Source organism: Notolabrus celidotus, chromosome 20 (assembly GCF_009762535.1).
Source record: "Notolabrus celidotus isolate fNotCel1 chromosome 20, fNotCel1.pri, whole genome shotgun sequence".
Taxonomy (NCBI): domain Eukaryota; kingdom Metazoa; phylum Chordata; class Actinopteri; order Labriformes; family Labridae; genus Notolabrus; species Notolabrus celidotus.
This window is the reverse complement of record NC_048291.1, coordinates 16,978,967-17,051,055: the sequence shown is the minus strand read 5'-3', so window position 1 is coordinate 17,051,055 and position 72,089 is coordinate 16,978,967. Positions and strand designations below refer to the sequence as shown.

At 40.4% G+C, this 72,089-nt stretch overlaps 1 protein-coding gene and 1 long non-coding RNA gene across 8 annotated transcripts; one reads left to right on the top strand and one right to left on the bottom strand.

Moving 5' to 3' along the window:
- Positions 1–26,146: 26,146 nt before the first annotated feature.
- On the top strand, positions 26,147–70,125 carry nbr1b (NBR1 autophagy cargo receptor b). Of its 7 annotated transcripts, none has more exons than XR_004635256.1 (25): positions 26,147–26,442; positions 33,322–33,384; positions 34,358–34,376; positions 34,460–34,482; positions 36,144–36,332; positions 37,858–37,938; positions 38,081–38,337; positions 39,098–39,223; positions 39,509–39,715; positions 42,384–42,543; positions 44,776–44,859; positions 45,004–45,189; positions 45,361–45,477; positions 50,913–50,988; positions 51,518–51,628; positions 51,810–51,986; positions 52,175–52,450; positions 55,281–55,491; positions 56,598–56,846; positions 57,045–57,124; positions 57,314–57,392; positions 58,352–58,445; positions 58,741–58,937; positions 68,887–68,941; positions 69,508–69,555. XR_004635256.1 is itself a non-coding variant. In XM_034712053.1 (25 exons), exons 1-24 carry the CDS (start codon positions 26,341–26,343, stop codon positions 68,930–68,932), a joined length of 3,168 nt encoding a protein of 1,055 aa, XP_034567944.1. In that variant the 5' UTR covers positions 26,147–26,340; the 3' UTR covers positions 68,933–68,941; positions 69,508–69,554. The 7 variants fall into 7 exon arrangements, 4 of the variants coding, with proteins under 4 accessions (XP_034567944.1, XP_034567948.1, XP_034567946.1 ...); XM_034712053.1 differs by having other exon boundaries at positions 58,741–58,895; positions 69,508–69,554; XR_004635258.1 differs by having other exon boundaries at positions 26,164–26,442; positions 37,861–37,938; positions 51,810–51,980; positions 69,508–70,125.
- LOC117832784 lies at positions 29,875–30,809 on the bottom strand. The gene is made up of 2 exons (XR_004635259.1): positions 30,476–30,809; positions 29,875–30,108 (listed from the first exon to the last, which is right to left on the bottom strand). It is a non-coding gene; the product is annotated as an uncharacterized LOC117832784 (long non-coding RNA).
- Positions 70,126–72,089: the final 1,964 nt, after the last annotated feature.

Sequence of the window (72,089 nt, the reverse complement as noted above, 5' to 3'; positions counted from 1 at the left end):
TTTAGTCCATGAATCCCATTCTTAATCAACTGTCACACAGCAGTTACACAGCTGGTCCCATCACCATAAAAAACAGTTAATGACAGTTGGAGACACAGGTGATTCAGATGACCTCCTCAGTTCTGACCGACACAAAGACACACGCACACACACACACACAAACACACACAGGTGATTCAGATGACCTCATCAGTGAGTGACAAACAAAAGCATGCATGCACACACAAACACACACACACACACACAGACACACACAGGTGACTCAGATGACCTCATCAGTGAGTGACAAACAGAAACACGCACGCACACACACACACACACACACACACACACATACACACATACACACACACACAGGAACACAAACACACACATGTACACACACACTCTCTCTCTCACACACACACACACACACACACACACACAGGTGATTCAGATGACCTCATCAGTGAGTGACAAACACAATCACACACACACACACACACACACACACACACACACACACACACACACACATAGGTAAGACATTTCCATAGTTTGTCTAGCAGTTTATAGATGCTACTACTTCTAACACTTCAACTTCTTTTTAATTTTTCCTCTTTATTCACTTCTTCTCCTTCTTCAACTTCCTCTCCTTCTACATTTTCCAATCCTTCCACTAATTCAACTACTTCCACTAATTCAACTACTTCCACTAATTCAACTACTTCTACTACTCTTCCACATGTTCAGCTGTGTTTCACAGCTTTCAGCCTTCAGCTTCAGCATTTCAACGCATTTGCTTTCAGGAAATGCAACCTTTCTAGTTATTTTTCTTCTTCCGTGACCGCTTTCACAGCCTTCAAATTTTGTCCGATTTTCACCGTTCAACTTTTAAACTATTCAGCTTCTTCACCATTCGCAGGCTATATCTTTTCACATCTTCAACCCTTATACTTTTTGAATTATTCAACTTTATTCAACCTTTATTTTAACATTGAAACAGATGGGGCGGAATCTTCAAATCCACTTCAACTTCTTCAACTACTACAGCTCATAGCTTCAGCTTACTTTCACTTATACACTCCATTCAAACTTTAAACTGTTTACAAGACTTTCAGCTATCTACACATGTTTCACTTCTTTGATACCTTTCACAGTTTCACAGATTTCACTGTTCAAAAATTCATCAAATTTCAGCTCTTCCCTCACTTTAACATTGGTGTGTATGGGGTGGAACTCTGGTGGGCAGAGTGAGAGGTTCAAAACTTAGAGTGGGCAGGCTGGGAAAAATATGGGACATGGCCTCTGGAAAAATTGCCAGAATATCCACAAATTTCACTCCACATACACAAATAAGACATCAAAACGTTCCCTGTCTGCTTCTGTCAAAGAGGTTACCAAAGCAAAAGATTGTACCGTTGAGCCAGCAGGTCACCAACTGTCAGAGAAAGTCTCTCTGCTCGGCCATCTGCCGTAATGTTAAACATTTCTGGAGGGCAGCACAAGTTTCACTTTTCTTAACTCGCTGCCCTGACTACATTTCTGACTGTACAGACATGAAAAACACATCACTGTGTTCATCAGAGTCTTCTGATGCTCACGATTTGATCCTTTTTCTGATAGCTATTACGGTTATCGCATAGTGTTGGCACATGTAGACCCTAATTTACTCCATGAATCCCATTCTTAATCAACTGTCACACAGCAGTTACACAGCTGGTCCCATCACAATGGAAACAGTTAATGACAGTTGGAAACAGTTAATGACAGTTAGAGACACAGGTGATTCAGATGACCTCCTCAGTTCTGACTGACACAAAGACACACGCACACACATGTGATTCAGATGACCTCCTCAGTGTGTGACAAACACAAACACACACACACATACACAAACACACACAGGTGATTCAGATGACCTCATCAGTGAGTGACAAACACAAGCACGCATGCACACACAGACACACACACACACATACACACACACACACACACACACACACACACAGACACAGACACACGCACACACAGGTGATTCAGATGACCTCAAAACACAAACACACACACACACACACACACACACACACACACACACATACACAGACACACAAACACATACACACATAGGTGATTCAAATGACTGCATCAGTGAGTGACAAACACAAAGACGCATGCTCACACACACTCAAACACACGCACACACACACACACACAGGTGATTCAGATGACCTCATCAGTGAGTGACAAACACAAACGCACAAACACACACACACACACACAGACACACAGACACACACACACGCACACACAGGTGATTCAGATGACCTCAAAACACAAACACACACACACACACACACACACACACACACACACACACACACACACACAGACACACAAACACATAGTAGGATATTTCCATAGTTTGTCAAGCAGTTTATAGGTGCTACTACTTCTAACACTTCAATTTCTTTTTAATTTTTCCACTTTATTCACTTCTTCTCCTTTTTCACTTTTTCTCCCTTTTCCACTCCTTCACCTTTTTCCACTTCTCCTTTTTCCACTCCTTCAACTTCTTCTCCTTTTTCCACTTCTTCAACTTCTTCTCCTTTTTCCACTTCTTCAACTTCCTCTCCTTCCACTTCTTCTACTTCCACTAATTCAACTACTTCTACTACTCTTCCACATGTTCAGCTGTGTTTCACAGCTTTCAGCCTTCAGCTTCAGCATTTCAACGCATTTGCTTTCAGGAAATGCAACCTTTCTAGTTTATATATTGTGTTCTCTGCTTTTTGTTTCTGGAGTTTTCTTGCTAACAATTTTAAAAATTTTGAACCGCTCTCATAATAATTTCGTTTTGTAAAAATAATCTGTTTTTGTATTTCTAGAGTGTAGAGAGAGTTAATCTCCCTTTTTATTTATTTTAATTTGTCTATATCTGTTTTTGGGTCTTTTTTGTGTTCCTCAAGCTCCCCCAGTTCTTTAGTCAGCTTTGTTAACTTTTGTTGTCTTTCCCTCTTTTTATTTGCACAATATGAAATGATTCTTCCTCTAAAGAAAGCTTTAAATGTATCCCATACTATTTCTAGTGCAACCTCCCCATTATTATTTTCCCTCAGAAAATGTTTCATTTCTTCCCTTATTTGAGTTTGAAATTGTTTGTCGTTCACAACACTGGAGTTTAGTCTCCAGTGTGTTCTTCCTTGGTTTCTGTTAATTTGGATCACTAGAAAGACCAGGGCGTGGTCTGATAAGTGTATATTACCGTGCTTGCATTCTTTAATTCTGTACCTGTCTCTCTTAAAAATGAAATAATCAATTCTTGCATACACGTCATGTGGGTGGGAGTAATGTGTGTAATCTCTGTCTGTTAGATGCATATCTCTCCAGAGATCTATTACTCCTAGCTCCGACATGAGAATTTTTAGTTTTTTATGAAGTGGAGTTATTGAGGTTAATTTTGTGGAGTCCATTTTTGGGTGAAGTCTGACATTCCAATCTCCTCCACAGATTAGAATACTGGTAGCCCTCGACATAAGGTCGAACATTTTCCTATAAAGGGAGATATCACTGCCTGGTGGTATATAAGTGTTGAGTATTGTTACTTCGATACCTTCTATTTTGCCTGATACCAGCAAGTATCTACCTTCTTTATCGTTTCTGCAGTCACCTCAAAGGGGACTCTACCGGATATTAGGGTGGCAACTCCTCTCCTGTGGCCCTTTTTATATGATGAATGATAGACTTTTGTGAAACCCATTCTTTTTAGTTTTTCATGTTCTGCGGCAGTTAGATGTGTTTCTTGTAGTAATGCAATATGTACTTTTTTTTTTTTCAGTTTACAAATGATTTTGCTTCTTTTTACCGGGTTGAGAATACCGTTTATATTATATGAGATTATTTTAAGGTTTTGTTTGTCTGTCATTGTATTTTATTATTGTCTCCATCTTGTTTTCCCCCGTTTGGCACCGCCTCTCTAAAACCTTGTACATCCTTAGAACAATTGAAAACTTTTAGAACAAAGAACAATGGAAGAAAAACAATATAGTATATAACATGTTTTACTTCTAATACAGAGGTTCGATCTAATCGATCCCTACTGATGTTAAGGCACTCATAACGGGTTATCCCTCTCCTCACTGTGAGAGGGGCCCTAAGAGATGAAAGCATGTCTCCGTTAGCCATGCCAGCAGCATTTTTATGTCCCGACCATTTTACATTTAAAGCTGGAGTAGGAGATCCTGAGAAAGCCGCTGCAGTTAGCTTGATTTTGAAAGCACACAGCCGAACAGAGCCCTCCCCCTCCTTCAGAGCAGCCTGTAGGGAGTGGGGAGGCACACGCCTCCAAACACATGAACGCGCTGTGGCAGACTCCAGCTGGAGGATGACGTCACGATAGCTAGCTGTGGAGCGGCAAGCAATTTACTTTATTTTCATCGGAGGAAAAACATGTCTATCTCCCATGTAAGTAAACCGATTATATTACCACATTAAAAAATAATGTAATTAGTTAGAATGCACAGCATAGCCTGCATGTTAGCTTTACGTGTGTTTGTTTTTTATCATCTGAAATACAGCTAGAGTAAGTTGTTGCTGCTGGGCTAATAACTCCGGCTAGCCATGTTTATTTTGATTTAGCATGTCATGATGTTTAGTTACTAGACGGCTACAGTGCCTATATATCTATTAGCGTTCACCATTGTTGACAGTCTTCATTTTCGTGTTGGAACTACAACATATTGACTGTTTTTTTTGCTTGTTAGAGCTCTCATGATGACTGCTGATTACGATCCTGAGCCAAGCACCTCAGCTCGGAGAGGGCGAGACCGGGGTCGAGTGCAAGGCAGAGCCATACGAGCGAGAGGGAGAGCAACGATCGGGGACGAGCTCCAGATCCTGGGGACAGCAACAGAAAGTTCCGCCATGCTGCACAGACAGGTTGTTGTCTGGCAGCATGGAGCACTTGGTGCAGGTCATAGAGGAGTAATACCTTGTTGCTGTATCTGGAAAATCCGTGACCCTTCCACATGGACAGTATAAAGGTTTCAGTGGGGAGTGAATGAAACTATGACATGATTACATACAATACTTTTATGGTGACCCTTTAGTTCCTTTGTATATATTTTATATTTATCTTCATGTAAAAAAATACTTGAGTGTGCTGTGTATACATTTGTTAAATAAATCTTTAAATTTACACTGGCCGTCTCTCTTCAAATTACAAAATAATTTAAATCCATATCAAGTAACATACAACATTATAAACAAATAATTGCAATATCAAAGAGTTGTTTTACATTTACTTTTATTAGAAAATGTATTTATTACAGAAATAAAAATAATGGCTATTGAAGGTAAACATGTTGGCGTGGATCATCCGGCCTCCTTGTTCTCTTCTTTGGCATCCCCCAGTTGCTGTCAGCTTTCTGTGCAGGATTTAGCTCTGGAGGCCTGTGATGTACTTGTAGTCCTTACCCACCTTCATTGTGTACAGGCTCCACTTTTTTTGACTTCTTGTTAAATATTGTGCAATACCTGACATAGAAGAAAGAATCAGAAGTTTAGTCAAAGGTTCTCATTATCTTACAGCACTGTGCATTTGATTTCGATCATAATAACCCTTTCTTCAGCCCCATATTTCTTCTAGCCATGCAAGGAGTTGACACCACTATCACTAGTGTGTGCTTAGTGCCTACTGCAGTGTGTATTGTGCACATATGGTACATATACTGTATTTCTTATTGATATCTTGAATATTATCTAAGAGAGTAAGTGATGTCAAAATGTGCTCTCTCCCTCTTTGGAGAGGGAGACTGTGCCCACAGATTAATAATACAATTATTCTGTGTATTTGATTCCTCGTTGAACACTTTTATTCATGCTTTCCTTCACCAAACCAAGCTTTTAGAGGAGCAGCTAACATTCACAGGATTTTTTATCAGCCAAACTTTTTGTCTCTCATCTCTTTGGTCCAGGGGTGTCAAACTCAAATACACAGAGGGCCAAAATAAAAAAATCGGTGTAAGTCAAGGGCCGGACTGGTTTAATGTTTAATGCAAAACTTTTTAAAATGAACTTATTGCACATATTGAACATTGAATTAGCAATGCTTAAGTTATTATTATAAACATTTAAAAAATGAAAAATATGTTGAATTCATTTCTCATTGCTCAATCTGCAGCTTATCTAATGAATGAGCTTTACTAATTTCTTATGAAAATATTTCCCCACAGGCCAACAACATTAGCAAAAAAAAAATCTGCAAAGAAAAAACAAAAATGCCCTGTGGTAGCAAGAAAAAGTGCAAAAAGGAAACATATTTTAGCTCAGTTGGCTGCTCTGTGATGGACACTAGTCTAAGCCATATACTCAGTATCTCATCTTGGATGTAAGTTCATCAATGTTTGGGGTCAGGCTCTGAGCTGAGGAAATCCTCAGGACTGAGTGAAGGTGTTCATCAGTAAGACGACTCCTGTGAGATGTTTTGTTTAACTTCATCAAAGAGAACAGTTGTTCACACAGGTAGTTTGGCAGCACTGAAACGGCTCGAGTTTTCTTGCAGCATCTGCGTGTCCCACAGGCGCAGCTTGGTTTTAAAAGCTCTCACTGCAGCGTCTGTGATCACACGGCCCCGCCCCTGAAGCTGCAGGTTGAGCGCGTTGAGGTTGAGATCGGTTGAGATGGCTCGTGATGTCACACAGAAACGCCACTCCACACAGAAACTTTGTATCACGGAGCTCTGTTGTGTCTTTCCCTTTGCTCTCCATGAACTGACAGATCTCCTCACGCAACTCGAAACACCTTTTCAGCACTTCTCCTTGGCTCAGCCATCGCACCTCTGTGTGATGGGGCAAGTCACCATATTCTGAACCCAACTCCTCCAGAAAAGACTTGAACTGGGGGTGATTTAAACATATGGCTCTTATGAAGTTAACTGCTCGTGTTATGGTGCTCATAACATGTTCCATTTATAAGGCTTTGCCACACAGCGATTCCTGGTGTGTGATGCAATGATAAGCTGTCAGCTCACCTGCGCTGTTTTCCTCCCGCATCCTCTCCCGGTTCTGCCCACTGATCCACTCTTTTGCCTGCACTTCGCGGGCGCTCAATCCGTCGTCAGTCCCACACGTTTATCCCAAGGCAGCCTTATTTCATTTACACATCTGGATACCTCTTCAAAGAGATCTTTCCCCGTAGTTGTGCCATGCATTGATCTTAATCCCAAAAGTTCCTCTGTTGCGCACATGCATACACTCTGCCTCCCACCTGTCTTGAACCCCCCTGTTTTCAAAGTCCACCTTTCGTTTAGTCATTTTTGGGGGAGAGGGATATCTGAAAGTTGACTGCAGGTGACTAGCTTCATAAGGCTGATGATGAGCGGAGAAGGGTAACGGCTCTCGCGTGCGGGCCCTCGATTGACATGCAGTGCATTGTGGGACTTGTAGTTTTAGTGGTGCGTGAAAAATACCGTCGGGCCAGCTCTATAAAAATTTGATATTATCTCGCGGGCCAAAGATAATGCCGCCGCGGGCCGGATTTGGCCCGCGGGCCTTGAGTTTGACACATATGCTTTAGTCTGTATGGTGTGGTCTCAGATCGTGATTTAGCATGCAGATCATGTGAAGTGAAAGAGAATGGTTTGGATTTTATTTTGTGCGGACATTAAAAAAAACCTTCTGCGTACGTAAATCAAAAATAGCTCAGAATAAAAAAGAGAGCAGTATTTATACCTCCACGCAAGCAGTGGTCAAAGCAACGTTCATGTTCATGGAGTTCTTATCGGGCCTGACACTCACCGGTCAGAGGGGGACTCCGAACACATGAAACAGCTGGGGTGGAGGCCTCTGCGTCCTGTGTTTTAACGGTGTGGACGTCGATGTTTCCTTCTCGTAGCTATGAAAACACAGACAAGACGGCATTTAGACTTAGTACAACACCCCATTCATGCTGATAAAGAGCAACTGAAGAGCTACCAGCTAACAGACTGTATACAGGTCTCTATAAACAGAGCTACAAGCTAACAGACTGTGTACAGGTCTCTATAAACAGAGCTACAAGCTAACCAACTGTATACAGGTCTCTATAAACAGAGCTACAAGCTAACAGACTGTATACAGGTCTCTATAAACAGAGCTACAAGCTAACAGACTGCATACAGGTCTCTATAAACAGAGCTACAAGCTAACAGACTGTGTACAGGTCTCTATAAACAGAGCTACAAGCTAACCGACTGTGTACAGGTCTCTATAAACAGAGCTACAAGCCGTTAGCCCGCCGCTAGCATTAGCCGAAGTTATCGCTAGCTGTCTCATAGATGAACTAAACCATGAACACAAAGACAAATGAAATGACATGATTACCTGTCCAGTAGAAAATCAGCAACCATGGCGTCGCTTTAGAGACCCTTCAAATCCTTCAGCCGTCGCAGAAATGCAGCCCGAATATTGACTCGTGTTTGTATCTTCATCCAGTGTTTTTAAGTCGTCTCCTTTTCCATCACAGTCTTCCTCTTCTTGCTCTGTTTAGCGGCAGAACTTGAGCTAAATCGTTGGTTTCTCTCTCTCTGACATGTTTATCAGATGTTCTGCGTTAGTGAACAGCCTGTTGATGACGATCTCAGTCAGGTCACGCGCACTCCTGTAAACAGGAGGTGTGTCTTTCGGCAGGTCACAGGTCATCCGGCTGGTCAGCCAATCATTGCGCTCGGTGGCGAATGAATGATTGGACGAACTTATTGCAGTCTAGCTGCTGACACAGACAACTGAGATTTCTCATCTCAGCGTTAGATCACTTTGTGTATTACTCCCTATCGATGTATACATCGCTTTTTGCTCGTGATTGAGAAAAATGTATCAAAATAACATGTCCTACTCCAGCTTTAACTTCTAAAGGAGAAAACAGTTTTATTGTTATTATTTAGATCAGAAAAATAAACTCAGTTCTTAAATGTTTTTGTAAATAACATTACTATTAAGAATAACCTTTGTTTTTAAGTTTAAATATTTACATACCCTGCTACTTCTCACCTAACTTAAAAGGCAAGAAATCCTGACCTGAGTCTGGTTTTTCATTTAGTGCAGTATAGTTCAGTATATTTAGCCAACCTCTGTGTTTACGTTGAAGAGGGGGGGTTTCTCTTGAATCCTCATAGTTTGTCTATGTATGTCTGTGATGAAGTCTGTCCCTCTCGCTGTGCCTCTGCAGCCGTTTTTGATGGTCTCTTTGGGTTCCCCACCACCTGCCATGTTGAGAGGAGTTGCAGCTCCCTGTGTTCTCTGTCCTCGGGTTCAGAGATGATGGTGACTGGGAATCCTCTGGTGACCATGTCCTCTGTAGCCTCCGCTGCGCTCTGGTATAACCGGGTGCCGTCTCCATAGTGGACCCGCAGCCTGGCTTGGTATGGGGCTTGAAACTTTATTTTCCGTTCCTTCAGGATTTTCTTTACCTTGATATATTCTAGGTGTTTTCTTTGGACTGTGGGAGGGTAATCGTGGTCCACGAAGAAGCAAGTGTTTTTATATTGCACAGTTTTTTTCTGCCAGGCTCTCTTTATCACCTCTTCCTTCGCCCTCTAGCTTGCAAATTTAGCAATAATAGCCCGGGGTCGCGTTTGTTGATCATCTGGTTTCGTTACTCCGATCCGGTGTGCCAGCTTCTAAGTGGCTCAAGATTACTGGGCGGTGCCATTATATACAGGTGTGTGTGGTTGGGTCTCACTCTTTCTCTCCTTCGGTCCCACTCACCTGCCAGGTGGCTGCAGCCTGGTGTGGCAGGGAAGTTTGTTTGGCGTGGCTGAGGCTATCGTTTGGCGTGTTAAGCAGTTGTGGCGCATGCTACCTCAAGGCAGGTAATGCGCACTTCTCTTTTTCTCTGCTGCTATTGGGATGTCCCAGATAGCATAAGACTCCGGGGCAGGTCCGCCTTCAAGTCGGCACATCCGCCCGACGGCCTTGCTTGTTTCTGCCATGCGCAGAAGACCCCATCAGCCTTCGGACAGCACACCATCAAACAGCAGGTCCGATGTGGGACACCAGGAGGATGCGCATTGCAGACGTGCTCTTTTTCTTAACTTCAGCAACATCGGCATCGAAGACAAAAATGTAAGTAAAATATCATTTAAAAGTGTCTCATTCATCTGTACAACGGTTAGCGACATAATTATAATTTATTCATTTAAAAAGTATCATTTTGTGTAATTTTGGTATGCAGACGTTAGCTCAGATTTCTATAACATCATATAATGCAGATTTCAGTTAGCTAAAGTTAGCATTTCATTTTTTTATTTAGAGGGTAAACTGTATATTACGTTAACATTGCCTTGCCGGAAGTTTTAATATGGTACATCAAGCACCAATACCCCTTTAAATGCTCTTTAAGTTGTTTCACTCCGCGTAAATCAATGGGCTGTTGAAGCTAACGTTTGATATAGGCTACCAACATTGATCTCTCATTATAGCTCTGTTTTAGGCTAATATAAATTCATTGCATTTTGATGTCCTGATGCAAGTTAGGCTAAGAGATCACGTCAGACAAACTGTAAGTTATCACTACATGAAGAAAAGGGGACCAGAACTACTTTGGGCGTTATTGCCGCCCTGAAGTGTCAGTGAGCTGGCATCACACACATCACACAGCGATATAGCCAGAGCCACTGCCATAATTGAGCCATCTCTCTCTCTCAATAAATAATCAGTGCCACCTAATGCCGGAGTCTCAGTTGAACAAAAGGCATAGACACATCAATAATTTGACACTAGAGACCGCATACTCCAAGCAGAATACTGTGCGCACTTGAACACGGTGTAACGGGGTGAGTTAGGACCCACAAGCAGTACTGGAAGCCAAGAGATCAGTTGGTGATGACCTTTATTGAACAGTTCAATAGACATGAGCAATAGGTGAATAGTCTCTCTACCTCGAACACAGGTAGGGAATTGAGTCTCTCTGGGCTCGATGACAGCCTGATGAATCAAGCACCGGTGACAGACAGATCCTGGAGAGAGTTGAAGAACAGACTCATTTGAACTCCACAGGAGGAGAGGACACCAAACGGCTATGAGGACGGACAGGCAGAAACCCGGAAGGGCAAAGGCAGAACTCGTAGTCAGGGACAGAAGGCGTAGGTGTTTTCCTGGGAAGCGGTGAGGAGGGATGGTCACGGGCAGGCAGGGTCGGCAACGGGAGATCAGTCCGGAGAAGAACGTTGGAAAGTCTTGCATGAGGTCAAAGAACAATCTGGCAAGGAGTGGAGAGTGGCTGCTTCTTATAAACCAGCTTGATTGCACATGAGGAGCAGGTGAGTGTGCAGGTGAACTGGGTTGCCTGATGAGGGGGCGTGGCTGGCCAGCAGAGTGGAGCAGAGGCAAGGAGAGTGGAAAATTACTGACAGAGGGGGAGGAGGACACACGGAGCTGCCCGTGCTGCTGTAAGTCATCAAACCATGACGCACATTACAGCACCTGCTCTCATAAGACTACCTGATATTCTACTGTCATTGATCACTATAGCAAGCCAAATGTGACAGATAGTAGATCAAAAGTATAAAAACACACACCAACAAAGTCACAATAGCCACAAAAGCTGTATTAACAAAAAGCCAAATCCGACACCACCTTATTTGCACATACCCATTAAAAAAAGTGTTATATTTTAGAGGCCCATAATATATACAACAAGCTGCCATACAAGTTGAGGGAGAGGTGGAGAAGTGTTGCCTTTGATAAGACCAAAGTTTAAAGATCTTGTGATTTATTAACAATCAGGTTAAAGTGGCACTACCTCCTTTGTTTAGACATATAAAGGACAGCAAGGGTCAAGCCAAGTCTCCAGTAAACTTCACATCAGCGAAAAAAAGTGGGAAAACGATTTTCACCACAACTGCAACACCAGTGAACAATCAATCGAGTGTCAGCAACGGTACAGAGCTAAAGCCAGGCAGGAAAGCTCCTACCAGCTCTGTCAACACCTTTAACAAGCCATGTCTTTTTTGTCAAGGAGAGCAAAGCATGGAACAATGTAAGAAAATTAGAAAATCTCTTAACAAAGAAAAACTGGACTTTCTCCATTCTCCTTCGGTTGCCTAAAGCAGGGTCATATGAGCAAGTCCTGTGAGAAGAAACTAAACTGTGAAGTGTGCTCACGGACACATCCCACTATGTTGCACATTAAGAGCAAAGAAATGGCTACACCTAAGACCAAATCATCAGAAGACTGTGAGAAACAGTCTGCGATCAGTGGTTTTGTGGACACAGCTAACAAAATCTGTTCTGGTACTGGGCCGGTGACAGTATCCTTGCCATCGTTCCAGTCCAAGTAAAGGCCAAGAAAGGCAACATAGTGGTAACATTTTACGCCTTCTTGAACCAGGCAGCACCGCTATTTTTTTGCACTGAAAGGCTAATGAATGAGCTGAATCTACAAGGAAAGAAAATTGACATTCATTTAACAACCATGGGAGAGCAAAAGACTGTTCCCAGCCATCTTGTAACAGGCTTAGAAGTGAGCAGTTTGGAAGGCTGCAACTTCATAGAGCTTCAAGAAGTTTTCTCCCAAAGAACTATTCCAGCTAATAAAAGGAACATTCCACTGCAGGAAGACGATGGCCTCATCTGGAGCAAGTATGCATTCCTCACGTTGATGCAGAAATAGGTCTGCTGATTGGAACAAACATTTCAAAGGCAATGGGACCAGAGGAAGTCATCAAAAGTGTTAACGGTGGGCCATACGCTGTTAGAACTATTCTTGGATGGAGAGTGAATGGACCGTTGAGGGAGGGCAGCTGTGAAGCCACAAGAGGTAGCTTAGCATATGCTACATCAAACAGGATATCAGTGGCCAGGCTTGATGAGCTCTGCAACTAACAGTTCAAATACAACTTCCCTGAAGGTAGCCAAGACGAACAGCTGGAGATATCAAGGGAGCACATCCAATTCATGGACTGTGTGTCACAGTCTGCTACGCTGGTAGAGGGACATGACTGTGTTGGCCTACCTCTAAAAAACAAAGAGCTCTGCATGCCAAACAACCAATTTGTAGCAGAGCAGCGTGCCTTAAAGGTGACATATCATGCAAAATTGCCTTTTTAATGGTTCTCTACCTGAAATATGTGTCCCTGGCATGTCTACGAACCCCCCGAGAATGAAAAAAATCCATTCTGCCCCTGTGAACTGAGCAAGGCCAGCGGTGTTAGTCAAATGTCTTCCTGGGGCCAGAGCGGGTGACATCGAGGCAAATTTAAAACTGCTGGCAAAGGCTAAACATAGATTCAGAAAGATCGTAATTCATGTCGGCGTTAACGACTCCCGGCGACGCGAGTCAGAAATAACTAAGCTTAATGTGGGATCGGTGTGTGCTTTAGCTAAAACGATGTCTGACTCAGTAATTTTCTCTGGACCCCTTCCTACTCAGTCCGGTGATGAGTTGTTTAGCTGCACCTCATCACTCAGCCGCTGGCTGTTGGGTTGGTGTCCGCAGAACGGCGTGGGTTTCATTGATAACTGGAGATCGTTTTGGGGCAAACCTGGTCTGATTAGCCGAGATGGCATTCATCCTACTTCGGATGGTGCCGTCCGTTTAACGAGAAACATGGCAGATTTTATTAGTTTAGAAAAGTGACAACCCAGAGTGCAGACCAGGAAGCAGAGATGCAGTCCTACACGCTCCTCTGCGCTTCCTTTGGGGCCGTCTCCCAGCCACTGTTTATATCACATAGAGACTGTCTGTCCCCCGACTGAGACCCTTCTTGTTAAACAATCCAAACATCAAAATCAAACAATCTGATTAAAATTAGAACCTCGAACGCAGCTGAACAGAATAATATTAAAATTAAATGTTGTTTACTGAATGTTAGATCACTGTCTGCTAAAGCTGTTTTAATAAACGAGATTATATCAGATAATCTCTTTGATATATTCTCACTAACTGAAACCTGGCTGGGTGAGAATGAATACCTTAGTTTAAATGAAGCCACTCCTCCTAGTCACCTTAATGCTCAAAACCCTCGAGTAACTGGCCGAGGTGGTGGAGTGGCAGCTATTTTCAATACTAGTTTTCAGATTAACCCTAGACCCAAACTGGGCTGTTGCTCCTTTGAAGGCCTAGTTCTCAGCTTTCCCAATCCAGTTTCTAAAACAGTGCGACCAATCTTATTGGTTATAATTTACCGCCCCCCTGGCCCGTACTCTGAATTTTTAACTTAGTTTTCAGAGTTTTTTATCTAATTTAGTCCTCAGCTCAGATAAAATAGTCATTGTAGGTGACTTTAATATTCATGTAGACGTTGATAATGACAGCCTTAGCATTGCGTTTATGTCCCTGCTGGACTCAATTGGCTTCTCACAGGTTGTTAACAAACCTACTCACCGTTTCAATCACACCCTCGATCTTGTTCTGGCTTATGGTCTTGAAATTGAGGACTTATTAGTCTTCCCACAAAATCCACTTTTATCAGATCACTGTTTAGTAACGTTTGATTTCCTCCTAGTAGGTTCTACTCAAGGTAATAAAAACGTAATAACCAGGAATTTGTCTGATAGTGCCGTAGCTAAGTTCAAAGAGGCTATCCCTGCTGCATTAAATTCAGTATTTAGTCCAACCTTAGCTCAAAGCTTGTATACTAGCTCCAGTTCCTCTCAGCTAGATCAGTTTGTAGATAATACTACAGGTTCTCTGCAGGTTACCCTAGACCTAATCGCTCCTCTTAAACAGAAGACTATTAGACGACAGAGGCTAATGCTCAAACTCGTGAACTAAAACAAAACTCTAGAAAACTAGAAAGATTATGGCGCTCCAATAAACAACTGAAACCTGCTCACTTTGGAAGGATAGTCTTAATAAATATAGGAAGGCCCTGCAGCATGCTCGAGCTGCCTATTACTCCTCTCTAATAGAAGATATTAAAAACAACCCTAGGTTCCTCTTCAGCACTGTAGCCAGGCTGACAGACAGTCATAGCTCCACTGAGCCATGTATTCCTTTAGCCCTCAGCAGCAATGACTTTATGAGCTTCTTTAATGATAAAATCTTAAAGATTAGAGATCAAATTAGTAACCTCTTACCTTTAACTAGTGTAGGACCCTTTACCAACAGCGGGATCATTGTAACGGCGTTAAAGCCAGATGCATACCTAGACTGTTTTTCACCCATTGACCTTCCTGAACTGGTTTCAACAGTTTCTTCAGCTAAACCATCGACCTGTCTTTTAGACCCAATCCCAACTAAGCTGCTAAAAGAAGTAATTCCACTAATTAGCAGTTCCTTACTAAGTATGATTAATATGTCTTTACTGACAGGCCATGTACCTCAATCATTTAAAGTAGCTGTAATTAAACCTCTCCTTAAAAAGCCCACTCTTGATTCAGGCTCCTTATCTAACTATAGACCGATATCTAACCTCCCCTTTATCTCTAAAATCCTGGAGAAAGTGGTGTCAGTTCAGCTCTGGGACTTTCTTAAGAGCAACAGTTTGTTTGAGGACTTTCAGTCGGAGTTTAGAGCCCACCATAGCACAGAGACTGCACTGTTAAAAGTAACCAATGATCTAATAATGGCCTCAGACAGTTGTCTTCTTTCCGTACTTGTTTTATTAGATCTTAGCGCTGCATTCGATACGATTGACCATCAAATCCTGTTACAGAGATTAGAGCAACTAATTGGCATTACAGGAACTGCTTTAGCTTGGTTTAAATCGTACCTAACAGATCTCAATTTGTTCACGTTAATGAAAAGTCCTCAGTGCAGACCAGGGTTAGTCAGGGAGTTCCACAAGGATCAGTGCTAGGACCAATTCTTTTCACCTTATATATGCTTCCTCTAGGTAACATCATGAGGAAGCACTCTATTAATTTTCATTGTTATGCTGATGACACTCAGCTCTATCTATCAGTGAAGCCAGAAGAAACCAATCAGTTATCTAAATTAGTTGCTTGTCTAAAAGACATAAAGACCTGGATGACCAGAAATTTCTCACTGCTAAACTCAGGAAAAACTGAAGTGATTGTTATTGGCCCCAAACACCTCAGAGAGACTTTTTCTAATAATATAAGTACCTTAGACGGCATTAGTCTGGCATCCAGCACCTCGGCTAGGAATCTAGGAGTCCTATTTGATCAAGATTTATCCTTCAACTCCCAAATTCAGCAAATCTCAAGGTCAGCCTATTTTCACTAGCGCAATATTTCTAAAATTAGACACTTCCTATCTCAGAGCGACGCAGAAAAACTAGTCCATGCATTTGTTACCTCCAGGTTAGATTACTGTAACTCCCTCTTATCAGGCTGCCCCAATAAGTCTCTAAAGATTCTTCAGCTAGTTCAAAACGCAGCAGCTCGAGTATTGACTAAAACTAGGAAGAGGTAGCACATTTCTCCAGTGCTAGCTTCTCTACACTGGCTCCCAATAAAATGTAGAATAGAATTTAAAATCCTTCTTTTAACCTACAAAGCCCTTAAAAATCAGGCACCCTCGTAGCTTAAAGAGCTCATAGTGCCCTATTACCCCTCTAGAACTATACGCTCCCAACATGCAGGCTTGCTAGTTGTACCTAAAATCTCTAAAAGTAGTATGGGAGGTAGAACCTTCAGTTATCAGGCCCCTCACCTTTGGAATCATCTACCAGTCAGGGTCCGGGAGGCAGACACCCTCTCCACTTTTAAGAGTAGGCTTAAAACTTTCCTTTTTGATAAAGCTTATAGTTAGAGCTGGATCAGGCTTGGACCAGCTTTTGTCATGCTGCTATAGGCCTAGACTGCCGGGGGAACTGGCACACTGACACACTGGGATCCTAGCTCACCCCCTTCCCCCCAACCCCCTCATCACTTACTTTAACTCTGCCTGTCCCATTAAAGTTACTAACCATAGACCTTTCTGGAGTCCCTGAACTCCATTGTCTCGGACGATCTGGACTCCAGCTGATACGGACGTGCTGGACTCCAGCGGCAACAGCTTCTACGACTTGTCTTATCACTATCACTTCTCTCTCTTACTCCCCTCTATCTGTCTTTCCAGACCCAACTCGGTCGAGGCATGATGGCTGTCTAACATGAGTCTGGTTCTGCCTGAGGTTTCTGCCTGTTAAAAGGAAGTTTTTCCTCACCACTGTAACTAGCTAAATACTGCGATGTGCAATGCTCATGATGGATTAAGGTGGGGTCAGACTGAGTGTTACCCTGTCTTGAAGTTGGGTCTCTGTTCATAATTTGACATAGAGTGGTCTAGACCTCCTATGTTTGTAAAAGCGTCTTGAGATAACGTTTGTTGTGATGTGGCGCTATACAAATAAAGATTGATTGATTGATTGATTGTTCTGATTTCTACACCTTTCTGTTAATGTTTGTGAAACGAGCCGTTTCAGACTTCCGTGTTTTTGTTACGTAACAACAATATCCGGTCTGTCACGGAGTCAGAGCTCGGAGCTTGTTCAGCCCATAGACTGTATAAAATACAACTCAACCCCTCCTCCGTTTTTCATTCCCTGCACACGTGTGCTAACAAGGAGCTTAGGAGGGAGGCATGCTAATTGTAGGCTGTCTTAATAAACACAAAGGTCGGTTTTACTCCCCACGTCTGCAGATTTGAAGATCTAGTGGATGATTTTTATTTGTCACGGAAAAGTGCTAGCGCTAATTAGCATAGCCACATAGCTACATGTTCATAGCTGTAGCTGTAGCTGTGTACCAAGACACACGTTGACATACTGACAAATAAAACAACAAGAAACACTAAATCTGTGACCAATCCTTCAGAAAGGTCCTGCTGCCTTTCTGGTAGAGGTCGGTTTTACTCCCCAGGCCTGCAGATTTGAAGATCTAGTGGATGATTTTTATTTATCATGGATAAGTGCTAGCGCTAGTTAGCATAGCCACATAGCTACATGTTCGTAGCTGTGTACCAAGACACACGTCTACATACTGATAAATAAAACAACAAGAAACACTAAATCTGTGACCAATCCTTCAGAAAGGTCCTGCTGCAGGCGCCTCTCCGTCAGGATCAGATTCTGGATCAGATTCAGAGGGTTGAAGTAACGTGATCTCTGAGCAGCCATGTATATTCAGCCAACATGTAAACATTAGATCAACGTGCCGGAGAGCAGAGGGCACATCCACGTCCTGAGGGGGCGTGGTCAGAGGGAAAACAGAGTGTTCTGAGGAGGACTGAAGAAGAGGGCTTTTCAGGCATGCCAAAATCTGATTTCAAAGTGTTTTTTGAGCATAAACTTTAAAGACATGTTTTGGGGACCTCTTAGACCAATATATATTGATGAAAAAAGCGTGATATGTCACCTTTAAACTTGAGGAAGAAGCTTCTCAAGAATGCCGCATCTCAGTGGAGGCATGTCAGCACACACTTGAATCCTGCTGATTGTGCATCAAGAGGACAGAAGGTAGATTTGTTTCTGCAGAACCAAGCCTGGATTTCAGGACCAGACTTTCTCGCAAAGTCAGCAGAAAGTTGGCCAGAGAACCCAGATCATATGAGAGACATCACAGCAGCAGATCCTGAAATCAAAAAAGGTGCAACCATCAGTGCTGTTGCATTGGATGACAAAATGAACGTGATGGAACAACTTACAGAGCACTATTCCTCGTGGACACGCCTGAAGAAGGCTGTGGCATGGATCCTTAAGGTCAGAGACACGTTGCTATGCCTTGCTAAAAGGAGAAAAGAGCATAGTACACACATCTCATCACCTGATGCTGACAATACCTAACAACAACGGCAGCTTCGCAAGGTTTTGACAAGCTACAAGGCAAGCCTTAGCAACAGAGCTCTCACAGTAGATGATCTGAAGGAAGCTGAATTGGAGATCATAAGCCACAGTCAGAGAAAGAAATTCCAAGAAGAAATCAACTCTCTTCAAAAGGGTGAGCCTGTCAAAAAAAGAAGCCATATTTACAAGCTCGACCCAATTCTTCACGATAGAATTCTGAGAGTTGGTGGTAGGCTCAGTTGATCAGCCATGCAAGAAGAATCCAAACACCCTGCCATCCTTGGTAAGGATCAGCAAGTACCAGAGCTCATTCTTCAGGAGATCCACAAAGATGTAGGTCACAGTGGACGCAACCATATTTTGTCCAGGTTACGTCTAAAATACTGGATTCCCAGTACAAATGCAGCAATTCGAAGAGTCCTATCTAAGTGCCTCATGTGTCCTTCATGAACGCTCTTCGCCATTTCCTCGCAAGAAGAGGTCAAGTTTTAGAACTGTGTTTGGACAACGGGACTAATTTTGTCAAAGCTGAGCAAGAGCTCAAGAGAGCAATCCAACAATGGAACACTTCCAAAATAGAGGATACATTGCTTCAGAGAGGCATCAAATGGATGTTCAACCCGCCAACTGCCTCTCACCAAGGGGGAGTATGGGAACGTTTAATCAGGTCCATCAGAAAAATCCTCAATGCCACCTTAAAGACAAAATCTGGATGAGGAGAACCTTCAAACATTTCTTTGTGAGGCTAATGCCATCATAAATGGTCGTCCCATTACCATACCCTCGAATGACCCCAATGATCTGGAAGCGCTCACCCCAAACCACCTTCTGCTGCTGAGGACTAAATCATTTCTACCTCCAGGAATCTTCCAGAAAGAGGATCTCTACGCACGCTGAAGGTGGCGGCAGGTCCAGTACATGGCCAACTTATTTTGGAAGCGCTGGATTAAAGAGTACCTGCCTGAGCTCCAAACACTCCAGAAATGCTCACGTGTGTCAAGAAACTTTATGCCGGGGGACATTGTTTTACTTGTGGATGATACAGCACCAAGGAATTCATGGGTCCTTGGTAAGATCATCCAAGTGGTGCCAGATGAACATGGACTTGTACGATGTGTTTGTGTGAAGACTAAGACCAGTGAACTAGACAGGCCCATCACCAAGGTTTGTCTTCTCCTGGAAGCTGATTGAGATAAGTCAGTGGTGAAGACTGCACTCCTATGGTATGACAAGTGCTAGCAACCTCTGACATCAGAAGAATGAAGAACTATTTGTTTGTTCTAAGGACTTGACATACCCATTATTGTTTATTTGTAATGTTTGATAATTGTTTCTGAGTGTAGAGAACAATTAGGGGCCGGGTATGTATGGGGCAAAGTAATGTTTCCAGTTATTAGTGAATGTTTATAGATTTATTTAGCGTTAGTATAATTATGAAATTGCTGTGGAAAAGAATGTAGAAAAAACATAATAGGTTTGGTTGTTTAACATATTATTATTGTACAAAACTGCGTAGACGTCAGAGTTCTAACTGTTATTCGTTGCATCATATTCAGTCGTTCCTAAATGTGATTGGTTACATAGCTGTCAATCAAAGTAGTAGACGAGTGGTTTCCTGCAGTGTTTAAGACCCGCCCCTGCAGACGGGAGACTGGAGATGTGAGACGATCGCTAGTTGTGTGTTTCCTAGAGCCAGAAGTTAAGTTTTCATCATCTTGTGCCTTTTGGTGTGCATCCTTTGTAACTTGTTTAGTTTCATACATTTATCCTGTTCTGTTAACTTAGTAATTTGTGTTGTTTCATACGCCGAGGTAATTAGATAATAATCCTATTTCTGTACAACAGTCATTGTGTTTGTAATTAATATATAACCAGTTAATGTGTAATGACAGTGATTTATGCTCGCCAGCAGAGGGCACTATTACACCATGGATAATGCTTGGTAACAGAATTAATATATTTTAATAGTATGCCAGCCTGTAGAGCTGTCTGTATCATTATTGTTTGTATAAGCACCGTTAAGTTTAACTCCTGCAATTTCCTGCCTGTTGATGTTCCTCTACCTTCAATAAACAAGTGAACCAAATTCCTGCCTGCGTGTCCAGACCATAATAATAATACTTCGGCTCTATTTTGTTGTCCTGTTACCTTCTGACACAGTTATCATCCTGAAGTCCTGTTGAAATCGACCTGGATCACAGATATGTGGCTGTTTATATCTTACATCCATAAACGATGAGTATTTCTGATCTAAACGATCTTCAAATGGTCGAGAGTCCGTGTATGATGTTTTATTTAGAGATTGGCGGATGTTGCATGCGATCCTAGTGACTGACTTCCTGTCTGGGTCATTCTTTTCTGTGCATATTGATGCGCGGGCTCCATCAAAAGTAGACTTGAAGCGTATCTCTGGCGGAGCGGCGCCGGGGCATGCTCCCGAGGCGCAGCGCGCCCTGTGGACCCTAGAGCACTGACTACGCACGGAACGTATCGCAGTGCGCGGCCCAGCCATAACATTACGCCACACATCCTGTGGACCCAAGGCTTTAGCAGCAGCTGCTTCGCTAGCCGCTGCTCGGTTCAAATTAGACTTTTTGTGGGATAGAAATCTCTCTAGTGCTTTAGTCCAGCTAGAAAAGCCATCTTTTACAAATGCCTTTAACGAGTACTGATCACTTGTCGTGGATGGTAGAAGAGCACCCATGTTTTTAACTGCAGTGCAAACTTCACAAAATACCTTGTCCTTAGCAGCTTCATAGGTTATCAATTGGAAATTTACTTTCCAGCAGCTTGAAATGTCCGGCCCTTCTTCAGTCCCACTGCAGTTGTCTTTACTTGTACTAGTTGAGGCATTAGACACAGTCACACTGTAGGAAACTGTAACATTGCAAGATACTTTAGATTTTTTTTATTACAAATGCTCACCCAGCCCTATAGAAACTGATGCATGTGTTTTTATTAGTTCCTCTTTGGTGGCCGGAGGTTTTGTTTGCCTCGGCAACTTCGTTGTTAGTGCCTGTACTCTCTTTATCAGTTTTAAATCCATACATGCTGTCCCACCTAGGATTGGTGTTTCAGTCAGACTAGTCACATGGAAGTCAATTGTAGCTGCAAGCTTGTTTGTCTTGCATTCCAGGGATACAATGCCTTCTGAGGGTAAGTGAGCTCCTCCAAAAGCAATTAACACAGTTTCAGTAGGCTGCAGCTGCAGGGACCCTGGCAGCTGCTGGAAGACAGACATGGGTAACACTTTGCGTCAGCACCTGTGTCAAGCTTGAATTTTATATCCATGTCTCTGATGCAGGCAACTGTATGCCATTTATTGTCCTTAATCTGGCCTGCAGCGCTCCCAGTGTCACGCTTCAGTTGCCCAATGTATAAGGTATCAACTTCACTTTCTATACAGTTGACAGTTTTAGTTGTATAATTTCTTGCATTGATGCTGGTTGTTCGACATACCTTGGAGAAATGGTTGCTCTTTCCACATTTGTGGCATACTACTCCATAAGCTGGGCACTGTCGTGGTTCATGCATTCTACCACATTTTTGACAATTTTTGGTTACAACCTGTTTCTTGCTGCTTTTGTTCCATGCACCTGTTCTCCTTTGGCCATTTACTTTCTCAATAGAATCCACAGGAACCTCATATATGGTTTGTGTGGTCTGCATTGCGTGTATTTGTGTCTTGGCTTGCTCTGTTGCTCTGCATATTTCTATAGCTCTGCGCAGTGTTAAGCCATTTTCACGCAATAGTCTCTCTTTAAGGTGAGTATCAGTTATGCTGAACACTAATTTATCTCTCAGCATGTCATTTTCACCTATGCCAAACTCACAGTCTTTGCTTTTCTGCCATAGCTCTGTGATGAATCTGTCTACAGATGTTCCTCCTGTCATCGGATAGGACCAAAACTGATGTCTTTCAAAAACAACATTTTTTAGTGGGCTGCAATGGTCTTTAAAAGCCTTGAGTATATCTTCCATCGTCACATTTTCACCAGTTGGGGTAACAGTGAGCGTGTTGTATACTTCTAATGCATCTTTGCCTATGGTGTGAAGAAGAATTGCTTTTTTAACATGCTTTCCCTTTTCATTTGCTCCTGAAGCCACAATTTACAGGTGAAAATGCTGTTCCCATCTGCGCCACTGTTGAGTATCAGCGGTGATGGGGGTTTGAACTGTTCCATTTCTTCAGTTGGAATTAGCTGTTTGCATCCAGGCTAGCTTCTCACCGTACTGTATCTCGTCACTCTGCAACTTCATTTTCTGAGACCATGTTGTAGTTTGTGTTATATTGGGGACCCTCTTGCAGTGATCTCACTCCTGAATGCAGGGTGGCTATTTAATACAAATATATATATATATATATATTAATACACGGAGACGAGACTGCCGGTAGCTGTTATCCTTTTAGTGGTAGTCATAGCAACAACAAACAGTCATGAGCCCACATCTGATTACAACAGACAAACACAATTAAGCTCAGAGCGCTTGATCAAAATACATCACAGTACTTGCAGCTTAAATCTATTTTACGTAAATACAAATTTAAAAACATTACCCTAGGTAATAATAAAACAACTGATAATCAATTAAGAGATGCAGCCACTGGCAAAGGAACTGTTTCTAAACTATATAAATTAATGTGCCACATTCGTTTTGACTGTCATGCACCTGTGTTATCTCAATGGGAGAAAGATCTGGGCGTTCCCCTCAGAGCAGAGCAATGGGAAACAATTCTGAGACGTTCAAACTATTTGTCAAAATGTGTTAGATACAAGTTAATCCAAATGAAGATTCTGTGGAGGTCATACATCACCCCACAAAAACTGAAGAAAATGAATTGCCATGTTTCAGATCTGTACTGGCATATGGCTGTGGGATGACGGGAACACTAATGCATCAACTATGGCATTGCCCAGAGATCCAAAGGTTCTGGATTGATGTTAAAGATTTTTTGTGCAAAATATTTGATATCAATATATCATTATGTCCTACAGTGGCCCTACTGGGAAACAAGATAGATGGAATAACATCCAGAGAATTACAACACTTGATCACGTTAGCATTTCTATCTGTAAAACAGACCATTTTAATGAATTGGAAGGTAAGAAAGGCAAAATGTTTTGATATAGACAGCTGGCTTAAAGATTATTTAGAACTGATATCTATGGAGCAAGCAGCATCAGCACTTGTAGATCCAGGCAGTGGCCACAGAGGCTCTTTGAATTTTATTTTATCAGTGATGGATAAAAGACCTTGATGGCTCCTATTGATACTTGACCTGAGTTTTAAACCCCATGAATTTTTGAATTTTTGAATGAACATGAATGTATACATTTTATTTATTTATTTATTTTTCAATTTTCTATCGCTTTATCTATACACTGAACAATATTTACGCTCCATCCCTTGCTCCCATGTCTTGTCCTGTTGTAGGTTATCACGTTTATTTGTTTGTTTAGACCTTGTCCAGTCAGAGTTGTGTTGTTGTATTATAATTTTGTGTAATAATTAATAATAATAAAAATAAAAAAAATAAAAAAAATAAAAAAACGTCACGCTGCTCTGCAGGAGTTAACATTGTGTGTCAATCAAGCCACCTTAAATGTCAGAACCATAACTGACCATTGTGTTTGTTTCTAATCGTATCTCGTTCATTTGCCTCTGACAGAAGCCAAACAGAGTCAAAGTAAGGCAGATCAGAATCATATGTTGAGCTGACCAATCAACACGGAGTTCTTTAGCACGCCTCTGTGCTTTTAAAGTTATGCATCATATTAATCAGTTATCAATTATCCTGGTAAGTAATAATTTCAGGCCACTTTTTCATGTCATCCTCCCAGGCTCTGATATTGCGCAGATGTGACGACGAGTTACCATTACAGCTTTTAATTGAACTTTTAAAATGTTCCCAAGACATTTTTGAAGATATTTGTCAAGCTACACAATGACGAATTTTGTCAACTGGATGTCCGGCACAAAATGAGGGAGTACGGAATAGCTTCACTTCCCCATTCAAGAATAAGGTGAATATGCAATAGTGTGAAGAAGTGCTAGAGAATTTATGATTACTTAAATAGATTGACAAGAACAAAAAAAGAGAAAAACAAAAAAGAAAGAGAGAATGAAGACTAGAAGTGAAAAATGATTTGTTCTTGAGAGAGAGAAGGCATATATTTGTGAAGGGGGATTATGAATTAGTGTTAATTTCGTTAACAAATATTATGACGAAGTATGTTCGTCAACGACTATTTTTTCATGACGAAAACGAGACTAAGATGCACTAAACTGCATCACTGATAATAAAAACTAAGACGAACGTATGATTAGTTTTTGTTGACGAGACGATGACGAGATGAAAACTTTTGTGGCGGATCGTCGGACATTCAAAATCCATGTTTCCCCCGCTGTGTGTCTAATCTTTAGAAATAAAAGTGATGCATTCCTGTGACAGGCTGAGTTATTATCTGAGGGGCTCAGTGTTAGCTTGGTCTTTACCTGCAAGGAGTGCTTTATGAACCAGCTCTCCTCACCTCCATGCATCTGTCTCATCTTCATTGATGATTTTTACCCCCGGTGTGCGTTAGTGACATAGACACAACCGGGGGACGTCTGTTTAATATTTGACGTTGTTGCCACTCTCACCGTAAAAAGCTCGGCGTCTACAGCTTGATTTAATCCAGTTTGGTGAAACATCAGACACATTTAGTAAGTTTGGATCAACTCCTTGTCATCAAAAATGCAGATGCATTTCAGAGTGACGTGAACTGACTGTCCACTGCCTGTGGCTGCGAGGTGCATTCAGGGACCGTCGTAAAAGTGCAATACAGCCTTTAAATTGTGTTCATGGCATTTTTATTTCAATCAAGATAATCAAAATATCTTCATAGTGGTCACATCAATAATGTTTTCTTTTTACTTTTTAGCATGCTAAATCATTTAATTTAAGATATTACACAAAAGTGTTAAAAGAGTGAAATATTGACTATTTGAACACCTGGCAGCCCTGATACTGATATTTAATCAACTACATGAATTATTTTAAAGAGAGAAAATGTTCTGGCAAAAATCAAAGACTAAAATCTGACTAAATTAGACTAACATTTTTTGAGTTACTGCCGACTAAAACTAGACTAAGACTAAAAGGGGCGGAAAAGACTAAAATGTGACTAAAACTAACAGGCATATTCGTCTTAAGACTAACACTAACACTAAATCTAAAATAGCCACCAAAATTAACACTATTATGAATGTATGTATGCAGTTATAGAAGTGTTGATGTTTATGTTCTTGTAGTTGAGGTATGTACACCTATAGTATTTAAATGGCCTCAGATTCATAAACTAACCCAAACCAGAGCTTCAGTCCTGAGGTGACGCTCTACCGTCCTCCAGTGGTCTTAAATTGCGCTGCCGCCCAGTGTTTGGTGTTTTTTTCCCCACGGAACCGGAAGTGGCTACCTTTGTTCCGGACACATGGTGCAGGGTGGGCGTGTCGAGGGCGCTGATGTAAACACAAAGTAGCCTCATCCCCATCGGATAAGTGACTGTGAAGCGAATTGGCGAGATTAACCCAAATAGCTGTTATTGTCGGGGGAAACGCTCCGTCGTCCGTCCTATGTAATATGCTTTAGTGCACTGAAAGGCAACGTCATGGACTTCTACATCAATCTGAAGGTGAATTTCAGAGGAAATTCCAAAAATTTCCTCCTGTCGGGATCCGAGACCAAGAGCTGGGAGTCAATGGAAGCAATGGTAAGAGGGGAGAATCACCGGGCCCGTTCTCTAATACCACCGATCACAGCACAGAGTGAGACCCTGTTGCCTCCTGCACTAACACTTATTCAGGTGGACTCTGTAAATGATGACATCGATGTGCCACATCGGAGCATTGTCTTAAACCTTTGAGGAATAGCCTACTAGCTCTAAATATGCTATAGCATTAGCATCATGCAGTGTGTCCCTGAGCTAAAGGAATACAGCTGTGGAACCTTGTATCGGACTGACAGCACAGATAGCAGTGTCACAGAGGACAGGGAGGAGATGTTACACCGCAGTCGTTACTGGATTATTATTATAGCGGGTTGTCCTGGAAACATGTTTACCAGCTCGGCATAACTGGCCTGAGCATTTTGAAACACATATCCACCATTTGAGATGTATTCTATTGTATTAACTCGGCTGTTATGACAAATGACTCAGTGTTATTGGGTGTGAACGCTCTCTAATGTAGCCTAGGACTTGTTCATAACGTGAAAGTAAGAATGCAGAACAGATAATGTCCTTGTACCATAATAGATTATATCCTCTGATTTGAATGAGTTTATGTTGCAGGCAGGCCTTTATCTTGTATATTTAATCATCGTTAAGTTGTCTTTCTGTTTCCTGACATGTTTGTTTTTCTCAGAGTTATTTCACATAGTTTTGCTATTAATAATCAATCAATCAATGGAGCTTCATTTATATAGCACCTTTCATACAAATCAAATGGAATTCAAAGTGCTCACAGCGATTCAAATCAAGAAAGATGTAGAAATGGAATAATGTCAAGACATATTAAAAAATACAGAAGCCCTAGAAGGACATTATTGGATAAATTAATTTTTTTCTGTTTTTTACAAGGTAAGTTAATTTCACTTGCTTTCTCAAGATCTTATTTTGCTCTCTGTTTGTTTGTTTGCTGGAGATAATGAGAAAAATAAGTTGAGATCTCGAGAAAAAAGAAAATAAAATTGTATTAAGTAAGGGTTGGTAGTCCCAGAAAACTAGCATGAATTTGAATGTAGCATTTCCTTAGGACTCCATCTAACCCCTCCCCCCCTCCCCTTGGAGCTCCTCCAAAACGATGCCCCTGCTAACATGCACGAGCGCTGCTGATTTGCGACCATATGATGGTGACTGATTCAAAACCGGTCCTCAGCACATGGTTTGTGTTTTGCACTACGTCAACTCATGTCTGACTCAGCAGTAAGAAAACACCAAAACATTCTCATAGTGAAAGTTAAAAACACAAACAAACATGAAATGTATGTTTTGTAGGAGGCGGGCAGAACGGTAGGACAGGATTCGATTGGTTTCATCATTTGGCTCCTGATGGCAGGGATTGGTAGGTGTCTTCCTAGGTTTACTCCGTCTGTAGATAGCAGCTTTTTTTTTCGCTCTTTTTTAAGAACACATTATGTATTGATTGCCATCGGGACATAAAGATAATTTTAACCAGTATAACAAAAAGTGTATCTAAATCTGACTACCAACCCCAGCTTTAATCATGGTCTTTTACGGCTTCCGTACTAAAAATAAGGAGTACATTCAAATATATGGTAACAAAGCAACCCCCGGTCTCAAAATATGAAGCACATGCAGAAGTGCTAAAAACTGCAGTTCATCGAGCGTCCTCTTGAGGATGGCTGCAGAAACACCGGAAACCAAATTAAAACACACCCATTAAAAAAAGACGATCTTTGCAGCATAAATAAAAAGCCTGGTTCATAAAACAGTTTAGGTCTGAATAGCTAGTTTCTCTATCAGCACACACTGTACGGGGGTTGAGTTTTTTTATAACAAGGTATTTTTGAAGGTATTGCACTTACAAGTTTTGCCCAAATAAGGACATGGTTGACTTGATTGATGGGCAGGCACTCTGTGGCTGTTAGCAAAAAGGCTAAAGGCCCGCCTCTTTACCTCACACTAGCTCAGACAAAGTTTGGTTGAGTTCAGCATTTCCAATATGGCATCTGCTGACGATTGGTTTCAAAAGAGTGCTCAGGAACAAATGGGTGACGTTACAGATACTACATCCATTGATGTAGTAGCATATTTACGTCTGCAACATTTGTACGTTAGGCTGCCTTTTTGTTGCCAAATTAGTTGACTTATATCATTTACATCTTACACAAACAAACAAATAAATTAGGTAAGGTAATAAGAAATAAATAGAAACATAAAACATTAAATACTGGAACTTAAAAAATCTCATGGTTTAAAATGTTATTACATTTTAAAGAACTGGATATTCTTTAAAAAATAAGTCATATTTATTTTACAGTTCCCTGAAAACGATGTGTGCCACATCACAAAGAATGAACTGAATTCAGTAGCGGTTGGCTGGCACGTGTCTCTTATTTGGTGTGCGCACCTCTGTCTACACTTACTGCATTCAAAGTATAGAGGAACCACCCTGTTCCCGTTTGTTTCTTTAAGCTGTGATTACATAATTGACAGCAACAATATTGGCTCAACATTTGTTCAGGACTAGGGCTCGGTTTTTAAGATTATTCTAGTGCGTCTACAATGACCAAGTGGTAAGAAATGTTCGTGAAGAAAGAGGAGGCCACACTAAGTGTTGGCAGTTCTGTATGTGGACAGAAGAATCAACCTGTGTCTTTGCCTTTGTCTGTGTTTGAGGCTGCCATTCAGAAGTATGTGGCTGATGATGAGTCACTGTGGTGAACCCAAGTCACATTCCAGGCAGTTGTTGAGTTACCACGTAAAGCAATTAGCATGCTCTAATGGATACACAGAACAGGGACTGCACTAATTTCAGTTTCACTACCATTTCAATTAAATCAGTTTCTAATGTTTGTTTCAGCTTTCAGGTTTTAGAACAGTTAAAACATGCATGATCATTTTTTTGTTGGCTGAATATAGCAAACTTGATCTCATCAAAATTCAGATTTCAACTTGACTTCTGACTGACTTGACTACAGGTGCACACAGGAACTCTCAGTGTAGGATAGCAATGACATGTATATTTCCAGATATCACAGGAAAAATGTGACAATTTCACTTCCAGCTGAACTTTTTGTTGGACAGTAAATAGTCATTTCAATGTTAATTGGCACTATTTTTCACACATTTTAAGGTATCATTAAAATGTTTTTTTTTCATTGTTTATTTGTAACTTTTGATATATTACCTGTTCAGCCAAGCCTAATTATATTGCAGAAAATGGCTCCAAAACACCATGTAATTAATTAATTTTTATACTACTGTCCAGTGTCAAGAAAGCAGTTGACACAGAAATGGCTCAATAAACTTGACTCACTACTAGGGCTGAACGATATGGACAAAATTTCATATCTCGATATTCATGCCAGATATCTCGATATCGATACGATACGATATGACTATGGGTTCAGTGAAAGCTAAGCATTTTTCAGAGGAATAAAAAAATCATAATACAAAAGATGTGGAAACAGCAGTTTTAATGATGAGAACTCTGTCAGTCATCAACATTAACATAAATTCACCAATAAATAAGAAGAAATCAAACATTTTATTGCAGCTCTGCTTTAACAATTGAGGCGCTTCTGGGCTTGCTCAAGTGCCACTCTTTTTTTCCAGCTGTGTGAGAAGTGGCACACCAACTTTTTGCAGACACTGTTGCATGGCTGATCCAGTTGCCAGCTTTCACAGTATTTTCTAGAGAAAATAGATGTACAAAATAATACATAAATATATTACAACACAGCTAAATAACCACATATTAATGCAGATTGTTCTCTCTCTCTCTCTCTCTCTCTCTCTCTCTCTCTCTCTCTCTCTGTCTCTCTCTCTGTCTCTCTCTCTGTCTCTCTCTCTTATTCTCTCTCTCTCTCTCACACACACACCCTGTCCCTCTCTCTCTCACACACACACACATATACGCTGTCCCCTCTCTCTCTCTCTCTCTCTCTCTCTCTCTCACTCTCACTCTCTCTCTCTCTCTCTCACACACAAACACACACCCTGTCTCTCTCTCGCGCTCTCTTCTTAACAAAGTTATTAAAATAAACATAGTTAAATGTACCTGAAAGTAAAGCCTGTGTCCAAAGCACTGAAGCCGCGTCCAGCCATTCACCTCCAAAGCCTTTATCATGTTTGATGCGTTATCGGTGATCACGCAAACCTTTTGGTCCTCCTTCAAAACCCAGTCTGCTAATGCACCTCTCATCTCATGTGCTATATTATCCCCAGTATGCTCCCCAGGGAAGAAGGGCGTCTGCAGATATCGGGTGTTGAGTTTGAAGTTTGAAATGGACCGTTAAACTGATGTAAGGTTTGGTCATCCGGCTGTGGTTGTGGCAAAATGATCAATTTCACGGAGCTCGGATTCAACTTTCATTTTACTTTCGTTGTAGAGTTTGGGAATGGCCACTTGATTAAAATATGTTTGGGATGGTATTTTGTAACGTTTGTCCAGCGTCCAAACCATTGTCTGAAAAAGGTTTCTCATGTTTCTCTTTTTGTTTCCCAGCTGTGTGTAGTGTGTGAGTGTGTGTCTCCGTCTCCCTCCTTCCCTCCCTCTGATGTTTGTCATTGGCTGGCTTCAGCTGTCAATCAACTGCAAGCATGAAAGGAGTTTTATGGTTGGCTGGCCTTAGCTGTACATGTCAGGGCAAGCATACATGCAGGGTGAGCGGGGAAAATCTTGTTGATATCGTTGATTTTGCAAAATTATTATCTTGAATGTTCATATCCCGATATCGATACGATAAAGATATATTGTTCAGCCCTACTCACTACTTACAAAATTCTATTGGAAAAACAGCAACCCCAGAATAAAATTAACCACCCTGCAACAATGAAAACAACAAGGAGGCCTAGAAGCACCAAATTTTCAATATTACTACCTAGCAAATCAATTAAAATACCTTATCAAATGGATCCACGCAACCCCCCACCACCACCCCTGGATTGACATTGAACAGACAGAATGCAAAGATATAGCAATTACAGACTTACCGTTCCTAAGCAACTCAATTAAACACCACAACTGCTTCAAAAAAAACATTGCAATTGCCACAACTCTGACAGCCTGGTGGAAAATCAACAAACTAAAAAAAATGACAAAGCCTTATACCACACTAACACCTATTTGGCATAATCCGGACTTCACTGCAAATACACTACCTCTAACAGGCACAGAATGGAAAAAAAAAGGGATCACACACCTCCATCACATTTTTCACCACAACACTTTGTTAACATTCCAACAGCTTATGGACATTTATGGCATCCCAAAACAACAATATTTACAATATATTCAGTTAAAACACTCAATCAAGTCAAAAATAGATATTTCTAATGCACACCTGGAACAACTCCCACTACTGGACAACATCAATAAAATTGCAAAATCGAATAAACCACTATCCAAACTGTACAAACTCATATCATCCACTGACTCCACCAATACACCTCCTATTCCAATAAACAAATGGGAAAAAGACCTCAACATCCACACCAATAACCACTTCTGGAACGAAACCTGTGATTACATATTCAGCATGTCCACCAGTACTAACCTAAGACTAATACAAGATCATCCACAGAACACACATCACACAGCACAAAATGCACATAATAGGACATACCGGATCAGACATATGCACTGAATGCACACTCAATAAACCCGTTCCACTGTCCCCTTCTGTATGCATACTTGGCATAGTTCTCAAATCTGTCTTGTAGCCGGTGAAATAATGCCACAAAACAAATCAAATCAAGTCCAGATAAAACCAAACCATATAACACCAAACCCATTCTGCAAGAATTTCCTGAAATACACCCAAACAGACTCCACCCTCTATGTATTTACTCTTTTTTGCTTCTCCCTCCCTAAATCTCTTTTCTTTTCTCTCTCCTCTTTTTCTTTTCAACTGAGTTATTATTTCTTTTTTTTTTCAGCCCCTTTGATCTCGGAGCTATTTTACTTATTGATTACTCTTATTATAATATATTGCCACATTACTACTTTTATTGATTGCTAATATTCTTATTATCTTTCTTTCTTTTTTGTTCTCCCTTTTTGTTTTCTTTTTGTTTTTTTTTGTTTGTTTTTTTGTTTTTGTTTTTGTTTTGTTATTTTATTTTATTTTTTCTGGTTTTTGTTTTGTTTTGGGTTACTTTTTTCCTCCTCTCTTCTCTTCTGTTTTCTCTCTCTTCACAAGTGTATAAATGTGTCCTTCCATGTTTTGTAATGTTCGTACTTGTTTGTATGTCTGTATCGACTAAATGTTTATATACCAATTGGTGAATTATAAGATAAATAATAAGAAAAAAAAAGAAAGCAGTTGACTCATAGCTTCAGAGTTCTGCACCTTTTATTTATTTATGGTTTAATTATTAGGGACAGACACAGTACACGATTAAAGCCATCCAATGCAAGTATCATAATGTTGTAGTGGATGCTCATTTGCAGCATCCAGCCCCAGAAAGGCTTTTGAGTGAGTAAAAGATTAAAACGGTGAGTTAAAGAAAAAAAGAAAAGGTATGAACTTAATTTATTGTCCTTTTCTGTCGACCACAGCAGCCAGGGAGAGTTCATTAGTGTAAGTGATGCTGAGTCACCAATGTCAGCCTTTACTCTGAGTTGTTGTTTTACTGATGAGAGTGATACGGGAAAGAGTTTTGAGTATAGACTTTGCAGATGGCTCAGATATTTTTTGGTGTTGTTTTGCCCATCCAACATTAGCCCTTGTGCCTTCATGGAGCTGCATGATGTGGTAATACAGAGAGAAGATTGTCAGTAGGGCTGCGTCCCTAAAGTGGATCGCTGCATCCATAAATTGTGACCACTTATTTTATGTCAAGAACAATTAACCAATTATACTCAGAACTAATCAAATTTTTATGTCGGTATTTGGTGTGCAGGTGAAACGATCTTTTGGTCTGTCCAGTCTTCAGCTGACATATTTCGATGAAGAGAATGAAGAGGTGAGAGACTCAATTGTTAATCTGGGTTTGTCTTATTTGATAATGGTACTGTTAACTGTCTGGGCAATACTGAGTATAGCCCACTGACAAAAACCAAGGGTTAGGTTTAGGGATAAAGTTCACTGACGGTTAGGTTTAGGGACTAAGTCCGCTGAAAAATACTAAGGGTTAGGGTTAGGCATAAAGTCCACAGACAGTTAGGGTTAGGGATTTAGTGCACTGACAATTACTAAGGGTTAGGGTTAGGCATATTCACTTCACGATTTACTTATCACATTTACAACAACAGGTACTTAAGTTTTGGAATTATTCAAGTACATCATTTCTCATTGCAGCTGTGAAATGGACTGTTTTGATCCCTTCCAAAATGTTTTCATACACTCCTTATAATACTCTGGGTGTATCAGTGACAGAAAATATACATTTAATCGACCCATTTGTCTGCTGGTTAACTGTACAGCCATTGCATCCTGTTTCACAGCTGCAGACTGGAGTCAGTTTTTGTTGTTCTAAGGTGATAAGTGGCAAATCCAGTTTTTATGATGGGGATGGAGTTACCAAAAATATGCTACCCTGTAATGACATTTGATTTTGAAGCAGTACCCCAGCAGTTTGGTGTTCCACATCTATAATCTTGAGAGACTAAACTGATGAATTGAGGAAGGATTACCTATATATTTGTGCAAAATGACTGGGTTAACTGAGCCAAAATACTGGACCCGACATTTGCCTTAATTCAGCTCTGATCCATCTTTCTTCACTTGACTCGGCCAAAAGTAAACAATTACTTTTATAAGCTGAGTAAGTATAACTGACCACAGTAACAAAACCGAGACCAATATTTAGAATGTGGGTTGACTGTTCCTTTAATCTCTAGAAATATATTTCCAAACCAATTCTAAACACACAACAGTAAAAAATATAAAAAATGGCAGATTTACGTGAATAATTTTCTCTCTTTTTATTTTACCAGGTGTCTATTAACAGCCAAGGTAAGCACAGTCAGAACACACATAGGGTAAGGTACAATTTCACATCAATGTCGTGTTAATATTGCTTTCTGATTTTGTTTCAGCGGAGTATGAGGAGGCACTGAAGGTAAGTTGATTTGAAGTTAAGTGGCTTTTCACGAACATCTACTTGTGAGAAACATAGACCTACATTTGAACTCTGCTCAATTGTCTATCTAAATGGGAATGGATAAGATGAAGTTACAATGCCATTTTTGAGACTTTATTCCATGCAAAACTTACTTTTGAAGTGTAATATGATACATCTGCTTTGCAAGTTGAGTCAGCTCCCTGGTAGCCTACATTAGCTCTTCTTTGGGAACCATGGCATCCTCATACACAGAATAGCCAGCTACGTCAAAGCATTCAATGTACTGTACTCGTGCTAGAATCTGGATAATAGAATGCATGCCGGGTCTCTCCCCAGTAAGAAGAACCTGGAAACTCTCCCTGGGAAGATATCCAGGGGACTTCCTAATTATATCTTCATTACAACTAAAGCAAGGGAAGCAGCAGCTTTAATCTTCCTATTGTGATCAGAGTCTTGTGGATATCATAGTCTGACCCCTGTGACTTGAGATAATCAGAAATCTGTGAAAACTGATGTTACATGGCAAATACATTAAAACAAAATCTGAGTAATTTGGGTTCATTCTGTGTTAGCAAGCTATTTCTGCTGACGTGTGACTTGCTAGGGGCTGTGAAACTGCCACTCACCATAGACAGAGAGCTGACACTATGAGGCTAAAACAGAACAATAGAAGTTGGTGTCCTTCCAAAGTCTTCTGAAAATGAGTCAACCTCCGGTCTAAAAATATGAGTCAATGTGGAAGTGCTAAAAACTGCAGTTCATCGCAGATCTGCTTGAGGCTGGTTCCAGAAGTACCGGAAACCACATACACACCAATTAAAAAAGACAATCTTTACAGCAGAAATAAACATGTTTACAGCCTTGTACAAAAGACGAGTGTAGTCTGGATAGCTAATTGTTCGATCGGCACAAACTGTACGGGGGGTGACTTTTTTTCTAATGCGGCAATTTCAAAGATATTGAGATTACGAGTCTTCTAAGAAGCACAGCTAACTTGATTGACAGGCGGGAACACTGTGGCTGTTGGCTAGGAGGCTCAAAGCCCGCCTCTTTACGTCACAATCGCTCGACAGCAGCAATATGGCTGCCACTGTCGATTGGCCTCAAAACAGCGCTTCAGAAACGGATGGAAAACAGATGGGTGACGTCATGAAAGCTACGTCCATATTTTATACAATCTATGGTCAAGACCTAGTTAACAGAGCTCAAACAGGGCACAGGTCAGCCTTTAGTTGGAGAAAATGGCAGAAAAACGAACCTCTTGGGAGAGGACTCAGTCTTATCTCATCTTAATCCACCATGACCATTGCACCTCGCAGTATTTAGCAAGTTACAGTGGCAAGGAAAAACTTCCTTTTAACAGGCAGAAACCTCGAGCAGAACCAGACTCATGTTAGACAGCCATCTGCCTCGATCTACATGAAAACAACCGACTTTGGTTCAAGTTAATCAAGATCAAAATGTCCCTTTGCTTTGGTCTGAACCAAGCCACCCTGTAAACAGAAATTTCTTTTTATCAAGACCTTCTTGACCTGTACAATAACCTGAAAGCCATACTCCTTATTATTCCGCAGTTGCTAATTGCTGCATTGCTTCAGGGCTTATCATCGTGGTGACACCAGCCTTCTCACTGACCAATGGGGTTTCTTGTTTTCCAGAGCGCAGGAAGGCAGGGGAACCGACTGCTAATGAACGTGTACGAGACTCGGGCCCAGCCGACACGGGTCCCCACCAACAAGGCCAGTGCAACAGAGCCAAAGAGGGGCTTCAGACCCCCACAGCACTGCCCTGCTCTGGCCCAGGTGGTCAGCCGCAAAGTCCAGGCTGCAGTGCCGGATCAGGGCATGGTAAGAGCCAAACACAGCAGGTCATAAAGGACAGTGGGCAGGTGTTTTCTCAATATAAGTCATGATAAGTTATCTGATCTACAATTGAATCCCGCATCTTTATGCCAGTGGTATTGCATTTACAAATCAATCAATCAATCAATTTTTATTTGAATAGCACCAAATCACAACAAACGTTATTTCAAGAAGCTTTTACAAACAAAGCAGGTCTAGATCGTACTCTATGTTAAATTATTAACAAAGACCCAACATCAAGACAGGATAAGATCCAGTCCCCTCTCACTGACAGGACTCGATCTTATCTCATCTTAATCCACCATGAGCATTGCACCTTGCAGTATTTAGCTAGTTATAGCGGCAAGGAAAACTTCCTTTTAGGTAGAAACCTTGAGCAGAACCAGACTTGTGTTAGACAACCATCTGCCTTGACCAAGTTAAGATTGGAAAGAGGGACAGAGGAGGTTATGAGAGAGAGAGAGAGAGAGAGAGAGAGAGAGAGAGAGAGAGAGAGAGAGAGAGAGAGAGAGAGAACAATCTGCATTAATATGTGGTTATTTAGCTGTGTTGTAATATATTTATGTATTATTTTGTACATCTATTTTCTCTAGAAAATGCTGTGAAAGGTGGCAACTGGATCAGCCATGCAACAGTGTCTGCAAAAAGTTTTAGCAAGCCCAGAATTGAGGCGCTGTTAAATTGTTAAATTGTTTAATTCCTTCTCAATTTATGGGAGCCTTAAGGCAGTATAACACAAATCTTGCAATAGTTCATTCATCAGCAACAATAACACAAATACAAGCAAATCTATTAACAATACTGCATATATATGGACATTTTTGGCCTACTCAAAAGTGTATGTTCATTTTTATCACCCAGCGGCATCCTCCTCCGGTCATGAAATTTGAAGCCAACGCGGAAACTGCAGTTCAACGAGCGTCCACTGGAGGCTGGCTGCAGAAACGACTGCAACCACATACACACCCATTTAAAAAAGACGATCTTTACAGCAAAATTAATCATGTTTACAGCCTGGTTCAAAAACGGTTTTGGTCTGAATAGCTCTTTTATCTATCAGCACACACTCTAGATGGGGTGAATATTTTTATAACTCGTTATTTTTAAAGATATGAAACATACAAGTTTTGCCTAAACAGGGCCTATGCTGATTTGATTGAAATGTGGGCACCCTGTAGCTGTTAGCAAAGAAGCTAAAGGCCTGCCTCTTTACCTCACACTTGCTTGACAAAATTTAGGTTGAGTTCAGCATTTCCAATATGGCACCCGCTGACATTGGCTTCAAAACAGGGCTTTAGAAAGAGATGGGTGATGTCATGGATACTACTTCCGTTTGTTATACAGTTTATGGTTAGTCTATTGTAAGTTAGCGTCCTCCAGCTACAGAAAATAGTATTTATTGAGTTAAAAGATTTGCAATCCATCACATCTGAAAAGTACCATGACGATGATCTGGAGGAAAACATGTTGATGGGTAGGTGTCACTAATTGGTCATTCTCTTATGTTTAGCAGTTGATAATGAAAGAGGTGAAAGGGACCAAAGAAGAAGACAAGACTCCTCCAGCCTGGTTCACATCCTACATGGAGAAGGTAAGAACAACCTGATAGAAGTGACTTGTCATGATGACTAACAATGAAGCACATTTCAGAGGTGCTCAAACCAAAAAATCTATACGCTCTCTCCATCGTTCTGTCGTCCACATCTCCCACGCCGCCCTCTCCATTCCTCTAGTTTAAGGACCAGGTGGTCCGTGAGGCCGTGGAGAAGATCTGCAGAGAGTTTTCTGGACAGTGCTGCATCCACAAGCCCCTGGGAGGAGGTGGAGGAACAGGGACGGGAGGCGGAGGTAGAGCGGAAGCAGTGGGAGGAGCAGAGGCTGAGCAAGTCCCTGAGGTTTCTTCTTCCACTCTGCCTGGAGCTCCATCCTCCTCCACCCCTCCTTGCTCCTCCTGCAGGGGGCAGACCACTGGAGGAGGCTACCAGTGCAGGTATGTGTTGTTGAAGCTCTTATTCAGTGCCACAACAGAGTCAGGCCGCAGTCTTCACTATGTTGCTCTGAGATTGAGCTCCTGTGTGCTGGTCAAAGCAGAAAGAGTTCTGTCATTACGACCAAATTTTGCTCTATTGTCCAATAGGAAAGCGTGATAAAATGACAGCATGTTGGAAAAGGGTAGGGAACAAAATCACTGTGGCATCAAAATGTCCAACAACATCCTTTACAGCGCACTGTTCCCATCCAGTTTACAGAAACATAATGTCCCAGCATTGCCTGGCAGGAGTCTCTTTTAACTGTCCTGGAGGACAAAACCATCTGTTAGTCATTAGTGGATCATCTACCCCTTGTTTCCCTGTTTGTTGTACTGTGGTGCGAAGGGTTATTACCATCTTGGCAGATGAATAGAGAAAAAGACGGAGACAGAGTAGAACCTGAAGTGGTCTGGTTTGTTGAGGTATACAAGCAGTAATGCCAGTCTTCCATTGAAATCTGAACCTAAAAATGTGAATCAGTTTCTGTTTCCCTTAACACTCTGACTCCAGGTGCTCTGCTTTCTCTTTGCATGTGTCACAGCCAGATGGAAATAGTTAAATAGCACAATAAATTCCCAGCTTAGATTTCAGTTTTCTGTATTCTTGGTTATGATGTAAGTCCTTGGGTATGAAATTACCCTAGATCTCATCTTTCTCTTTCATTTTTTACTTTTCTTGGTTGCTCCACTCTCTCTACACCTCCTCTCTCTCTCTGCTCAGTGTGTGTACGTCCTGTACTCTGTGTGAACCCTGCAGCTTCTCTCATGACCCCAGTCATAACCTGGTGAGAGCTAGGACTCCTCTTTCCATTCCAGAGCACGGATCCCCTGCCCCGGACCACAGCAGGTACTGTACCACTTTTTTTTTGGACTATTCATCGGTTGTTTCAAGTTTTTGAATGTTGTATTACAAAAAGTGGTCAAGGAATCAATAGGTGAATACAGAACTTTTGCAGTTGTGGGATGTTTTATGTGCTAAGGTAAATTATAGTTATACGTATGGCAAATGTTGCCTCAAACTCCCTGTCTGTCTGTCTGTCTGTCTGTCTGCCTGCCTGACCACCCATCAATCTACATCTGTGTCTCAGTTACTGTCAATCTATCCCACATTCGTATTGTTACTGCCTTTCAGGTTCTACAGGCGAGGTGACCGCAGCTTCCGGAAGGCAGAGAAGCAGCGTCTGAAAGCAGAGAAGCGCTTGCTGAAGGCTGAGGTCAAAGAGATAAGAAAACAGTTGAGGATGGAGAGGCGAGGAATACAGTGGAGCTCCTCTCACAGAGACGGAAGCTCCTCCCCTGTCCTTCTGCAACCTCGAGCAACCCAGCACAACAGCCCAGAGTAGGTTATCAACAAAGAATGGTAACAAACTAAAGAACTGAGTATTAGGCGTGGATGTAGCCTTTGGTTAGTAAAAGTGGAATTGCGTAATGCAGAAGAGCCCAAAAATGTAGCATAGCGTTAGCTCAGGCAGGCTGACAGCTCAGACGATTGCATCTATGCATCCAATTGATTAATAGCAAATAGGGGATCTATTTAAACTGCTTTCACCTGCCTTTCATGCCATGTCTGATTTTACCAGTGTCATATTTTTTGTTACTCCGTTCTGTACTCCAGGGGTCTTTCTTGCTGCTGCTCTCCCTGCCTTTGCTTTTCATTAGGGGTGTCCCGACAAAACTTTTCCACTTCGGATACGATACCGATATTGCACCCTTGAGTTTAGGCCGATACCGATATCGATCCGATACGATATCATCACCAATCATACATACTTTTATTACTTATTTTGTAGTATGGAATGTTAGAAAAGGCTTGATCAAGTGATATTACCCAAACAGAGAACAATAAATAAAAACACTTTTGTGTAATATCTTAAGGTAAATTATTCAGCCTCTCACTGCTAAAAATGAAAAAGAAAAAAATCTTGATATGAAGATATTTTGATTCTTTTGATTCAAATAAAAATGCCATGGACACAATATAAGGGCTGTATTGCACTTTAACGACGGTCCCTGAATGCACCTTGCAGTGACAGAGGCACTGTACAGTCAGTTCACGGCACTCTGAAATGCATCTGCATCTGTGATGACAAGGAGTTGATCAAAACTTACCAAAAGGTGTCTGATGTTTCACCAAACTGGGTTAAATCAAGCTGTAGACGCTGAGCTTTTTACGCTGAGAGCAGCAAAAACTGCGAACGTCAAATGGTAAACAGACGTTCCCCGGTTGTGTCTTTGTCACTAACGCACACCGTGGGTAAAAATCCTCAATGAAGATGAGACAGATGCATGGAGGTGGGGAGAGCTGGTTCATAAAGCACACCTGCTGCAGGTAGAGACCAAACCAACACTGCGCCCCTCAGATAGTAACTCAGCCTGCTCTCCAGTAATGTAAAGAATTGTTCTTACGTTCAATAGTGGACTCACAGAGGTAGCTTGCGAAAATTCTCATGCTGTTTTTTGTGATGCTGCTTCAAATGCACGTTGAGGTTGGTCGTTTTAACTTCACCGGTTCTGTGCCACCACAGCTGCAACGCCTTTTTCGGACTTAAACGAAAAATACTGCCACATGGCTGACATCACTCCTACTCCTAGCACACGCTGTTGTTGTGATCACGTGGGCTCTGCATGCTGGATCCGGGCACTGCTGGATAGAAGTGCTGGAGCGGAGTCTGAATTGGACTGCTTATATCGGAGTGCTTATATCAGAGATTTTAGATGAAGGCCGATATAATCTGATAGTGGATTTTTTGCTGATATCGATATCAATATCGGATCGGGACACCCCTACTTTTCATGTATGCTATTGAAAGAGAAGGGTGGTGTGCTCTCCCCACCTCAGGCTTTGGCATTCTGTGTACATAGGCATGTTGAAGGGCAGGGAGCTCTCAGAACAGAGTTATATTGCCAAATATAACATATTGCATGCAATTATGTTGCCTTAGCTTTTCATGTATGCTCATGAAAGAGAAGGCAGGTGTGTGCTCCCCACCTCAGGCTTTGGCATTCCACGTAGACACATGGAAAGGCAGGGAGTTCTCAGAACAGAGCCATACTGTCAAATATAACATATTGCATGCACATATTTCATTATTTTGAGGAGATTGGTCTTGCCTGAACTAGCATTTTTGCTAATCAGGAGCCACTCCACAGTTTAGATTAGTGTTCTTTGCTGTTGACTCATTACCTCAGGAAACATTGATGGTAATGAGTTAATGGTTTCACAGCTAGTTTCAGGACTTCTTTAAATAGCCCGATGTAATTTTTTTGTAATTATTGTCCGGTGAAGTATTAAATAGAACAAAGCAGGGTACCCTTAAGGTTGTGGCTACCCTCTGACTGTTTTTTGCTGAAAAAACAAGCATAGTTCATATCACAGTTCCAACCAAGAGAGTGCTAGAATTATCTGATTATTAGTGTGTGCTAACCCGTCTTTCAACCCTCTCGCCCATTCATGATCACTTCTGGCTCCTGAAATACATAATGGGAACAGAAAAAATGCCAAACTCAAGGCCTCATATCTGTAGTGCACAAACTAATAAGTGGCATTGAAGTGGCTACTTCCTTTTCCTCTATGTAGTCTGTAGACCTGGCAGATTAAGATAAGATAAGTTATTACTTTATTGATCCCCTTGGGGGGAAATTCAGTTGTTACAGCAACCCAGACATAAGTACAATCAAGAAGAAGTTTCAATATGTAAAATAAAATAAAATAAAATAAGTACAAATAAAAATAGATGCTCTACAAACTAAACATAAAGTGATTTTGTCATGTATAATTGAATAAGGAAAGAGATAAATTAAAGTAACATAGTCAAAGTAATATGAGTTTATGGTAATGGGGATATGTGAATTGAAAATTACTGTAACCCCTGTTCCAGTTTGAAATAAAGATACCTTAGAATCTACTGATAGGTGCAATGCCATCCAGTCCCTATCTGAACATGTGTTAAAACATCTTGAAAGAACAGTCCAAGATGCAGGACTAAAAGACTGTATTTCTTATCCAGGCGCCCAAAGCGTCCCTGTCCCCTTGTGGTTCCAGCCATGACGGCTGCCTTTCTAGATGAGAACCTTCCTGATGGAACCCGTCTGCGTCCAGGGACCAAGTTTATCAAGTACTGGAAGATGAGGAACACTGGGACAATCAACTGGAATGCTGATACAAAGGTAAAGATATCTTTCAAATTATTATTAAGAAAAAATTTTGAGCGCATGCGACAGTGACTAGAAAGCAACAGTTGGGGGCGATGTTGGCCTAGCGGTTTAAGCTCTCACCACAACCCACTACAGGAACTCATTAATTGAGAGGTCCTTGTTCAACCCATTTGGAGATCAACCCTGTAAATAAGAAATCCAAAATGCCTCTCGCTTTTTCCTAAAAAATGTTGACATTCCCCCCTCTTGGACGGGGCTTACATATTTCTACGACTATGAAACAATGGAGAAGAATTGGGATGTTGCTTTTTATTGAAATGTCATGCAACAGGACTTGTTGAATCATCTCTATTGGTCATGCTCCTATGTTCAGTGATTTGCTGACTGAGGGAATGGGAGGTTTCACCTACATAGCAAAAGTCTACACACCCCTGTTAAAATGTCAGGTTTTGTGATGTAAAAAGTTGAGTCAAAGATAAATCATGTCAGAACTTTTTCCACCTTTAATGCGACCAATAACATGAACAATTCAATTGGAAAAAATATTGAAATCTTTGAAGGGGAAAAAATAAAAATGAAAAAATTTGAAAAAATTTGGTTGCATAAGTGTACACACCCTCTTATAACTGGGGATGTGGCTGTGTTCAGAATAAACAATTACATTCAAACTCTTGACAAATAGTAGTCAGTATACACCTGTCATGATATAATGTGATTTTGATTAATCACAATAAAGATCAGCTGTTATAGGAGGATTTTCATGGCATTTCCTCAGTTACATCTTGCAGCAAAAGCCATGGTCCACAGAGAGCTTCCAAAGCAGCAGAGGGATCTTATTGTTGAAAGGTATCAGTCAGGAGAAGGGTACAAAACATGTTCCAAGGCATTAGATATACCATGGACCACAGTGAAGACAGTCATCATCAAGTGGAGAAAATATGGAACAACAATGACATTACCAAGAACTGGACATCCCTCCAAAACTGATGAAAAGACAAGAAGAAAACTGTTCAGGGAGGCTTCCAAGAGGCCTACAGCAACATTAAAGGAGCTGCAGGGATTTCTGACTAGTACTGGCTGTGTACTACATGTGACAACATCTCTCCTATTCTTCATATGTTTCTGCTATGAGTAGGGTGGCAAGACGGAAGCCTTTCCTTATGAAGAGAAACATCCAAGCCCAGCAACATGTTTCAAAAACACACATGAAGTCTCCCAAAAGCATCAAATGTTTTATGGTCTGATGAAACCAAGGTTAAACTTTTCGGCCATAATTCCAAAAGGCATGTTTGGCATAAAAACAACACTGCACATCACATAAAGAACACCAAACCCATAGAAAAGCATGGTGGGGGCAGCATCATGCTTTGGGCCTGTTTTTCTTCAGCTGGAACCGGGGCCTTTGTCAAGGTGGAGGGAAGTATGAACAGTTACAAAAAACTGTCAGTTTAACGCAAAACCTCCAGACCCCTGTTAGAAAGATGAAGATGAAGAGGAATTTCACCTTTCAACATGACGAACCAAAGCATACATCCAAATCAACAAAAGCATGGCTTAACCAGAAGAAGATTCATGTTTTGGAATGGCCCAGCCAGAGCCCAGACCTGAATCCAGTTGAATATCTGTGGGGTGGTCTGAAGAGGGCTGTGCACAGGAGATGCCCTCACTATCTGATGGATTTTGAGCTATTTTGTAAAGATGAATGGGCAAATATCACCACGTCAAGATGTGCCATGCTAATAGACTGCTACAAAAAAATGGAGTGCTGTAATAAAATCAAAAGGTGCTTCAAACAATTATTAGTTAAAGGGTGTGTACACTTATGCAACCACATTATTTTAGCTTATTATTTTTTATTCTTCCCCCTTAAAGATTTAAACTTTTTTTCAATTGAATTGTTCATGTTATAGGTCACATTAAAGGTGGAGAAAGCTCTGACATGATTTATCTTGGTCTCAATTTTTTTACATCACAAAACCTGGCATTTTAACAGGGGTGTGTAGACTTTTGCTATCCACATGGACACAGTAACATAGACAGAAACAACTTATCGCACTCCACCTTGGTTTTAATCCTACTACATTTACAGTTTTCGTTTCTCTAAAAGAATGCTGATTTACATGCAAACTTTTTCCTAAGCTGGATGAAAATATTGATTTTCATTTCAATTTAGATTTTTTTGTGGTGACTGTGCAGTTAAGTAACCAAACTTGAGCTCCATATTGTCCTGTCTCCACCCGGCAGCTTAAGTTCATGTGGGGAAACCTAGCAGTTGGATCTGGGGACCGTTGGAGGGAAGTGTCTGTCCCCTTCCTCCAGCCTGGACAGGTGAGGTGGCAACAAGATACACAGAAGATTCCACTATATGCCCTAGATATCATCTTGATGACTGTCATCAAATGCATTGTTCTTCACTTCATTACTTCTTTCTTGAAATGTTAGTGATCCACATGATCATTTGTGTGTTTCCAGATTGGTATAGTGAGTGTAGCACTATGTGCTCCCACTGTGGAAGGCTCATACACTTCCCACTGGCGCCTTGCCCACGCCGGAGAGCAGTTTGGACCAAGGGTTTGGTGCAGCATCGTGGTTGATCCGCTGGCTCCAGCACCAATGATGGCTGATGGGATACTGGTGTCACCCTGTGTCACACCACAGGTAGACCAATGGGCTGATGACTTGAATTGCAATCTAATGACAGAAACTAGATAAGAATTCAGTGAATGCTTGAAAGAAAATAAAGAGTGGACAAACAAAGTGTGAATAGATGTTCTGTAGACATAATGTAGATATCAGAGTCTTTGAAAGGATGTGATCATTTGTCTATAGGGTAAGAACCCAGTGACAAAGGATGGAAAAGCCTGTGCAACATTGAGGGAACAACCATTAATGTCGGTGGACCAAGAGGAGTACTTTATCCCCTCGGTGGACCTGCTAACTGCACAGGTAAAATCAATGCTCTTTTCCTCTTTATAGTGCATGGTACTTTACTTTAAAGGTGACATATCATGCAAAATTGACATTTTAATGGTTCTTTACCTGAAATATGTGTCCCTGGCATGTCTACAAACCCCCCGAGAATGAAAAAAATCCATTCTGCCCCTGTTTTGATTTCTACACCTTTCTGTAAATGTGTGTGAAACGAGCCGTTTCAGACTTCCGTGTTTTTGTTACGTAACAACAATATCCGGTCTGTCACGGAGTCAGAGCTCGGAGCTTGTTCAGCCCATAGACTGTATAAAATAATACTGAATCCCTCCCCCGTTTTTCATTACCTGCACAAATGTGTGCTAACAAGGAGCTTAGGAGGGAGGCATGCTAGTTGTAGGCTGTCTTAATAAACACAAAGGTCGGTTTTACTCCCCACGTCTGCAGATTTGAAGATATAGTGGATGATTTTTATTTGTCATGGATAAGTGCTAGCGCTAATTAGCATAGCCACATAGCTATATGTTCATAGCTGTAGCTGTAGCTGTAGCTGTAGCTGTGTACCAAGACACACGTCGACATACTGACAAATAAAACATCAAGAAACACAGAATCTGTGACCAATCCTTCATAAAAGGTCCTGCTGACCAATATATATTGATGAAAAAAGCGTGATATGTCCCCTTTAAAAATGGACGTAGCATCTGTGCCATCACCCATCTGTTCCTGATTGCTGTTTTGAAGCCAATTGTCAGTGGGTGCCATATTGGAAATGCTGAACACAACCAAACATAATTCGAGCTAGTGTGAGATAAAGAGGCGGGCCTTTAGCCTTTACGCTAACAGCTACAAGGAGCCCGCCTGTCAATCAAGTCAGCCATGTCTTTATTTGGGCAAAACTTGTAATTTTGATATCTTTGAAAATACAGAATATGACAAAAATTCACCCCTGTACAGTGTGTGCTGATAGAGAAATTAGCTTCTCAGAAATTAAACCGCTTTTTGAACCAAGCTGTAAACGTGTTGATTATTGCTTAAATCATCTTTTTTTAATGGGTGTGTATGTGGTTTTTGGTGTTTCTGCAGCCATCCTCAAGTGGGTGCTCCATGAACGGCAGTTTTTAGCACTTCCGCATGGGCCATTTATTATAAGACCGGAGGTTGCCGCTTGGTCAGGAGACAGTAACGGGGGTTACGAGATGTTTTTTTGCACTTTTTTTTTTTATAGTTATCTAAAATTGCATATTTTACCCATTATTGTAAAATATCAACAACAATAGTAGCTATATTTGAAATAAAACCTTGCAAATAATTTTTTTTCCATTAATTTTCTTCCTTTCTTTGTTGCCAGGTGACTCCTAAGGTTAGGGTTAGTTAACAGTTAATTAACAAAAACATCCGTAGCAGTAGGTTAATTCATAACAGCAAAGGAAACACATTCACATGTGCATGCAGGTAGGCTAATTTTCTGCAGACCAGCTAAATAAAGTATGAAGCAACATTTAATCACTTCAGGGGGACAATAGGGGTTGTGGGTCTTTGGCACCTTTATTTTGGGGGTTGCTAGCTGAAAAGTTGGGAAAGTCATGGTCTAACAGCTGAAAGGAATATCGAATTTGGTGGTCAAAGTGACTTGCATCCGTCCCATTCTCCCTAATGCAAGATTTCAGCAATGCAGATTATTGTTTGGTACTCCCCCCTCCCTCTGCTCCTCACATACATGTTCATTCTGCTATCATGAGAACAGTCTCCTGACTAGGGCTGGGTGATAACTCGATAACGATAAATATTGCGATATAATTTTTCTCTATATAAATATAAAACATTTTCGATAGAAAATTGATATAAATAAACATGTAAGTACACCCCCCGGCCACAATGGAGGGGGGCGCCAATGAGCCTTAAATGCTAGTTGCTGCCGAACATTTGACAGAAGAAGAAGAGGCATTGAACAGCCAATCATGTCGCGGGGTGAGAGGGGTGCGTGGCTTTATACTTTTGCGCCGAATCGAAGGTGGAGGCTGTTTCCAAAACCGCCTACCATAATAGCAGTACATACTGATTTGGCCAAAATTCAGTATGTAGTACGTAGTATGTGAACAAGAGCAAAATCTACTGTATGCTAAAACTCCCCGGATGTCTACTGACTCGGAAAAAATTCTCAGCATGCATCGGACCAGTCTGCCTCGCGTGCTGTTTCCCATAATGCACAGCGCTCGTTCCGCTTTTTCTTTTTCCTTCTTTTTTGACGGGAGGAAATCCGTTTTTGGGTGCTGTGAAGGTTATTGAATTACATACAAACCACTTCCTAACATTTTAAATCATAAGTGGATGTTAAAGAAGCAGTTTTTCTATCAGCTTCGCCATTATTTACTTCCGCTTTCCGAAACCATAAATCTAGTGACGTCTGACCCAGCATACTGCAACACAGATCGAACAGAACGGCCATACTACATACTAAATTCAAACGCAGTATGTAGTAGGCAATACCTACCGTCTACTACATTAGAAAGTAGTATGTAGCAGGCCGTTTCGGAAAAAGCAGTACCCTACGCCGGTGGTCCGCGTAGCTCCTGTACCTACGCAGAGGCCTACACACGTAGCGGATGTGCACCTCCTCCAAAATGTAACTAGGCGTAGAATCGACGCGGGCCGCAAGCTCTGTGATTGGTCCGCTCAGCGGCATTGTGTTTCCTGCATTCACAGAACTTCCGGGATCACGGACATCGGCCGCACATCGGCCGTGTATTTCATCTCCTCCTCAATATTCTTCATGTAATCATGTCTGCATGATAAACAGCAACATGTATCAGCTGTCGATTAACATAACACGCTCTGAATCTCTGTGGAAAAGTGAACAGAGATCGTAGCGGGGCTGGAAGCAGGCGACTGGCTATCAGAGAGACTGCACTGCCCTCAAGCATTTTGGTGGAGAATTGCTGCGCGACACGGACACATCGACGCACAAGTATGTGGTGCTCATGTCTGCGTCAGCCCCTGCTGCGTAGGGGATTAAAGACGGTCAGAGCTGAATATAAACACAGCTGAGACGAGGGACAGCGAGTGGTTACAGTCTGACACTGTGCTGACTCTGCTTTAACTATTAACCTCATACACTTCATTAGATATACATTCAGGATGTGAGTAAAGGAAGAGCACAGAGACAACTTCTGCTGTGCATTTGAAACACGTTTAATTTCTACCGTGACCATAACACAACTGAACACCTAACGAGCATGATGCATTGACTGTACATGTGGGAAACAGTATCACTCTGCCTGTAACCCTTAGTAATCTTAAAGGGGAGAGCACAACTCAAAACAATACTCTATAAACTGACACACAGAATACAATTTGACATATATTTGTTGTAAATGTAAATCAAATTATGGAAATAACCTCAATCTGTGGAAAATAAGAATTTACAAACTAAAACTTCACAAAAATCTAATTTTACACAAAAGACCTGCTTCCTATTAGCATCATCTGAAATTATGGATTCAAGAAGTTTATCAGAAAACTAAATCAAGATACAAATTAACAAACTGTCTGGTTTCTTCAACTTTCACTCAGGACCAAAAATCTGCATTTAAATTTAAATGAAATAATGATTTGATATTTATCGTGATAATTATAGATATCAACTGATATTAAATATTTTATAGTGATAACATAATTTTTCCATATTTCCCAGCCCTACTCCTGACGCTCACATGCTCTGCAGAGAAACAGAGAGAGACAGAAATATTGTCAACTTAGAACTGTATCCCTCCTATGGCTGGTGTTACCAGCTGTAGGTGGTTATGAGCTGCAGCTTTAGTGGTTTGCAGAGGCAACAACAGTTATTCTGTTTATTCCATAATGGGAAATCTCTCTAACTCTTATGTAGGGCTGCTTACTTCTCACAATAAGTTAGGGATATTTGACTTTCGGGTGAAATGTATGGAAAATGTAAAAAGTTCATGCTGCTGCAGTGATGTTATATGATGAAAAGAAGGGATTCAAGTAGAAGCATGCGATGGTAATTTCTTAATATTCTCAATAACTTCACAGGTTTCCTTGAGCATCAATTACAGCTTCACAACGACATCTCATGCTGTTCACAAGTCGACTTATTATCTGCTGAGGCATTCCACTCTTCTTGAGGGGCTGCCCTCAGGTCATTGAGGTTCTGGGGAGCGGGGTTATGACCCTCTACACAACAACTCAGCACTGTTGTTGATCGATTGTTGAGTGTCATCTTAGTCATGATGTCAAAGTGTAAACAGTCTGATAGGATTTCAATACAAATTATCATTGAACCAGAGCATTACTTGGTTGATTTATGGATCAGACGCTTGTTGTAATTTTTGCGGTTGATCACCTTGTTAGAGAACAGCATGTTATGCAATAAGTACTGAAACACTGGACAGTTTGACATGTGCATTCAAAAGTTTAGAGAAGGTCAAATTAAGTTCACCTGTAAAGGTTATAGCGCATTTTAGGTGCATTCTGAAATTTCCTCTGAAAGCCGAATATCCCTAACTTTTTGTGAGAAGTGTATGTGGGTTTGCTATGTAAGGCTGTAAGCTGTTAACTATACAGTTAACTGAAAACTATAGCTGAAAACTATACATGCTTTTAAGGTGTATTCACATTAAATGGATAGTAGTTTGCTCAACATAATTAAACTTAGTCAGCCTCATAATCACTCACCCATAGTTACATTACGATATGTAAAAGACACACATACACACTCATAGTACTCAGATCTTCAAATATTATAGCAATGCCACAGTGAAGCAAAGCTCCTGTGCAAATAAAACTTGAGCTGTCTATGTTTGGACAACTCTATTTACAGTTACAAAAATAAAAAAAAAGGCTTACATCTTTTCTCCAAAACACTTTTATGGGAGCCTTCAAAGGCTTAATATATAGAGAGGGAAACAAGTTTATTAATTGATTTCATAAGTCTGATCAAAAGTCCTCCATTTGTCTATGCTTTTGACTTGATAACAGACTAAAAAAAGCAGAAAAAAAAGTTTTTACTGACATTTTTTTTCATTAACTGAAGAAAAATGGCATTGATAACTTTTGCAAAAACCTGTTCTTGAGTTATTCACATAGGAAACACAGGAATCATTTTCCCCAGTGTATTGTATGGCTCTGTCTCCTTAAAAAACTGACCTGCTTTATACCTCAATAGTTGCTAAAAGTTTGTTCACCTTTTCCCTCCATTGAGCTAAAGATGTTCAGTTTATCAATGAGTAAATTACTTAAAGGGATAGTCTCATGATTGAGTGTACCTTTCCCTGGTTGCCCCCAAAAACACATTACCATGATTGGTCAAATCAAAACCACAGAGGCAGACAATCCTGACTTATAAAGCAGAGAACTCCAAAAACACTGTTACATTTATTTTCAAGAGTGCCAAGGGGTTTTAACTAACCATATGTTGTTTTGTGATCTCCCAGGATCTTCTGTCATTTGAGCTGTTGGACATCAACATTGTCCAAGAATTGGAAAGTGTCCCAAACAACACGCCAGCAGGTAAGAAGCTTTCTCAAGGTTTACATTTTTTACTGTTTTAATCAGGAACACTGAGAGTTCAGTTCAAAGGTTAAAAAGATGGAGGCAAAGGCTGTTTTCGAAACGGCCTGCTACATACTACCTACTAATGTAGTAGGCAGTAGGTACTGCCTACTACATACTGCGTTTGAATTTAGTATGTAGTATGACTGTTCTGTTCGATCTGTGTTGCAGTACGCTGGGTCAGACGTCACTGAATTTCCGGTTTCGGAAAGCGGAAGTAAACAACGGCCAAGCTAATAGCAAAACTGCTTCTTTAACATCCACTTATGATTTAAGGAGTTAGGAAGTGGTTTATATGGAATTTAATAATTTTCACAGCACCTAGTATAGTAGGAGGTTTCGAAAACAGCCAAAGTCTCTTTTTCGTCTTTGCTGTTTTTTTTTTCAGTTGACAATAAATATTAGTAAATGCCTGTTTGGAAAACATGTTAACAACTGTAAGGAAATGAGTAATAAAAATACAGAATTGTATTGTCTTTCTGCTCAGACATGACACCATGCATGTCCCCTCTGCCTCAAGATGGAACTGTGCAGGACAAAAGCAGTCCCTCCTTGGGTCTCATCCAGGAAGAGACTGAAGCCATCAATAGCATCATGAGTAAAGGATTTTTTGTTTGTTTTTCAAGGTCCTTGATAAGGTTTTCATAGCATAGTTTGTGTGTTTTCAGCTTCTTGGTTTACTTCCCTCTTTATAGCCCACTGAATAAGCATGAGCTGTATCCATGCTTCAATATAAAATCAAGGGTCATGACTTTTATCTATCTGTCTCTGTTTTTCAGATGTTCCTCATGAAGCAGGAGCTGGAGCCGAAGGAGGCAGTGTCCCAGCTCAGGAGGAAGGGGATGATGACATCAGTGGGACTCAGTTTGTTTGCGAGACAGTGATTCGCTCCATGACTTTGGAGGAAGCCCCTGACCACGCCCCTTTAAGAGCGTCTCGTTCAGGGTCAGGTAAAGGTCAGTCCCTTTTATGACAACATTTAGGTCCACCTTTGCTTTAAACTGACACTCTGCTGACTTTTGCAATAGAGAGTTAGCGCCGAGTCATAGAAGTGTGATTAAGACCATGAAGCACTGCAATGAAATTAAAGCATCATAATGCAGTATATGTATCCACTCTAACAGCAACCCTTTTTGTCTTGTAGTAGTGCGACCTGCTGCTCAGGGTGGCTCCTCCTCCTCCTCCTGTGTGAAGAGTAAAATAGTGAAAACAGAGGAGAGCCCAGACAGCAGTCCCAGCAGCCCGAAAACCCCTCAGAAACCACCAGCTACCCTGAAAGCTTCTCTCCCTGCCCCACTGAAAGCGTCCTTGCCTGCTGCCCTGTTTGCAACACAGATCCTGGGACCTGGCCCCAGCTCAGCACCCACACCACTCCATGGCTCACCCAGGGCTTCAACACTGCAGGAACATGTGAATACAGGTGACTTTTAAGTTCTTTTTATTCATGAAAACATCTTTATTTATTTATTTATTTATTTATTTATTTATTTATTTATGTAGCTGAGTTAGCTGAAAGGTAAATTTGTATTAGCAGTCCTTTTGTGCTTTTAAGCAGCTTCGAAAATATGTGTCAGTTTAATAGTGTTTTGAGTTTAACACAATATGCTGCATTATGCAACAGTCTAAACTACTGTAAAAAGCTTTCAAAGTATACTTGAAGAACAAAACTCACAGTTAAAGTGCAGATAACAAGTTAGACCGATACATATGATGTCAAGTTGGACAAATGCAGCATCAGTGTGAACCGTTTGTCTGTTTCTCTACCACCCAGTGCACAAAGGTGCTTTCTAAACCTTTTTAAGCAAATCTGTTGTCTAAACAAAACTGTGATCATTCTAAAGAAAAAAAAAAAGTATTTGGTCTATTTTGTCAGGTTTACGTATTTCAATTACATAAGAAATTTCCATCCAATTGAATTAAGTTATTACGACGTATACCAAAAGGAAAAAATCCAATTTATGTAATTCTATCAAATAAAACTGAGATGAATGGACTATGGAGAATTTATGTAACTATAGCTCAGATAATTTACTTAATATGCTTTCATTAAGTTTCTGTAATACTGTTAATAAATTATGAATATTTCAAATATGTTGATGTACACATCACAATTATTTACATTTAATTGATTTGGTCACATGCATTATATTACAGAAAAGCACACATTTCCTATTAAAACCAATGTATTGGTTGAAACAACAAACAGTTTAAAGAAAAACATACAGCAGTGGCCTTAGAACTCTTGTAAATGGAGTCCTTCTGTGAAGGGTGAAGGGGTCTTGGATGACAGTGTCCATCCCGGAGGGTTGTTAATGTTAAGCAGCAGGCATTTACTGTCTTTACTGTTCTGTATAGTGATAACATGAAACTCACTTTAGCTGTAACAAAACATTAATTGTGTCTTTCTACACACAAATAAGTTTACTAATGTTAGCTCAGGTTCAGTGAACACATGAAAATGGTGATCAATAAACATTGCAACCCAGCTAAAATGTTCAGTGAAAGTAAACCTTACTTAAAATATAATCATTCATTGTTGAGCACTATGATTAACAAACAGATTGACAAGTGATATACAGTGGGTACAGAAAGTATTTAGACCCCTTCACTTTTTCTACATTTTGTTATGTTACAGCCTTATTCCAAAATGGATTAAATTCATTTTTTCCCTCAACATTCTACACGCAATACTCCATAATGACAAAGTGAAAAATGTTTTGTTGAAATTTTTGCAAATGAATTAAAAATAAAACACTCAAATATGGCATGTACATAAGTATTCAGACCCTTTACTCAATACTTTGTTGAAGCACCTTTGGCAGTGATTACAGCCTGCAGTCTTCTCAGGTATGATGCTACAAGCTTAACACATCTGGATTTGAAGAGTTTCTCCCATTCTTCTCTGCACATCCTCTCAAGCTTGATGAAGTTGGATGGGGAGCGTCAGCCCACAGCTATTTACAGGTCTTTCCAGAGATGTTTAATCAGGTTCAAGTCCGGGCTCTGGCTGGGCCACTCGAGGACATTCAGAGACTTGTCCTGAAGCCACTCCTTTGTTATCTTGGCTGTGTGCTGAGGAAGGTGAACCTTTGCTGCAGTTTGAGGTCCAGAGTGCTCTGGAGCAGGTTTTCATCAAAAATCTCTCTGAACTTTGCTGAGTTTATCCTTCCCTTGATCCCGACAAGTCTCCCAGTTCCTCCCGCTGAAAAACCTCCCTACAGCATGATGCTGCCACCACCATGCTTCACTGTAGGGATGGTATTGGCCAGGTGATGAGTGGTGCCTGGTTTCCTCCAGACATTCAGGCCAAAGAGTTCAATCTTGGTTTCATCAGACCAGAGAATGTTGTTTCTCATGGTCTGAGAGTCCTTTAGGTCTCGATTGGCAAACTTTCATGTGCTTTGTACCGAGCAGTGGCTTCTGTCTGGCCACTCTATCATAAAGGACTGATCTGTGGAGTACTCCAGAGATGGTTGTCCTTCTGGAAGGTTCTCCCATCTCCTCAGAGGAATGCTGGAGCTCTGTCAGAGTGACCGTTGGGTTCTTGGTCACCTCCCTCACCAAGGCCCTTCTCCCCCGATTGCTCTTTTTGGCCAGGCGGCCAGCCCCAGGGAGAGTCCTGGTGGTTACAAACTTCTTCAATTATGTATGATGGACACCACTGTGCTCTTTGGGACCTTCAAGGCAGCAGAAATGTTTCTGTACCCTTTCCCAGATCTGTGCCTCCATACAATCCTGTCTCTGAGGTCTATAGACAATTCCTTTGACTTCATGACTGGTTTGTGCTCTGACATGCACTGTCAACTGTGGGATATTATATAGACAGGTTTGTGCCTTTCCAAATCATGTCCAATAAATTGAATTTACCACAGGTGGAATCCAATCATGTTGTAGAAACATTTCAAGGATGATCAGTGAAAACAGGATGCATCTGAGGTCTATTTTGAGTTTCAAAGTTTGCAAAGGGTCTGAATACTTATGTACTTGCAATATTTGAGTGTTTTATTTTTAATTAATTTGCAAACATTTCTACAAAACATTTTTCACTTTGTCATTATGGAGTATTGTGTGTATAATGTTGAGGGAAAAATATTTAATCCATTTTGGAATAAGGCTGTAACATAACAAAATGTAGAAAAAGTGAAGGGGTATGAATACTTTTCGTACCCACTGTATATTTTCAAAAAGCTGTGATGATAACCTACATTTGACCTCCAAAATTCTCATGCGTTGTCTTGGTTTTGACACAGATACAGGGGAAGTTTCCCACATGAAGAGCATCTGTGTGGAGTCCAGGCTGAAAGAGAAAGAGAAGGAGTCAGAAGAGGGAGGGGAGAAAGAAGATGAGGAGAAGAGAGAAGGCATAAGAAGTCGCTCCTCGTCCACCTCCTCAGAGGATTACATCATCATCCTCCCCGACTGCTTTGACACAAGTCGCCCATTGGGGGAGTCCATGTATAGGTAGGTGATGTGTCTGCTAGGCATCAACAGCAACAGTCTACGTGCAGTATGTGTTGTTATGTTGTAAGTGCTTGCTGCTAGACTTTTTTTTGTCATCCCATGTGATCAAAAGTACAACACACTAATTTGGTAAAAAAAAAAAACAAGATGGCAGTTATCTCTGCAAAGTCATTTATTCGGTCGAGGCAGATGGCTGTCTAACATGAGTCTGGTTCTGCTCAAGGTTTCTGCCTGTTAAAAGGACGCTTTTCCTTGTCGCTTTAGCAAGGTAAATGCTGCAATGTGCAATATTCATGGTCGATTAAGATGAGATAAGATCGAGTCCTGTCAGTAAGAGGGGACTTGATCTTATCCTGTCTTGATATTGGGTCTTTGTTAATACAAACATATAATATGGTCTAGACCTGCTATGTTTGTAAAAGCGTCTTGGGATAACATTTGTTGTGATTTGGTGCGATACAAATAAAGATTGATTGATTGATTGATTGATTGATTGATTGATTGATTGATTGATTGATTGATTGATTGATTGATTGATTCACAGCTGACCTGAGACAAAAGCATCATCAAATTTTGTTGTTAAAAAAAACGTGCTGGTTTATTGATGAGTAGCACTAAGTAGTTAGCTTAAATACCGTATATTAGAAATGGCTTACTTAAGACAAAGTTACTAAGATAATACATTTCACAGTCATTGCATGTAAGAGTTATAAGTCTGCAATGAATGAACATTTTAATTGATTATCTTACTTTTTAAGTTACGTTTCAGCGCATGTTAGGCATAGAAGGAGAAAACCCTGTTTCACAACAATGCAGAAGTATTGAAAAAACTGCTTTATAACTTGTCCTATTCTGATGACTTTATTATGGAGTCTTACTGTGCTGGGAAATAATTCCAATATCTCAGAATAAAGATCACATCTACTTTCTGTTAAATAATGTTGTTATTTCACTTATCACATGTTACATTATGTTGCAGCTAGATTCCACTGCAAACAAAAGGACTGATGAGTTCATATGTGAGGCAGTGAGCTTACATTTGTTTAAAACAATGTTGTATGTTTCTTTACACTCTCTTTTATTCCCTTTTCTTTTAACATTTGCAGTTCAGCTCTGTCCCAGCCTGGCGACATCACAGTCATAACCCCCACAGACCCAGAAACCTCTTCTCCTAACCAGCTGGGCGGCTCCATCCCAGAGGTAGAGCTGGGTGAAGGTGATGCTGCAGCAGGTCTAGACACAGGGATGTCAGGCGCCAGTAGTGCTAATGACATGCTTTGCACATCTCAGACGCTGGACGACGAGCCGCTAACACCTGAGGTTGTGGCCCTGCCGCAAAACGTCATCAACCCAAGGTCAGTACTGTCTTTGCCTTCAGAACAGTACTCATTTGCAATACTGACTGGGAATGCAAGCTAAGGGAGAGAGTGGCGTATAACATGCAGCAAAGTTATGTGCTTTGTTTGAATTTTTCTGCTCTTTGTTGGAGGGGTTTGGAGGTGCACAAGCACCGTTGCGCTGGTTGTTAATACTTGAAATGTGTCATTGTTCAGCCCAGAGAGCAGTGAAGAAACAGATTTCACAGAGGGAGCAGAGGGCTCAGAGGGGTCGGATCTGTACCAAACAGAAGATGGTGAGCTAACTGCTTTGTAACAGCCAGTAAAAGTTAACGACAGCAACGCTTGTTTTTCTACGAGGCTTTGATCATCACGGCAGCTTTTCACTGATGAGAAGTTAGAGTTCTAAATGCTAGGCTTTAATTTTCAAACTGGATGGATCTCTAATGGGGTTGATCATAATGTGATATCTTGCTGCCCCACAGAGTCTGGTCCTAAAAAGCCTCCAAAAGAGGACGCTGACGCTTCTGAAGACACGGAGGAGGACAACTCTAATGATCCCAGGTCTCACACACAATGAAAATCACATTATATGAGGAAAATACTCTAAATAATAATTTAGTCTAAGCTGTTATAAGGGAAAAATGCTGCCTTGTTGAGTTTCTAGCTATAAGTATAAAACCCTTCCCACTCAGTGAACAAAGAGTTTTGTTACAGCAAAGCAGCAAACATGATCCGCACAACATGCCACATTATTTCTTTGTATACACTTTGTGGTACCTGCTGACCACTATTCCACCTTCTAGCTAGAACATGTTCATCTGACCTAACTGCTCCCTCAATATCTACCTGTTTACTCTAGCCTGAAAGCTCTACCTGTATCAGGTTTTTGTGGACTGCATTTTCAAAGTAAACTGCTTTCCATCGCTTTAAATTTAACAAATGCGATGTGATAGCTTCTTCTGTGTCTGTCTGGCTTTCTGTTTTCGAGCACGTCAGCATAAAATGGCTTATTTTGCTTTACGGTGTAATGCATGCATAACCATGACGGAAGCCACTTGAAGCAATTTTATAAGATTTGATTGGTTTTATCACCCAGAGGTTTTTTTCAACCGTAGGAACTTCAGTCATCCAAGGACTTACTTTTCCTGTTATCATCAACTAAATAAATAGTTAGTTAAATAGTACTAAAATAGTTAAATAGTAATAAAATAGTTAAATAGTTTTCTGATTCATAGTCAGTCCTAGTTATGGTCCCATATTGGTGTAAAGTTAGTATAGCCCACATGGGAATCAACTGAAAATATCACATGATCTCAACTAGAGCCTGGAAATTGGGTGGGCAGTGAGTGAAATATTTCTGAAAAGTTTTAATAGTGCAGACTCTTGAGTTTTACCCCCTGCTACAAAAGCCAAGATTAATGAGGCCCTATTTGACAAAATGTGACTGTGTGATGTTGCCAAGGTATTTCACATGCAGTAGCAGTCCCATTCTGAAAGTAACCTCTTCTCTCTCTTCTCAGACACCCAGGCATCACCAGCGGCCTGGTAAAAGGAGCTTTGTCGGTAGCTGCTTCTGCCTACAAAGCCCTGTTCACTGGACAAGGCCCCACACAGGTAAGCAAACAATTTATTACCAATAATCTTACCTCGTTTATTTATCTATTTCAGAAAGTTCATGGTTCTCTTGTAGTGTTAAATCAAGGATATCCCAGTTAAGTTTGTATTAACCTGATCTTGGTCTAGTTACTGTGGCACACATGGTAACTTGTAAATGAGAAGCTGTGTTTCTGGATGGAGAATAAACCACACGTGACTACACTTGTAGTAACCATAACTTTTTTTAACTTGGTCCTTTCATATGTTAACGGAGTGTTTTTTTTAAGACTAACGGAGTCTCATTCCTGTGCAGCCTCCAGTGGATGCATCCACACAGGAAACCATGATGGCCGTACTAGTGGAGATGGGATTTGGGGATCGGCCGCTGAACCAGCGACTACTTAACAAATATAACTACAACCTTCTGGATGTTGTCAACGAGCTGGTTCAGTTGACCGACAATGACTGGTACTCTACACGCTACTAACACGAAAGGCAGGAAGAAGTGTAGTAAGTAAAAAGAGGGGAGAGAAGAAAAGACAAGAAATTATAGGTGAAGAAAGAAGAGGCTGAAACACCAGGAGACAGAAATGTTTCTGCTCATCTGCCTTTTTCACTTGGTCAGTAAACCCATAGAACGAGACATTCCGGCAAACTTTCTTTCAAACTGTCTGAGCTACTGCACTGGACCATCTAACACCCACTGTCTGTAATATTGATTTCAGTTTAGGCCTTGATAGTGGTAGGACAGCTGCCTTGTGTAGGTTACAAAGAGAGATGAACTGTGTGTAGCATTTAGCATTACCCAAAATGAAGACCATATATCCAGTGAGCGACTCTGAGAAGTACAGAAGCTGAAAAAATCCATCAGCTACAACAAATACCTGTATCAAAGTCACAGTTTGCACACTAAGTTACAAATATATGATGTCAATTTATCTTTCAATTAATAGTTAATGTCAGATCCAGCAAAGCTAGGGTTAGTCAGCACTGAAATGCTACACATGTTGTCTACTGCTTTTGCCCAGGACAGTCAGAGACAAAGCAGAATGATAATCTCCACCTCTGCACTTAAAAAAAGCAATGATGAAATCCACATAACAAGGCACTTTGTGACACAACCACCCAGTCAGAGCATGTGTTCCATGCTAGCCAGTGAAGACTGGAAATACACTCTGAAGTTTTTGGTGTGCTTTTGCCAAAGACCAGACAGCTCAGACCACAGATGTACTTGGTTTTAACAATGTGTTTCTGTGACATTGTTACTTTCAGCAGTCTTTGGTGTACAAAAAAACATTCCACAAATGAAGCAGGGCCAAACGGACGTAAGATTAAGGTTTTCTCATAAGAAGCTGACAGTAAATTTGCTCACAGCAGCACAGATCATAGATTCAAAGGCCATCAAAGCTAACAACATCAAAGCAAATATTGACTTTGTACAAATGTAAAAAGATCAAATAGAAGCATCAATGAAGTGCTTCTACACACACACACACACACACACACACACACACACACACACACACACACACACACACTTACTCACCTACTAAGAAAAGAAGTACAGAAGCTGAAAGTACAAAAGTCGTAGTTTCAGTTAGTTTTATTATGCGTTTATGAGAAAACTCAGAACAAACAACAGAAATTGATGCTTTGAACTCCTAGCTTTGAGCTCCAGCCATACCTACTTGCTTATACATTCTTATTTGTTAAAACCAAGTATATCACTAGCCTAAGGGCTAAGTAAAATGCTAATGTTTGAGTCAAGTATGGCTAAATTTGATATGAAAATGTTTAGTTTTTTTTAATAATGATAGTCTATATCACTGGAGTAAAAGAGTGTCCACACACCTCTCAGTGCTGTTTGCAGAACCTGCTGTATATGCGTGTATGACTACTAAAAGCAGAAAAACACTGCCCTTTTCATTTAGATCATATTTTCACTGTAAATGTTACAGGACATAGGGACCATTCATTCAATAGAAAATGTTGACTGCCATCTTTCATACACTGTTCTTTAGAATTTTTGAAACCTCTCTCTGGACCTGATCTTTGTCTTAAAACTGTTACCTGGTTCTCAAAACAAGGATTTTCCCTGAATCTCTGGTCGGACCAAAGCTCTCAGTATGCTTCCAACAAACTCATTGGTAGTATTTTGGTCTGGTAAAGCACATGGAGGGTGCTTTCATCTTGCGTGGTTCATTATAAGCAACCTTTTTGTTGTTTGTCTGCAAGGCTTTCTTAGTTCAGGCGGGTGTGAAAGATGTCAACAGACTAGCATAGACTTAACCACATGTAAACAGCCTGAAACAGCTGTCTTAAAGAATATATAAGAAATGTAGGTCTGTTTTTTCTTTGTTTCAGAATTAATACAATGAGCTGAAAGTGTGAAAGTGACCTTAGATGTTCAAATGAATGCTTTGTTTGAAGCATGCTGAGAGAAAGTTTAACATTAGGTTGTTGATGTTAAGTTTATGTAGTTACCCAGACCTTATCAATTCTATGCCTTCTGATTAATGAGTTACATTCACTGGGGGCATACAGGCAACTGGATGGCTGGTTGCCTTTATCATAATCTGTTTGAGAATCACTGGGTACAATTCCCAGGAGTGGAAATTCAATTGATATACACACATTGTCGCCTATTGATAGACTGTCGCTCATTCACCCAAATGGAAGTTGCTAGGAGAGTGTTTACAGTCTCTTGATGACTTGAGGAAATATCATGATTATAACTATTTCAACATGGGGATACATTACAACAGTTTATCAACATACTTTTGTTTACATTGAAAATAGGCATAGCACTGAGACAATAGGCTGCTTAAGTGACTGTATGTAGTGAAGTGAAGAGGAGAGATGGGGACTCATGCTTGAGACTTGGACTTTCGCACACTGATGTGACTTGAGATCTGACTTGGACTTGACTGGGACTTGTAGACAGTTTGTCTATTTGGTGTTGTTGTCTCATTAACATCATGAGCTCAATGCCATTCCATAACCTTCAACCGACTTTGACCATAGACTGTATAAAAAATGGATGTAGTATCCATGACGTCACACATTTGTTCCTGAGCATTGTTTTGAAGCCCAATCGTTGGTGGGTGCCATATTGGAAATGTTGAACCCAACCAAACTTTGTCTGCGCTAGTGTGAGGTGAAGCGGCGGGCCTTTAGCCTTTTCGCTAACAGATACAGGGTGTTATAAAAAAATTCACCCCCCGAGACAGATATTTGCTACTCAGACCCAAACCATAGATTTATCAAGGTTATAAACATGTTTATTAATGCTGAAAAGATTGTATTTGTTGAATGGGTGTGTATGCTGCTTCTGGTGTTTCTGCAGCCAACCTCAAGGGGATGCTCGATGAACTGCAGTTTTTAGCACCTCCGTGTGGGCGTCATATTTTGAGACCAGAGGTTGCCGCTTGACCGTGACCTACTGTCTGCATTTGGTGCACTAGCGGCCTCAGCTGACACTGTGGCGAACTGCTTTGGTACAATGTTTCACCACACATACAGTCATGGCCAAAAGTTTTGAGAATGACACAAATATTACATTTTCACAAAGTCTGCTGCTTCAGGGTTTTTAGGTGTTTATGTCAGATGTTTCTATGGTATAATGAAATACAATTAGAAGCATTTCATAAGTATCAAAAGCTTTTATTGAGAATTACACAGAATTCATGCAATAAGTCAATATTTGCAGTGTTGACCCTTCTTTTTCAAGACCTCTGCAATTCTCCCTGGCATGCTGTCAATCAACTTCTGGACCAAATCCTGACTGATGGCAGTCCATTCTTGCATAATCAATGCTTGGAGTTTGTCAGAATTTGTGGGTTTTTGATTGTCCACCCGCCTCTTGAGGATTGATCACAAGTTCTCAATGGGATTAAGATCTGGGGAGTTTCCTGGCCAAGGGCCCAAAATCGTAATGTTTTGTTCCCCGAGCCATTTTGTTATGACTTTTGCTTTATGGCAAGGTGCTCCATCATGCTGGAAAAGGCATTCTTCATCACCAAACTGCCCTTGGATGGTTGGGAGAAGTTGCTCTCGGAGGACGTTCTGTTACCATTCTTTATTCATGGCTGTGTTTTTAGGCAAGATTGAGAGAGAGCCCACTCCCTTGACCGAAAAGCAACCCCACACATGAATGGTCTCAGGATGCTTCACTGTTGGCAAGAGACAAGACTGATGGTATCGCTCACCTCGTCTTCTCCGAACAAGACTTCCTCCAGATGCCCCAAACAATCGGAAAGGGGATTCATCAGAGAAAATTACTTTACCCCAGTCCTCAGCAGTCCAGTCCCTGTACCTTCTGCAGAATATCAGTCTGTCCCTGATGTTTTTACTGGAGAGAAGTGGCTTCTTTGCTGCCCTCCTTGACACCAGGCCTTCCTCCAAAAGTCTTCGCCTCACTGTGCGTGCAGATGCACTCACACCTGCCTGCTGCCATTCCTGAGCAAGCTCTGCACTGGTGGTGGCCCGATCCCGCAGCTGTAACACCTTCAGGAGACGGTCCTGGCGCTTGCTGGACTTTCTTGGGCACCCTGGAGCCTGTTTGGCAACAATTGAACCTCTCTCCTTGAAGTTCTTGATAATTCGATAGACGGTTGACTGGGGTGCAATCTTACTCGCTGCTATAAACTTCCCTGTTAGGCCCTTTTTGTGCAATGCAATGATGGCTGCACGTGTTTCCTCGCAGGTAACCATGGCTAACAGATGAGGAACAATGGTGTCATGCACCATCTTCATTTTAAAGTGTCCAGTCACTCAATCATGACAGATTGATCGCCAGCCTTGTCCTCATCAACACCCACACCTGTGTTAATGTGTGTGACACCTGTGTGTCATTGAAATGATGTTAGCTGGTCCTTTTGTGGCAGGGCTGAAATGCAGTGGAAATGTGTTTTTGGTGATAAAGTTCATTTTCAAGGCAAAGAGGGACTTTGCAATTAATTGTAGTTGAGCTGATCACTCCTCATAACATTCTGGAGTATATGCAAATTGCCATTATAAAAACTGAAACAGCAGACTTTGTGAAAATTAATAGTTGTGTCATTCTCAAAACTTTTGGCCATGACTGTAGATCATAACTGGGCACACCACTCAAGTAAATTTCCCAACCAGTTTTTCAGTTGTTGTTTTTTTGAGTAGAAGAAAGCTGCATGTGATCAATAAGTGAACAATCTTACCTCGCCACATACTCCCGATGTTGTGTATAGCGTCTGCGCTGCAGGTGATCCGGTGATCTCATATCGTTGTTGTGCAGTGTCACTAACAAGCCTTATCCAAACATGGATCACCTGTTGTGATAATGGAACATTCAAATGCCAGTTGTGACTTTTGTGTGTAATGCATATGAGTATTTTCATAAGACCGGTATTTAGGAACTGTAGGAAGCGGGATGGAACCTGTCGCTACTGAAAAAGGAGAGATGCAGGCCCCCCCTCCCTATCTTATTAGTCCAAAATTTTGATTTCCTTGTTATGTATTGAAACTATAAGAGACTTGACTGGGACATGCCGCTGCCCTCAAAGACTTGACTTGGAAAAATGACTTGTGCCCATCTCTGGTGAGTTTGATGATTTCAAAAACAACTAAACCAAACTTTGTTAACTTTGTTAATTTCTTACACCACTGTCCTCTATGTGTCTTTAAAGTGGTCGGACCAGGCTGATATTTCTAAAGCATGGCTTGGAGGAGTACATGAAGAGTATGTAGAGTAACAGCAAGGTCATTCCAAACTGAGATCAGAACAGCAGCGTGTGTGACTATGTGAAAATGTTTTTTTCTTTTACAGAAGTTTAAATAGATACAGAACTTCCCGGTTTGAAGCTATGACTATCAGCTAAATTAATAACTTTAAGTTAAGATTGTTTAAGATGTTTTTGTTTGAATGCTTGAGTTTTCTGGAAATGTAAAAACTTTTAAGGTGTAATAAGAGATGAGCTATTGTATATTTTAGGCTTATCGTGTGGTGGTTGAATTTGCACTGCTGTATGTGTGTGTTAATGTTTTTCTTTGTAGAAAAATGTCGCCAAATGAGTTAAGATTGTTTTTTTGTTTGCCAATGAGGAGAATTGAAGGATATGGGAGTAAAGATAAAGAAACACTTGAATAACAACAGCACTTGTAGGATTAAAGTTAACTTTCAACATATATTATATTTTAATAGTGGTCAAAAAAAATGGTGGAGTATGTTTTTCTGGACCCAAAGTCCATCTGGAATTAAAAAAGGATGAATTAAAACAAACTCAGCAAATTAGAAGAATTTTTTTTTTTTTTTTTGCTGTGTGCCAAGTTAGCTCTGTTTGTGGATCAGGCGCTCCATGTACAGAGGCTACTTCTTGCTAATGAGATGTACTGTCAAAAAAAGCAACCCTACCCAAAAAAGAAATATATATATATATTTTTTAAGAAACTGTTTAACATTTTGTGAAATACACAAATAACATGTTTGCAGGATGTGAATTGAGATTTAAACCACTCCCTGTCATCTAATTTTCCACTTAAATTCAAATAAGTGATAAAATCCTGAGCTACTTCTTGAGGGTTTAGATATCAGTAATTGGCTTTGACACTCAGTGATTCTTATCTGTTTCTTAATAAGCAATGATAGGACTCCAGACAAACGTGATCTGGTAAAGAGTGTATTGAGACATTTTCTTCAGTAGTGCTTTGTTTTCAAAACCAAAGTTTTCTTCGGCAAAAGGTTGACTCACTTGCACCATCAACAACCATGCAAGAGTACTGTTTCTCTGTACTAACTCTCTCTCACTATGATAACAGTGACCTCTAAACTTAATGACAAACAGGTGACAAGTATTCTCAAAGGAAATTGGAGGTTTAACAAAGAAACAAATCATTGTTTAATCTGTTTTCATTGAAATGTGTATTTGACTTAATTATTATACACAGTTCTGAGGGGACAAGCTGTTATCTGCCACAGTATACCTGATCTTCATGTTATGTATTCCAAGGATTTATTTTGCATCATATTCACTTAACTGAACCTCACCACAGTCCCTTAACAAACATCACGCTTCATTCTGGTGAAATGGAACCTGACTGAAATGTGCACCTGTGATGATGGTGAAAGTTTCACACACTGCTCTGTATGTCATTAAGTTTGAAATCGACTCTTATGTGTTCAGTGAGGAATTGTCCTGTAAAAAAAAATCATTCAGTGTATGAATATAAGTGAAGTGTTTAAGGAGGAGAAAAGCTGGATTGTTTGAGGTTTTTTTTCTGTGTTGCACTTTATGAACATGGTTATGATGTACAAATCAATCTGTATCTGATTAAAGTTATTACACCAATGAGATATTTCTGTTTGATTTTGCTGTTTAGTAACATGAAGACACACAACTCTTCCAAAGCAGTGGTTGTCAAAGTAAAGTCAAAGTACTCGTAGGGGCCCTTGGGGTCGTTGAGAAGTGTTCTGTTGGTCCCCAAGCGGCAACCTCCGCCCGCAAGAATTGAAACCAATACAGAGGTGATCAAAACTGCAGTTCCCCTACTGTCTACTTGAGGCTGGCTCTAGAAGTACCACATACCACATATGCACCAATTTTAAAAAAGCGATCTTTTCAGCAAAAGAAACACATTCACAGCCTTGTACAAAAATGATTTAACATTTATAATTAACATTTAAGATTCAGATTTAACTTTTGACATTTAGATTTAACAATCAAAATGTATATTTGACATTTAGATTTAACATTTAGATCCAATATTTAAAATTTAGAGTTATACTTAGCATTTGGATTTAACAGTGATTTTAACTTAAATATATTTGTCACAACAAAGTTGAATATGAAGATCACAAATATTTCTCTAAATGTGATAAAAAAAAATGACTTAAAATTCTCACTACATTTTATACATTTAAGAGCTAAATGTGGAAAACTGTTGCTGTTATTTTCAGTGAGCACAACTTTGCAAACAGCGCCCAATATATTCCACTATTTAGTGTATATGCTGTATATTGTCTGCTTTAATGCTGGCTTGTGTACCCTATGTGAGTTCTTGTGAAGCACCTTGGTGCAGATTTTGATTTGCTTTAAAGGTGCTCTATGAATGAAATAACGTATAAGGGTTACTGATTTAGTTCCTCAGAAAATATTTTAACCACTGTTATAGTTAAATGTAATTTTGTTTGAACTGATGTACTTTTTCATATATTTTCCTGTGTAATCAGGAACTGATGAGAACTATTTTTTAAGTTAGGGCATCCTTCAGCAGAATATTTTAGGTGGAAAAGACCAAGAATCTACAAGAACTATTTTATCTTGTATGTTTTTTCCTGTATTGCAATGTACTCACACGCTGTTCATTCCTTTTAAAATGTGTTCAGAAATAAGAGGAGGACACATTTTCAGAAGACCATGAGCTCAACTATGCTTGAAACTCAGTTTTATCAAAAAGCCATGATAATTTAAAACTTGTGCAATTAGGTAAAGCCAGACAGAGCCACTTCCACACTGTGTCTGGGAGTCCTTGAGATGATAGCAGAGCAGCAATGGTCCTTCCTTGTCTTTCTCACCACTGCTGGTTGTACTGTGAAGACTGTAAGAAAAACTGTCATTGTTTTATTATTTATTCATAATTAGCTCTCAAATATATAAATCTAAACCCATCACCATGTAGGTGCGGACACTTACTGAGAATCTGTTGGGGATCTTGGCACCGTGATGGCCAGGTGTCTTCAGGTCACCGTTACAGTGAGGACACTGTCCTACAGCTTAAAACAACACGTGAAAAACATGATGCTTAGAATATCCTGCCTAGGTTAAAGGGATAGTTTCATTTAATTTGACACCTTGTCTAAAGCCGGTGGAGACCAAAATGAGAGCTTAGAGAAACTGAGTATTGGACAGTGTTAAATTATTTGGAGTTGGACTCAACTTGGACTTGAGGACTGATGACTCAGACTTGTACTCGGACTCGAGCATTGACTTCATTAGGACTCAGAAGATGGAGAGGAAGACTCAGACTTAGTTATTGATACAGACTGTTTTAATGTTTATGTTTGATTTTTTTTTTTTTTTACATAAGGTCAGAGTAAGTTTAGAGTAAGGGCTTTCACCTGTATACAATGGCATGCGCATTCAGATGCCGTCTTGTTCAGCTACAGTTGCTGCCAGGATACAGAGATGCTGGGAAACATGCATTTTGCTCTCAAAGATTTTACAGTAGTTGCAAGCAAGAGCTGTGCAACATCTTGGACAAGTAAAAGAACCATAAATAAGCGGACGGAGACAAGCTCAAACTTCAACAGACATCTATCCAGGATAAACCAAGAAAAGTAAGAGAGAGGCTTAATTTACTTGGACTGCTTATTACACTACTGTTAGCAAACTTACATTAATGCTGGCAACTTAAGCATCTCAACCACTGAGTCCAAGATGTTGGTTTGGTAAAATTCTGATTAGTAGAGGTTTGGCTATAGGTACTTTTTTGGACACCTGCAGGGATCCCAATGTAGCAGAATCCATGAATGCACTGCATACCCTCTTTAAGTGAGGTGGGTTGCACATTCACATGTTTGCATGACACACAGTGCTGTAACTTCATGAGAATTTAAATCTCCAGACACAGCGAAAGAATCAGTCAGGTTCCCGCTGCCCTCCATTCTTCTCTGGTGACTCGGGCTCAAACGCTGAGGGCACGAGACTTGGTATTAGTATTGGACTTGAGACTGAATCAAGTGAAAACAAACACTATATGCTAGTACTTTAAATAGGTGCTCCTTGGATAATTTTTATGTCACAGTTTAATAACCTGCACAGATACCAAAAACAGGTTATTAAGTCACGTGATGTGGTTTCTATTTTGTATAAACGTGTTTCAGTCAAACTTGAAAGAACATAGATATGATGTGTAGCATGGTGTGCTCCATTTTATATTGTGAGTTTATCTATCCTATTATAAGTTGTCTTGAAGTATTGTTGACATTGTAAGATTGCCAAGAAACCAGTACAGAGCATCCAGATCTGGGATTATGTATAATGTTGTTTGTACATTTTTCAGTTTTTATGCAATCAACTATAATTATACTGATGGCCCCAAAGTGGCAGGTCATGGGGCCACAGCATGTGCAACAACATGCCATAGACCACTTTTCAATCTCGCTGTCACTCCACTTTGCCACCATCAATCCTTCGAGGTCATGTCCATTAAAACAGCAAAACTGGCTGCTGATATCTGAGACACAAAAAGTCTAGCAGACTGTGTCCCTTCATGAGTCCTTCAGCAGATAGTGGTTTAGTTGATGAAAAAATTACTTAGGGACGATGACCAGGAAACATGAATGAAATGAGCAGAAGAACTATTGCACATGCAATAAGTATTACTATTTTACATTGTATCTGACAGATGGTATTATTGCAACATTTTCCTGATCATACTATATTAAAAAGATTGATACCTGTTTGCTCTTGTGTTGTATTTAAAGCAGGTTCATTGCTGCTGATCTCTGGGTCCCTCTGCAACTGCTGTGAAGACAAATGGTAGTAAACACTTCACAACTTCAGCACTACAAAAAATTGTAGTCTAAAATTGTCTTCTAACTTTCATTCAGTTGGATGACACAAGTTTTTAAATTTCAACCATAAAAGGTCAAAACTTCTAAAAGTAACAGTTGACCTACACTACCAGTCACAAGTTTACACACACCTTCTCATTCCATGGTTTTTATGTATTTTGATTATTTTCGACATTGCAGATTAATACTGATGACATCAAAATAATGAAATAATATGGTTTAGCCATAATATGGATTACAACAGTAGTCAAATAGGGCTATCCATTGTGTACTAACCCTACCTCTGAACAACACAAGTGATGGTCTTAAACACATTAACCCGTGGATGCACAACATAGGCACACCCCTTATGATACACAACATGGGTCAAAAGTGACCCGCATTCATTTTCAATGTGGTTTAATAATGGCTGAGTGTTTCATTGCTGTATCTTTTGAAGTCAACTTATTTTATGATTGGATATACCAGATATTATTGTAATATCTTGTTGCTAATGAGTACAGGTGAATATTTCCTTTCTTTCCTTTCTAGAAACCATTCCAGGAAACCACTTCATGAAGCAGACTGAGAGAATGCCAAGAGTGTGCAAAGCTGTCATGAAGGAAAAAGGGAGCTACTTTACAGAATCTAAAATCTAAAACATATTCTGCTTTGTTTAACACTTTTTTGTTAATCAAATAATTCCATATATTTTCTTTCATAGGTTTGCTGTCTTTGGTATTAATCTACAGTGTTTAAAATAATTAAAATAAATAAAAACCCTTGAATGAGAAGATGTGTCCAAACTTTTGACTGGTAGTGTATGTACTAATTTAAAATATGGAAGTTTCTTCCAAACAAAAAAAGGAACATTCAAAATCATTCTGGATAGTGTATTTGTGTATCCCTGGGCTCTGGTTAGTATACTGAGCACATGAGGCCTCAAAAATGTACTTTTGGTAACACTTACATTTTAAATTGTTACATTATTACATTCATGGTATTCTTGATTCTTTGTGTTATAGCCAGAAAGGTTCATGGCACAACCAGTCTTCAAATCAACATTAGACATATTATTTAACTCCTCTTATCGGCTAATTTACATGCCTGCCTATTGTTACTATTGTTCCTCCCTTTTGTTTTCTACGTACACTTAAATAAACCTTCCATTCTGATACCACATCATTGCATTATTTTGCACTTTGCCTGTTGACTTTATCACTCAAAAATTGTTTTGGTCCCAAAAGGTGTTATCTGGTAAAACCCCATTGACTGAGTCTGAGATACTGTGGTATCTGACCGTGTCCTGGAAAATTAGTAATGAAATACAAGCTGACACAGCCCCACCACAAGCAATTATGTCCGGCTCAGTTTCCACTGTTGTTCAGTTATGGTTTGGATCAGAAAGAGTCTCTACCACTGTCACTATCTGCCTTCCTCTGTATTAATACTCTGTATTACTCTAACATGTTATTAACCTGCAGTTTGTGTCTGGCCATCCTGTTGTCCAGGGAACTCTGACGCCGTCTGGCCTCCCAGTGCATAGCTGACATCCTTATATACTGCAGCTAGAGGAGACATTGCAATCAAAGAACTTTAGCACATTGTTCAGGTTAAGAGAAACAGGACTGCAACTGATGGCCGAGGTGGATGGCTGTCTAATATGAGTCTAGCTCTGCTCAAGGTTTCTGCCTGTTAAAGGGAAGTTTTTCCTTGCCGATGTAACAAGCTAAATACTGCAAAGTGCTCTACTCATGGTGGATTAAGATGAGATAAGACTGAGTCTTATCCTGTCTTGATGTTAGGTCTTTGTTAATAATTCAACATAGAGTATGGTCTAGACCTGCTATGTTTGTAAAAGCGTATGTTTGTTGTTATTTTGCGCTATACAAATAAAGATAAACTGATTGAAATACAGGAAGGAAAGCTTGTATCAGTATCAGTATCAGTATCGTAAATGGCTCCATGAGCATAAGTAGTTTTATTGGAGTTAGTGCAGTGTTTTACATTTTCAGTGTATGTGTCCCTTTGATATATTCTTAAAGCATCATCTCTCTCAAACTAACTTGATAGTAAATAAAAAATAAGTTACGAAACATAGCACATATGATGATGAGTCTCTCTCCAGGGGCAGATCCAGACTTTCTTGACTTGGGTTACCCAACTCGGGACTGATTTTCTGTCCTGTCAAAGCCACTTTTGCAAACTCTAAAGTATCACACAGATGTTATATACTTGTGTAGGTTGGTTTTTTTTGTTCAACCTTAAAATGTATCACAATAGAGTGGTGACATCTAATACTTCAAAGTTCCTGTGTGGAACTTCTTTTTGTGTTGACATAAGAGCCCCTGTCGACAAGTGCATGCCTTATCACTTTGCTGACCTTTTCTTGTACATATTTAAGTACTGTTTTTTTTTCTTTATCATTTTAACAAAAGACTCCTCCCTCTTTATTTAGAATGCAAAACATGCAACTGGCAATAAAACTCTGGCGAGGGAATATTTTTATGCTGTTATGGCAGCATGCTATAAGTCCATTTTAAAGAGGTAGGGTGAATCTTGTTTCTGATGGTTTTTGTAGGTCATATAAAGGTATCAGTATTATATTCATCTGTTTTATTAGCAGCTAATACAAATTTTCACTTTTGCAAGTTTTTTTTTCGCTCAGGAAAAAAAATGACAATTTTTTTTTTCCCCGGAAGCAACATTTTCAATTTTTCATGTTTTTTCGCTTTGAAAAAATATGTTTTTAATGTTATTTTGCCTTGGAAGAAAAAAATCACTTTTTTCATATTTTTTGCTTCGGAAGAAAAATTGTCATTTCTGGCATGATTTTTTGCTTCAGAAGAAAAGAAAATCACTTTTGAATGTCGATTCCGAAGGGAAAAAAAAAAAAATCAATTTTCATATTTTTCATTTCAGAAGGAAAAATGTTTACTTATAAGCAGTTTTATTAACTCCTAAATTAAGTTTTACAGACTCAAAACACAATAGTTGTCCAAAGTCACAATTAAAAGAGCCAACAGAAGAAAATGTGCCACACTGAAGTGCAAAAAAGGATAACAGGCTGTTGCAATACTGCCTTTGTAGTGTCTGCCTCTGACAAGGCAAATATCCAATAGTTTGGGAATTTT

Excerpts from the sequence above, each read along its gene's own strand:
- nbr1b (XM_034712053.1), top strand. The coding sequence starts at position 26,341 with ATGGACTTCTACATCAATCTGAAGGTGAATTTCAGAGGAAATTCCAAA. Across the intron at positions 26,443-33,321 it reads GGGAGTCAATGGAAGCAATG|GTGAAACGATCTTTTGGTCT; the intron begins GTAAGAGGGGAG and ends TTTGGTGTGCAG. Across the intron at positions 45,478-50,912 it reads TGGACCTGCTAACTGCACAG|GATCTTCTGTCATTTGAGCT; the intron begins GTAAAATCAATG and ends GTGATCTCCCAG.